This window comes from Cajanus cajan, chromosome 3, assembly GCF_000230855.2.
Source record: "Cajanus cajan strain Asha chromosome 3, NIPB_CcT2T_4, whole genome shotgun sequence".
NCBI lineage: Eukaryota > Viridiplantae > Streptophyta > Magnoliopsida > Fabales > Fabaceae > Cajanus > Cajanus cajan.
The window spans coordinates 77,338,617-77,410,705 of NC_138519.1; the positions used below are offsets into that span (position 1 = coordinate 77,338,617).

The 72,089-nt window shown below is 29.0% G+C and overlaps 5 protein-coding genes and 1 non-coding gene across 11 annotated transcripts; 3 read left to right on the forward strand and 3 right to left on the reverse strand.

Annotated features, from left to right (window-relative positions):
• The first annotated feature begins 13,001 nt into the window (after positions 1-13,001).
• LOC109790054 (uncharacterized) lies at positions 13,002-15,825 on the forward strand. The gene is made up of 6 exons (XM_020349150.3): positions 13,002-13,346; positions 13,993-14,050; positions 14,202-14,371; positions 14,877-14,955; positions 15,089-15,146; positions 15,473-15,825. Exons 1-5 carry the CDS (start codon positions 13,191-13,193, stop codon positions 15,103-15,105), a joined length of 480 nt encoding a protein of 159 aa, XP_020204739.1. The 5' UTR covers positions 13,002-13,190; the 3' UTR covers positions 15,106-15,146; positions 15,473-15,825.
• A 2,236-nt stretch (positions 15,826-18,061) lies between these two features.
• LOC109790047 (uncharacterized) lies at positions 18,062-19,169 on the reverse strand. Its single transcript, XM_020349139.3, has 2 exons — positions 18,767-19,169; positions 18,062-18,246 (listed from the first exon to the last, which is right to left on the reverse strand). The coding sequence occupies exons 1-2, from the start codon at positions 19,098-19,100 to the stop codon at positions 18,242-18,244; spliced, it is 339 nt and encodes a 112-aa protein (XP_020204728.1). The 5' UTR covers positions 19,101-19,169; the 3' UTR covers positions 18,062-18,241.
• A 2,562-nt stretch (positions 19,170-21,731) lies between these two features.
• MEE60 (maternal effect embryo arrest 60) lies at positions 21,732-22,723 on the reverse strand. Its single transcript, XM_020349149.3, has one exon. The coding sequence runs from the start codon at positions 22,401-22,403 to the stop codon at positions 21,870-21,872; it is 534 nt and encodes a 177-aa protein (XP_020204738.1). The 5' UTR covers positions 22,404-22,723; the 3' UTR covers positions 21,732-21,869.
• A 382-nt stretch (positions 22,724-23,105) lies between these two features.
• Positions 23,106-23,177, forward strand: TRNAP-AGG (transfer RNA proline (anticodon AGG)). The gene has a single exon. It is a non-coding gene; the product is annotated as a tRNA-Pro (tRNA).
• A 282-nt stretch (positions 23,178-23,459) lies between these two features.
• On the reverse strand, positions 23,460-27,496 carry LOC109790056 (rop guanine nucleotide exchange factor 7). The gene is made up of 7 exons (XM_020349152.2): positions 26,871-27,496; positions 26,509-26,625; positions 26,191-26,345; positions 26,025-26,099; positions 25,633-25,923; positions 24,233-24,589; positions 23,460-24,153 (listed from the first exon to the last, which is right to left on the reverse strand). Exons 1-7 carry the CDS (start codon positions 27,157-27,159, stop codon positions 23,641-23,643), a joined length of 1,797 nt encoding a protein of 598 aa, XP_020204741.1. The 5' UTR covers positions 27,160-27,496; the 3' UTR covers positions 23,460-23,640.
• Positions 27,497-40,488: 12,992 nt separating this feature from the next.
• On the forward strand, positions 40,489-56,466 carry LOC109790048 (guanylyl cyclase 1). 6 transcript variants are annotated; one of them, XM_083071381.1, is made up of 12 exons: positions 40,489-40,708; positions 41,625-41,930; positions 42,038-42,162; positions 43,956-44,067; positions 44,730-44,804; positions 45,474-45,562; positions 46,525-46,586; positions 50,126-50,198; positions 51,741-51,816; positions 53,531-53,606; positions 53,803-53,863; positions 54,325-54,508. In XM_083071381.1, exons 2-12 carry the CDS (start codon positions 41,769-41,771, stop codon positions 54,416-54,418), a joined length of 1,005 nt encoding a protein of 334 aa, XP_082927507.1. In that variant the 5' UTR covers positions 40,489-40,708; positions 41,625-41,768; the 3' UTR covers positions 54,419-54,508. The 6 variants fall into 6 exon arrangements, with proteins under 6 accessions (XP_082927507.1, XP_082927506.1, XP_020204729.1 ...); XM_083071380.1 differs by having other exon boundaries at positions 40,490-40,708; positions 41,634-41,930; XM_020349140.2 differs by lacking the exon at positions 54,325-54,508 and adding an exon at positions 56,433-56,466 and having other exon boundaries at positions 40,491-40,708; positions 41,634-41,930.
• The last annotated feature ends 15,623 nt before the right edge of the window (positions 56,467-72,089 follow it).

Below are 72,089 nucleotides of genomic sequence, written 5' to 3' on the forward strand. Positions count from 1 at the left end.
AACCCCCAGAAATGACCAGTTTTAGGAAGGAAGAACTACCGAAAGGGTAAAATAAATACGCGTACCTAGGGTTCTCCCTCACCACCTTCTCCTACCCAACACAAGCACAGAACCGCCGCGCGCCGCCGTAGACCAAGAAGGAGCAAGAATAGCCACCAGGAAAAAACGTCGCGAGAAGTAAGAGACAAAATGGAGTGAAAACCTTCAAATGGCCTCGCATTTATAGGGTTTTCAAGTCAAGGGGTGAAGCGTCACACTGAGGCGCCACGCGCGCGTGAATGGGAACACCCAAGGGTCACACCGCGCGTGAGGTGTTTCAGCCTTTGAGTCTAGGGGGCCCCACGCTCTTGACATTAAGGGCAAATGTGGCCACGTGGCATTAGCATTAAATTGTCCCCTGCAACGCCGGATTTGCAATAAAGGCGTGTCTTTTCGTTCGAAAAGCGAAGGGACGTCTCGAATCACACTTCGAGCCTTTTCGCCTTCAACGCTCAAGGCTGGAGGACAAGTGGACCGTCGTGGCCCTAGGCCGAGAGGGGACCGTCATCATCCTAGGCCGAGTATCTTCTCGGAAGGAGTGAATCGTGGCGCCCCAAACCGAGTAGATTCTCGGAAGCTGAGAACTAACTCGACTAACATACCGTCTAGGAAAAATCCCGACTAGACCCTCTACTCGTCCAATATCTGACGGTACTATCACAAGGTGTGGCAACTCGTCTACAATCTCGGTTACGTGCACCCGAGAGGAAATTCGTCACTAAGCGAAGGGACATCTCGAATCACACTTCGAGCCTTTTCGCCTTCTACGCTCAAGGCTGGAGGACAAGTGGACCGTCGTGGCCCTAGGCCGAGAGGGGACCGTCATCATCCTAGGCCGAGTATCCTCTCGGAAGGAGTGAATCGTGGCGCCCCAAACCGAGTAGATTCTCGGAAGCTGAGAACTAACTCGACTAACATACCGTCTAGGAAAAATCCCGACTAGATCCTCTACTCGTCCAATATCTGACAATACTATCACAAGGTGTGGCAACTCGGTTCCAATCTCGGCTACAGGCACCCGAGAGGAAATTCGTCACTTTCCCGATCGGTCTCCTTGTGAAGGCACTCTCGGTAAAATACCGACTTGACTAACAACCACCCACTCCCGCGACCTCAGGATAAGAGCGGTTAAGGAGAATCCCGAAAATCGCGGGGTCCACGAAGCCCATAAACACAAAAGTATAAAACTCAAAACCCTAGAGCTAGGAAGACAGATTACACTTTTGAATGCTCTGGCTCTGAGGCACGATCTAGGAAAAAACCCTAGTCCACCTTTTGGCCGGAAAAATATATATATATATACATTAATTAGTTTTATTTTTTATACACTCTTTAGCTTTAAAATCACTTTCAAAATGTAAAAAGTAGGTTCAGAAAATGCTCCCTAAATATTTAGAAGTCAAAATTTTGAGATACATTAACAGGAATAAGGAATTAAATTATCCTTCAGGAAGGGTGGCAAAAAGGAAAGGCTTGTGGGTTAGTTTGTTTGAAAGAGAACCTTCCAGGGATTGGTGGCATATTCCATATATAATACTACCCCCTCCGACAATATTTGATATGAAAAAGTACTTTTACTTTGTTCCAGAATATATTACCCTCCATGAAATTCTCATGCAGGTCCTTATCCTTAGTTATCCAAAACGAACCTGAGAGAATGAAGGGGATTCTTTAAGTACACCAATGTGTATATATATATAAATATATATATATATATATATATATATATATATATATATATATATATTAAAATTCTCCTACATCCCTTCCATATATATGTTCTTCTGTCCACTTTAGACCCTCTTTAAGACCATTCCCCATGCAACCTTTTGCAACCTTTATTTAATTAATTAAGGCTATTAACTTACAATAGCAGTTAAATAACGATAGAGTATGTTATCGTTAATTAAGGATATTAAAGGTGATCTTGTCATGCATATTTTGCTTTTTTGGATACCTTTCCAAACTAACAATCTTATAAAGCATTCATGCATATCAAGTTTGGTGCCTTTAAATAAGTTCATATAGATTGAAGATTCTAGGCTATAATATCTATTGTCAAGATTATTCACAAATAAACTATAGTGGTATCTAGATCCCACCATATTGATATTGATTGGCCATTTACATTGGAACCAAGTTGTAACAATCATTAGTCAGTAGTGAGGTATTCATTTAATATATTTGTGTCCAGCAATTAATGCTTCTATATACCGTGGCAAACGATCCATGTGGTTCATTTTAACGCCACAAACTTTAGGTTAAAACTTGAACCTCAAATATGAAAGATGGACTTTTCTTTTTGTAAAAATACAGTATTTATAAATATAATTGATATAAATAAGTCGTGACGTACGTCTTAAGGATAATGTTTAAGAAATTTCAAATAGAAAAAACTTTATTGAAAAATATAACATTTAATGTTATTAATACATTTTTATTGTAAATTTTAATTAATATTTTATTATTGATTTTTCAACCATTGTTTTTAACAAATGCTTAACAATAAATGCAAATACTAATTAAATATTATTTTTGTGATTTTTATATAATAAATGTTTGTTTGTTATAAAACAATTTTTACTTAATTATATTTTCTTAACTGGTATGGTGTTCTAACGAAACTATTTATCATTTACCATTAAAAATGATAGTGTTGAAAAAGTATAAAGACAAATTTTATTATATTGTTTTAAGTTTCTATTTTTTTTTTTCATATGTTCATAAATATATTGTTATGCAAAAATTACTCATACTTCATATGACAAATCACAGCCTCAACGACGAATATAGCAAATAGCTTTTTTCTTTTCATTTCAATATTGATGCACAACTAAAACTTGTAGGCCTGATTTGACCATTTCCATTTAGAGAAGGAAGAAAATATTTTTTTTTTTTTTCATGTTGAGTGTGTATCTACTAATTTTCTTATAATATCTGGCCAAACCTTTACTCAAGAATCTTCATACCATGTTGAAGAATGCATATTTGTGTTTTGGGTATAATAAAAATATACTCGTAACATTATGATGCATATATATGATTCCCATGTCACTCAAGCCAACATTTTATAGACATAAAAAATCTATAACTGCATCCAACCAGAGAAATGGTATCTCTGGCCCAAAAATCAAAAAGATTCTTTGAAAGATTTGAGAGAACATAATTAACCATGGGTTGGGGATTGTTATTCAAAAGTAGGAGAATACACTTTATAAAGAACAAATCAACAGTCGATAATAATTTAGTTTAAATATATTTTTAATTTATGAAGATAAGATGATATTTCGTTGTAGTATGCATGTACGTTAAAGTCAAATAAATATTTTTTTATTTTTTATAAAAAAAATAAGAATCATATATACATATTTTTATAAATATAATTAAAATGATATTATTTTTTTATTGACTAAAAACAAATATTATCCAATTTGAAAGAATTAACAATATATTTAATCTTAATAATTTTTTAAAAATTATAAATGATTATTAAGAATTTGTTTGGGGTGATTGGCAGCTGTACGTTTTAATTAAAATTAATTTGAAGTTTGATATTCTATATTCATATTTTATTTTTTAAATTTTAATACCAAATTTTAAATATATATCACATAAATTATTCATCATTCATTCAGGCTTATTTAGTGGTAATGTTGGTTGATTAGTAATAATAACACCGGTAATAGTAATGGAGAAAATACGTTGCTAGCAACCACATCAATTATAATGGTAGAACAATAATGATGACAACATTGGTAACATGAAGGTTGTAATAAACGACATAGGGGCGGAGCTAAACTTCCAGTTTATGGGGCTAACCCAACATAAGTAAATACAAATCAATAAAAGAATAAAATACGTTCCATATACATATTATTGCAAGAAAATAAATTACTTTGTCGCCGGATAAAATTTTTTATACTAATAATTTTTTTAACATTAGTATAATATTTTTTAACAATTAAATGTTTCTTTTTAAAAAAATTATGTTAAAGTAAGGGGGTGAAACATTAAATTTATTTAACAACATTCTAAAATTTAAAATCTTCTCTTCTCCGCCTTGATAGACAATAATAATAATTATAATAATGATAATCATTAACAATATGATTATAATGATATTGTTGAAAAATAGGATTGATATATGTAGATATGATGACATTAATATTATGAAGATAGTAGTTATGATAATGATAGAATAATGATAATAATAACAAAAAATAATAATGATTAATTAAAAATATCAATGATAAAATATAAGTGCATTTATTCTTAAAAGAGAGATAAAGGGTCTATTTAATATGCTAAAAAAAATATGGTACTAGGTAACACAAATATAATTGTTTCATGTTTATTTTAATAAAAGATCATGGAAGAAATACACCTTTATAAAATAATTATATTAAATATACCCTTAGTAATGCTCTAAAATGAGATAAATATATTATAAAGAGTAAAAAGCATTTTCAATCATTGATTAAAAAATTAATAATTAAAAATTATAATATAATTTATAAGGACCTGTCATGATCTATATATTATGAGGAATCACTCAACTAGTAATGAAAACTAGCTTAATAGAATGTACAAGATTAAAAAAAGGAATAGGTTATATATATATATATATATATATATATATATATATATATATATAATGTGAAAATAAAAGTAAAATACTTGAACTAAATTAAACAAGTTATATTCATGTATACAGTGATTGCAAAAATAATTTTATATTCTAATATTAGTCAAAAACCACTATATAAACTATAACAGTAGTAATGCTAACAAAAGGTATCATCACCTGCTAACAATTACTCTTCAAGTTTATCCTTGATCTACTTACATATAGTGTATGATCATCGCAGTCAAATCTACAATGAAAATAGAACGGTAAGTTAGAATTCACAAACATGTAAGTATAAAAAGCAATTCTACAACATATAACATCGTAGCAAAATATGCATGAAAGCGAAATGCTCCCAAGCAAACATGTATCTCATCCACACCATATCAACCAAGACATTCATCAATGCATATGAAGACACCACTACATCATTATGCAAATACCTCAACTAATGCATCGTCACGTATTCATCTACAAAGATCTCCTAACAACTAAGTAGTCTAATTGACTCCATCCTATCAAACCAACCTAATTGTTTTCACACTCGAAGCGCCAACACAATCATAGCAAAATGGGATAGCAATTCCTCCTCTAATTTTTCAGGTTTTGTCACTTATACTAGGAAAGTTTGGTTCCATCATTAGGAATAGTACAACTATGTATAGCCTTACCACAACCTTAGCATGTATTACCAAGTTACATATGAAATTCGCCCGCTGATTATCCTCAAGGAACCACGCAATCTTTCTAGGTATTTGATTACGGGTTGTAATTTTTTACCTCCTACCTTATTTGACGACTAACTAAGGACTTAAAGGAGAGATCAACACACCTCAAAAATTACTCCAAGAAACACATCTACCTAAGGAGGGTTTTCCAACAATGACCTACCCGAGCACCACTCCAAGATTCCCTATGTGGGATCTTAAATTTTCAAAACATTTTTCCTTTCTTCAAGTCCTAAGTTAGCCAACATGTCTTAATGTTATACCACATTTTCAGCATCCACACCTCACCATACATCATCTATATACATCACATTCACTCAATGCATATAGAGATCAATAACATCAAACATACATACAACATGCATATGCACATCATCATCTAACATTATGCAAATATCTACATATGTCATATTCAATCAACACACATAGAATTGTAGTCTCCATACTTCATACAATGTACAATAGAACTCATACATTTATTCATGTCCATCAAACATCACTCCAAAACACACCCATCATTCAAGCATTCCACATTCGGCACAACATACCTTGCGCTCAACATCATTAAGATAGGGAGCTCTTTGTCTTACTCATGCTCGACGCCATCCAAACCACATCTAACATGATCAAGGTGGAGATCCCTTAGGGCTTCATGCTCGACCTTATATCAAACAAAGAGTCTTTGTCTAACTCTTGCTCGGCATCACCTTAGTGATAGTCAGAGATTTCCTATACGCTCACGTTCGATGCCATTCAAACCGTGCTCGACATCATTCCAACATGAGACAAGTCTCTCTCCTCACGCATGACACCATCGATGATGCACCCAAGGTTACCAAGACAAAGCTCTCTGGTTGGAAACTACATCCAATTTCATAAAGGTGCGCCCAACGTGACATCAAAAGTCTACAATTACAAACTTCAAAAATCTCTTTAATCTACCTAAAAAAATAGTCAAATCACATATGCAACATCCAACAACTCACACACATCATATAAAACTCAAAATCTCATCAAGAAAACAATACATGCAACTAAATATGTATCATTCACCAAAATCACCCCTATAATTGAAAACACCAAAAACTCATCTTCCTCACCATTCAATTCGATTTAAACTACATCCATGTTCGCATTTGATGAAAACAACAACAAACAATTCATCAAATCACCAAACCAATTTGAGCTTTAAACCTCCACACCCAAACAAGCTCAACACCACCACTAATTCAAGCTTCCCATGTCTCAATAATACTTATAAGAGATTCCAATAACAAGAACCTTCACTTTGTATGTTGTAAACTTGAATAAAGAAGGAGAAGAAGAAGACTTATAGAATCTCAACTCTAATTTCTCCCCACTAACAACACCTCAACAAAGATATCTAACTCCCAATATTACACAAATAAATAAATAAATAAATATATATATATATATATATATATATATATATAGTTATTATTAACTTATTATAATACTTTATCCTTTAAATATATTCTCCTCAAAAGTTAAATCCCTTAGACATTTCTAATGAAGCAAGTAAGCAATTCATATGAGTTGATAAATTTATTTATTTATTATAATTTTCACACTTTTTAACATAACAAATCATCTATATTATTTAACAAAATTCAAATGATTTTTCTCTTCAATTATTCAACAATTTAAAAAAATTTCTTGAATAGATTATACGACCAATTAACCTCATTAATTTAATATTTTATTATTCACATTAATTTTAATTTAATATTAATTTTGATGTCAATATGTATATATGATAAATAAATATATAATATGCATTAATAACTTAAATAAATAAATAAAATTTTAAATTAATAATATTTTTAAACATGTGAAGTAATATAACTAATATATTCATAAAATATAGTTTAAATAATAAACTTAGTTATTTTTAATTTAATAAAACTATTGATAAACATTTACTAATATTTTAATATAAAACTAAGTGGGGCCATTAAATATTAAAAAACAGTTGTTGGGCTATGTAGCAACGTACAATGTTTTCTATATATTCTTTAAGCGTTGTTTTCCAATAGCAAAAGATGATATACTTGAGTTGCTTACTAGCTACTGTTCTTGTATGGAACCCTTGTGGAGATGCTCTTATTCGGGATAGCAGAAAAATTTGCAACTGCGGATAATGGATACTAATTCTTTTTACCCATTTGTAAATGGGATAGGAATTAAGAGAATGATTGTATTTATACTCACAATTATTCGTTATATAATATTATTTAATTATTGCTAAAGTTGCTGTTTATTTTTATTTGTGTTAAGTTAAGTAGAAACTTTCATATTTTGTTGAGTTATAGTTATTTATTTTTTATTTACGTTGATCGATTAATAATTTAGTATATCTTGAACGAAATATCGATCTTTATTTTATACAATGATGAGCCTATTTTGTAAAACTGTAAAAAAAAAAAATCAAATGAAGAAATACTTCAAAAAAATTAGATGAATACATATTTAGAATTATTTCAACATAATTAACTGTCAAATGGAAGATCAAATTATTTTAATATGATTTTAATGTATCTTTTCTTTAAAGAAATTAAAAATATCTAAATATATTAATAAAATTTGTGGCAACTCGCTTAATATTCGAGTATGAAGCAATCAAATGAAAGGATTTTGTCAATTAATCGTCCATTGACATCCCCTGGATGATATGATAATCTCTTCCTTTATATTTTAACATTCAAATTATGTGAGAACTTGTCATTATTATAACATTTACATTTGACACAGTTCCACTAATAAAATAAAAATAAAAAATATGAAATTTCATTAATCATCATTCATCAACCATGAAATATTAATGTTTCAAATCAATTTTAAAATGAAGACATTGGGAAAATGTGATTTCAACCAAAATATTAATTCCTTTATAACTATAAAATAGAAAGAAATTCACTTGAAACAAGAATAAAGAAGCGATTCTTTATTCTTATTGGCATCGGAATAAATGAAGGGTGAACATGTGCATTTGGAAGGCTGGATGCAAACATCATCTGTTCAAACAGTAAAGATGCAGTTGCGTTCATTTTCAGCCTTCTGTGGACTATATGGTTCATGATAAATTAGTGGATTTTCAATAATTAACAGAAATAATTAAAATGGATATTTATCAGGTAAAAAGTAATTATCAGTCCTTGCTACATTAGACAAAATTCAGGGACAACTTTTAATTATTTTAAAACAACCCCAACGAATAATATTATTGTTGACATAACATTGATTTTTCATGTGTTAAAAGAAAAATTTTGAATCTTAAATCAATTTAAGATAAAGACAATATAAAATATACAAGTGAGAGAGAATTTTTACTTTAATTATACGTTATTTTATATGAATAATTTGTGTTCAAACTCACTGTTCAAGGAGACAGTTTTGCTCAAAACATTGATTATTCAAACTTTAATTAATAATACTTATTAAAAATATTCATGAAATAATGAGGAATTATTATAGTATAAAACAAAGTTTTGTATTGGGTATATAAATTCACGAATTTAGTAATATATAAATGTGAAAGAGTTGCAAAAATTAGTGTTTTAAAATTTTAGATTCAATCAAATAAAATACACATATATGATTCAGTTACAATTTATTGATATTCTTCATATAAACTAAACATTTAGTGTGTTTAAGTGATGTTTTGTGAGTATTTGCATTGGAGCTAAAATCTACGTCAAAAGTGGTGAAAGAGGAGTAAGTTACTATTGTTTGATTCTAAAAAAGTGGGTAAGTTACAATAGTTTGTTTCTCAAAAAAGTGGATTATATTAAGTATGTTTGATAAATATATAGACTTTATTCCTAATCCGTGATTAATATATTATCTCAAAGAATAAAAGCATAGCCAATTATATTAAAGATCACTTGTATGCAATTATATGAAAAAGTAAGATTTTAGTTTCCACTTTTAAATATAGGTGGATTTATTTGCTTAAGCATTCTTGGAGAGCACACTTGCTTATTTTTTTTAAAAAAAATTACTTATTAGAACATAATTAAATATAAGATAGATTTAAAACAGAAGTAAAAATTGCTAACATTTGATTTCTCGAAACCCCTTCTAGAAGAGTTATATTCTCGAAGGCACGAAGAAGGAAAACAATGGTATTAGAAGAAGAAACGCAGATGAAGAAGAATAAGAAAATATGTATATAGCTAGATTATATTCTCATCCATAAAAATGAAAGAATAAAGAAGGAAGACGGTGATACCAAAAGAAGAAATGTAGATGAAGAATGATAGAGAGAGTAGATGAAGAAGAATAATTATAAAAAAAACTTAAAATATTTTTAATTTTTATAAAACGAGTGGTTTAGATTTTTTTGTATAAAAATAATAATCCTTTTAAAACTTAAAATCATTATTTTTTTTATCTTTTAAAATCAATAAAGTTTAGTTTTGATACCTATGAAATATTTTTTTCATTTGATTTTCATCCATCACATTTAAGGTAATTATATTTTTTATTTCTAAAATTTATTTAAGGTGGATAATAAATAATATTTATTTTAAAAATTTGTAAATAAAAAAATAAGTTACATATTGACATATAATATTACAAAATAATTATGGGTATTACCTGGTATCATCACTTAACATTTTAACCTTCTAGTAAATACAAATAGTTAATAAGAATCATATAACAATTAATACTAAAATTAAATTTTCTAAATTTAAAAAAAAAATACTGAGATCAAATTCAAATCTTAACAATTTATAGAAATTAAAAGTATATTTAGACATAAAAAAAATAGAGGGGGAAACGTGAAATTTTTTTATTTTTTTTTAAAGTACGGGACGAAGAAATTTGAAGTCTTTTTATGCTGAAAGGTGTCGCATATGCAAAACTCATTAATTCAAAATGAATATCAATTTTGTAAAAAAATAAGATTGAAATATTAGCATTAAATTACAAAAGTAGCTTCAATTTAGGCAGGGAAAAGTTGTCTTCAAACTACTTACCTTTTTTTTATATATATATACAAACATAACAATGGTAAATATGTAAGTTAATGTATTAATTATAATCTACCAATAACATTGTTAAAATCTGTAAAGTTAAAAATGTAAATGGAGTAAACAGTTTTACGCGATGCTAATAACAAATAACCTAATAATGTTTTAGTTATTCAATTACTAGCAAAAATAAAGGTACCTCCACCTCTTGAATGTTGTGTGAAAGTTACAAAACCACAATAAAATTGCAGTTAAAGAAAGACCGTTTTAGATAAATAATATTTTTTGTTTAAATTAATAAGATAAAATTATTAAATTATCCTACACTAAAAAATATATATATACAATTAAGAATGTCTAAAAATGTATATATAAAAATTTGTGTTGCTTATATATATTGTTATAGAAAAACAACGATATATTTTCAAATTAATAAGTTTTGCTTTAAGTAATGACGAAATTGCCACTAAGTTTTTAATAAACGGTTACTGTCGTTTTTTTTCCTAATTCTTAATTAAAAAATAAGACAGCACTTTTTTCTGTTGAATTTGCAGTTTGTTTATTCTAAATTCTTTGGACATGATCCTGTTGAGCCCTAACATACCCTAATTGTTCATAGCCACTTGACCCTCCTCGGACATAAAGATGACTTATTACATATGATTTATTAGGATTATAAAGTAATATAGGAGTAGAGACGTATTTTTATATTTTATTTAATAAAAATACTTAAAAAATTATTAATACTTAGTAAATCAATTGATATTATATTTAATTTTTAAATTTAAAAAATTTAAATCTTATTTTTATTTTTATTTTTATAAAAATGATTAATTTTTTATATTATTTTTTATTATTTAAAATTTTAAAATAAAATTATCAAAAAATATATGTACACTAATAAAATAATCTCTTTTATTATATGTTATAGATTCTGTAAATTATATGAATATTTTAAAAATAAACTTAAATATATTTTTAGTTTATATAAAATAGATGATTTTGATTTTAATTTTGATAAAAAAATTTATTTTTTATCCTACTAAAATTTATAAACATTATTTTTAATCCTTTTAAAATGAGAAAATTTTAATTTTAATTTTTATAAAATATTTTTCTTTGATTATTATCTCTTAAAAATTTAAATTTATTATTTTTAGATTTTAATGATCATTTTTTAAGTAAATAAATAATATTCATTTGAAAAACCTATAAAATTCTTTAAAAGTCTATAAATAATGATTATAAATAAACATAAGATAATTTCTTAATTTTTTAATAAATAAAAAGTAGTTAGCAAATATCACATAATAAACACGAAGAAAAAATATTTTAAGTCAAAACAAAACAAGTTTATTCTATAACTTTATATATATATATATATATATATATATATATATATATATATATATATATATATATATATATATATATACTAAATGTATCGAAATAAGTGAAGAAAAATTTTGTTTAATTTTTATATTTTTATTATATGTCAATCTATATTACCTAAAAATATTTATTTTCTTGTTTCTCTTGTATGTTGAAATGAAATTTTATGACTCGAAAAATATTTAAAAATAATAAAACTTTAACTTTTAGAGGGAAAGACTATATATAATCACACTGTGGTTCAGCATGACTTGGCTGGGTCAGTGTGATCTGACTAGGTCATGTAACCGTAGTTATTATTGCACTTGATTACACTCTTCCTATTGCATTGCTCTCTATCGATCCAACACATTTTTCTGCTTTTGCATGCACACACTGCTGCTACATCCTGTTTATCACACATGTCTTACTACTGCATAGAATGTTTAAGAAATTCAGAGGGAAAAAAGTGGAGTTTTGCACTAAACATGTATTAAGACTAAATCTATTATTGGATCTTTTGAAAGGTATAAGCCAGTACACCAGCTAGCATTATTGTACATACATGACACAAACAATTTCTATACTATATATTTAATAATATATTAGTTTATATAGTTCCATTAGTCACTTAATGATGATTCAATGTTTTGATCAAGACGAGCATCAATCTAATTTTAATGACATTACTTCATACAAATTCTAATCTATTTATATTACTGATTTGTTTTAAATTAACGATTTGAACTTGAGATGTTTCTAAAATTGGATTCTTGTTTAGATAAATAAGATTTAAAATCAAGTTTATGTTTCAACATTCTCTTAAACTTGATTTTATTACTGACTTCGATCAATCTTCTTAACTTGATGGGGGTATTCTTCTTAAGTGGTTTGTTGAAATTTGTGTAACTAATTATCTATAAATGTTCTGATATGGACTTAACATCAATCACAAAGATCATCTGGATACCATATTAAAATTCACATTTAAATTGGTGTTTAATTAGATAGAGACAAAAATTTAATAACATTATCTAGTATCTATAATATAATTTATTGGCTTATTATTAGATTAGAGTAGAAGAAAAAAGTCAAAGATGGAGGAGCAAGACACATGGCAAGAGGGGTTTGGATCTGGGTATCATGTCTAGGTGGGGCCCAAGTGTGAAAGAAAGGGAAAATTGAGTGAAGGGCACATGGGCGCAGCATATTTTGGGGCTTATAAATAGCCCTCTATACGTATCATGTTCTACACATCATCAATCTGCAACCATCACGTGCTTTCCTCTCTTCTCTTCCCTCTCATCCTCTTCATTATCTCTTTTGTTCCCAACCTTCAAATCTTATCCAATCTTTTGGTCGTTACAAACTAGCATAGTAGTTTTGTTCGTTGGTTGACAAAGAAAGCTACCTTCCCTGATTAGTGACATGGAGAACAACAAAAAGAAAGTTGGAGGAGGTTCTTCCTCATCATCGTCATCATCACTCACCAACTTTGATCACCTTTTTGGTCCCAAGGACCCCTCCACCACCTCATCTTCATCCACCAGCATCTTTGGCTCCATTTTCCCGCCTCCTTCCACTGTATGCATGTCCCGCTCCCCCTCTTTTTTCCTTCTTTTATTTTTCTATATGTATATTGCATGGCTTAATTTTCCTCAATCTTACCCTTCCCAACATGTTTTTTCCATTTTTATTTTATTTTCATATATAGTTATTCTTTCTGACCTGACTTGACCCACAGCTCTTTTCGGGAATATGATAGCTTTAGTATTGTGTTGGTAATAGTCACTACTCACTAATTAATAACTGAAGAATTAACTTCAACAGCTCTCTACATGATAGTTATTGGCCGCATTATGGTCAAACTCCTCTATCTGGTTAACTAATAGCTAACTATATACAATTAAGTGTACAAAATCACCTTGTTCATTTATAGCTGTTCTACTTTTTAACATGCATGATCTATTCTTGCATAAAATCGAGTATATTTGAGCTAGCAAGCAAGTTGTTGAGCATGAATTTATAAAATTCTTTTGATCTCTGTGTCATCCAAAGTTTACCATTAATCAGAACTTTAAGCGTGATGAATGAATATGTTCTCGTAGCAGTGTTGAGTACCCTGGGACTAATAAAGTTAACCAACAACTTTGATCTCTGAGTGATATATATAGCATATACTGCTTTGTGACATAACACATATGTACTTATAACCACTATATAACTTTAGGTTGAAGGGAGAGATTCAAGAAAACAGGACATGGGATGCAAAAATTATGGAGCACCAGGTTCGTTAGACTTTGACTCCATAGTACTAAATATTCCACAGATTTCAGTTTCATATCAAATCTTGTCTATACAGAGGGAACATGTGGCTTTTTCAGTCCAATTTTAATGTCTAGGCTTATTTGGTAAAGCTTCATGTTGGATTCGTTTCAGGAAATTACAGTAACAAAGGTGAAAGCAGCGGTGGCTCACACAAGAATACTAGTAGTACCAATTATCAGAATGAGACAGTAGTGGAGCCCAGCTACTACAGTTCATCAATCTATTATGGTGGTCAAGAAAATTATTCCCCAAGAACCAGGACCACTGAATCCCACCATGTTGTGAGTGCCTTAATTCCCATCCTTTATCATCATACTCCATGCTCTTCTTTGCCAAAAGGATAATTATCTAATACTATATAATAATATTATTAAGTACAATCACTGTTTTTTTATCTTAACCAGAATGCTTTATCTTTTACATTTCCCTTAAAGCTTGTTTTCATATGCTAAACAAAGAGACAAAATTATTGTATTTCTATTTTTTACCAAAGATAAATCATAAATATGTAAAAGCAAATTACAAAATGATACATATGCTATTTGCTTAACTGATGTTATACTCAAATTCTAGTTAAATTGATGGTCATCAACCGAATGTATGGCTAATTTATACAAAAAAGAGAGAAACCTTGGAATCGGCCATAATTAATAATTAGTTGACAACTTTACATACATACATATATGGGTGAGTTGTATTTTATAAATTATGTATATATATATGTGGCATATTCTATGTAATTTCTGTTGTATTTTATTAATTATGTATATGTGACATTTTTTGCAGTTTAAGAAAGATAATAAGGACGATGATGATCCAAATGATAATGATTCAAACAGTGCTTCAAGAGGGAACTGGTGGCAAGGTAGGACAATCTTGGTTGCCTAGTAGTAAAAGCATTAATATAATAATAAATTAAAAAAATTAAGTGAAACACAGTTTACTGACTTTACCTGATATACTGATATACCTTCTTTTTTTTTTTTCTATTTCCGCAGGTTCTCTTTATTATTAACTGTATGCCAAAGTATTCAAACTCCCCATCCTGTAGGTCAGGTATTTGAAATTTATAAAAATTAAATGTATATACACATGTACAGTACGTATGTATGTGTTTTATCAAATTTCAAATACTAAATGTTTAATTAGTTACTGATTATAATTCTTTTTCTTTTCCCTCAAAGTTGCATGCATAGAGTCACCCTCTTGTAGTCAATTTTTTTGTGTTTATGTTTGCAATAACAATGCTTCATGTCCTGCTAAGCTCCACTTTTTTTTTTATCATCACATTTTTTATGGCGTTTAACGAATTGAATAAAACTCTTTGGCTCACGTGGCTGGAATTTTCTTTAAACACATGAACTTTGCTTTTGACATTGCAGGATGATATGATCGACCACGTACGTTGTATGCAGTATTAATATGGAAATAAGACATGGTAGCGGACACTAGTACTCTTCAGCATGTGTTGGGTTCTTTTTGTCTCAGCTTGCTCATATATAATTAAGTTAACAAGTAATACTATAGAAGTCAACCCTCAGTAGTAGCTTCAAGCCATATAATTACTCTGTATTTATTTCATACAGAAAGTTTCGTGTGAGTAACTGATTTTTAGAAGTGTTCTAGAAACATGTGATCATGTTATATGTACTTTGCAGTTTCTCTTTCTATCAGCTGTAACTTGTAGCATATTATGACTTAATTATAAATAAGAGTTATATATTATTAAGATTAATTTTTTCGAAATTCATGTAAATTAAATAATGGTTTAAGTCAAAATTATTGAACATTTATTTGGTTAATATAAGGTAATTGATCATGTTAGGATTTAACCGTTTAGAATTTCACTTTATAATAATTGGTTACTTTATAATAATTGGTTAGATGTCAAATGTGAACGAGTAAGTGAAGTCCATTTTAACCTAATTGAATTAGACAATACAGAAAACATTATTGTAATCAATGTCATCCTCATCCTTCACATTTAATTATATATGATAGTGTCATTATCCCTTTTGAATAAAAATAAATTTCAAGTAACTAAGAAAGTTATAGATTATAATGACATAAAAGTTATGTGGTAGGTAATAAAATTAATCGTTACAACGCAAGTTATTTATAAGCCTATATGATTAACAAGCTTAAATTATTAACAATTTACAAATTTCTTTATATAAAATATGTGAAAAATAAATGATGATTCTTTATATAGCTGGTGTTGTATGAAACAGAAATGGTAGCGTAGCAATGCAAAATGGTGATTGGAATTTTGGGATTGATGCCAACTTTGTTGAAGGCATCAAAAGAAAAAACAGCATGCATGCAAGCAAGCGATGGTGATCTTTGCGAGGTCTCTGCAGCACTGTAAAGAGACAGTCACGTCTTGTGCAGCCTTTATGCAATGTCCCATCCCAACATTATATGTGTCAGCATTCTGAGAGTGCTAAACTTTTCACTACCTTCTCGTCTACAATACCAAGGACCATGGTCGTATTTAACCACAGACACTGTGATCAAATGTGTCAGGAACACAACCCAACGAATTTAAATACTAACTTCATTTGCATGCCTTCCTCTGAATATATTGCTACATAACCTCGGAAGCATCTTGGTTTGCATTCTTTAAAGTGAGACATATTACTTACGTATTTTCTAACATATATATTTATCGGTTGAAATTATAAAATTTTGTGGCTATTATATTTTCTAACAACTCTTTTTCATTATTTTATAAATTTTAATTATTAATAAAAAAAAAGTGTATTAGAATTTTTTTAAAAGAATCTTGGGAGAAGAGCTGCAGCTTCATGCTCGCAGATTCTTACCAAAGAAACAGCAGACCTGTTAATATTTTGATATTTGAAACAGGAATCACAGTACCTTAAAACGTAGCTGGTTTGGTTGCATTGTTTGATCAATTCTTTCTTCGATTAGAATAATGAATTAGAAGTTAGAACCAATAAATTAATAAAAATAAATTATTATTATTATTATTATTATTATTATTATTATTTTAGCATGTAAATACTCAGAGTAAATGTTTATATATGACTAAATTAAAAATAAATTTTGTATATGAATAAATATTATATTTAAATATATAAATCATATTTAAAATTTGAATAAATAGATATTTTTTAATAAGTTTATAATTTAGATTTATGATAATAATTTATAAATTATAGCACAAGATTATTTTTATTTGTTAATAATTTTTTAAAAATATTAAAACTTAATTCATAAATAATTATGGTAAATAAAAATTAAATTAGATATGAATTTAATTAGTCCTTAAAAAAATTTGAAAATAAAATTCTAAAAATATTTTCGTACAAAACAGTTGTTCTTATTTTATATATAAGGGTTAATTAACAAGAAAAAAATTTGAGATCAAGTTCTCGCAGTAATTTATATATAAATATCACCTACTTTTTCTACCTACAATAATTTCTCTCGAATTGTTTGAAAATTATTACATTAACCAGCATTCCTTATACATTATTTTAACTATATTTAATTATTTGAAAAATATTATATTCTGATCCCCGAAAGATTACTATAAACCTTAAAAAGTAGAGGGTGATTAACAAAAGTATAGGACACAGATTTAAATATTCATGCATGCTCACAGACCTACACCCTACCAATCGGATAATACGAGCCCAATTCGCAAAGAAAGCAAAACAGAGATGGGCCTGTATACAAGACACGTGAGTTTTTTGGTTTCTCTGGATTTGGATTTTGGAGGGTTCTCTTCTAACCAGCAATGGGATGAAGTTAAGGTATTGGGTTAGGAGGATCATTTTCTTATATGCTGTGTCTGTCGTTAACGAGATGATCAAGAGTGTAAAAGTTCAAGGAAGCTATATCGCCAACAATTCGATATATAAAACATTGTCCCCAAACAACAACATCATCTTTTTTAAGATACTCTAATCCAAATAAAATTAAATTTAAGACAACCTAAAAGATTTTTCTTTAGAAGAACATAGATATTATTTGATAGATAATAAAGTTGTTACAATGTAAGTAACTTATTTATGAGTCTCTATAACGAGCTCAAATTATTAACGATGACCATACGATACACAGCACATTGTAACCTGAAGCTTTGACGACTTGTAAAATCTTCAGGTTGTCTAACCAACTTCTCAGGCTGCAATTGGATTAGAGAAAACAATTAGCACGTGAAACTTTATAATAGTCAAACGTATAAACTAATTTATAAAAACTCTCTTCTATCAATATTTTCCAAATTTTGTTTATATTTCGCGCATAAACTAGTTTTAACTTATAAAAAAAAATTTATATTTTTCTCTTTTAGAAGTGCTTATAGAAAAGATAATCTAAATAGGTGATATATACATGTTTAATGGAGTTTATTTTAGATATATAAGCTTCTAGACAGTTTGCAAAAAATATTATCCTTCATAGATATATTCATGTGGTGTAAAAGTTTCTACGCTGTCAACTAATAAAAATATTATGTATGTGACTTTTACTAAAGTAATTACATAAAAGCTAATAAAACTTATTATACATGATCGATAGTTATAAATAGATGATTGTCTATGCATAAAATTCTGTATTATATACAGTAATATAATATGCTATGTGACTGGAACAATATTTGTAGGTGAATAATTAATATGTTGGCATCTATGATAGATAAGTACCTCGTGGTTTATGGCAACGATGGGGAATGGTGATTGCGATTTTGGGATCAACACCAACTTTCTTGAAGGCGTCAGAAGAGAAGACATCGTAGAGGCAAGGGATGCTAACCTTTGCGAGGTCATTGCAACACTGTGAAGAAACAGGAACGCTCACGCTTCGTGCAGCCTTCTCACAATGACGCAACTTATGTGTCAACATTCTAAGTGTGCTAAACTTTCCACATGGACCACGCTTCTCGTGTTCATCAGGTTCAGGATACTTAGGATCATGGTCGAATTCAGCAACGACCATACTGATCAAAAGCAGCATGAGGAACCCAACCAACTTGCTCATGATTGTAATTACAATTAATTTGATTCGTGTGTTTTCTTTAAGCTTGGAATGCAAGTAACAATCGCCTTGTGCTGTGGTTTATATATAGCAACAACAACGTACAAAGCCACGTTCGGAAGAATCTGGATTCGGCATTACAGCTGCATGCATGCCCGCAGATTCTTACTGAAGAAGCACATGGACTTACTGAGGAAACCAAAGCAAAATCAAATGAAAACTTTCTCTTTCGTATAAAAGACATAAAAACAAATACTTTTCAACTTGTTATTTTGTGAAACGTCATGCTATGCTCCATGGTTTATTAATAAGATAAATGTAGGTAGCTTCTAAGTTGTCACAGAAGTCAAATAAGTGATCAAGACTGAACGTGGATATCAAGAGTGTTTTAAGTTCTAGCATAATATTTTTTTATACGAATATTTGTTGAGTGACCAAACAATTACAATATTGTGAGTGAAATTAGTTTTTGCCTTAGTGAATTGAGAAATGTATAATAAAATAAACAAATGGAAGTAGAAAAAATATATATTTTTGCTTGTTTAAATGAGTGAAAAAAATTATAATAAAGATTATTTTATTATATTAACTAAGAAGTAAATTTAAGTTCAAAAGTTACTTTTTTTATTCCGTTATTTTTTCTTAGTATAAAATAAATTATTAAAAAAAAAATCCTCCATTTCACTCCTAACATAGTGTACAATCAAAAGTGCTTACATAGTATACTATTAAAGGAGACTGATTAAGTTGATCTAGCATGAGTGAAATAAAAAGTGTTAAAATAATCAAGGTCAAATCGAAGCCTAATTAGGATCCAATTCAATGACCCAAATACTAATTAATCAAATAAAAGTTGGCACAACAATTTGCATGTGACAAAACAAGTTCACAAACAACCAACTTTTGCTAATTACTTTGACTTTGAGGCAATCAAGCAATTCAACCTTGTTAACATTGGTTCAGCCTTGTTTCAAGGTGTTTAAGTGCCCACTTATTTGAGGTCAACAGGATTGAAATAAACTTGAAATATAATATGAAAGGATTCGTTCTCTAAGATAGAATAGAACCTAATGACAAAAGAAGATAAGGAACTAGTCTTTTCCCATGTAGTATGCATTAGGAAAGTCGTGTTGAATGAACGGGTTTTGATGGATTGGATTTTTTTGAAAAATTTAAATCAAATAAAATTGATTTATTTAATAAAAATAAGTTAGTTAATTGATCTATTTTTTTATAAAGTAGATCAATTTGATTTTTAAAAATATGGATCAAAATTTTTAAAATTGAATCAATTCAATATAATATACTTATCCACTTTATATTTATATATAAATCGATTTTTAAAAAAAACTTTAACCAAATCGAAGTGAATTGACCCACTTTGTAAAAATGTATAGGATAATTAAGCCAGTTATGGATTGAATTTTTTAATCTAGATTAGATAGATTATGGATTGGTTCAAATCGATTTGAATTTTTTGCACACTTCTAATTACATGAGTTAGTCAAATCAATGTTTGTAAGTAGATTAATATATTTCAGATCAAATTAGTTCATTGATGAGCAATTAACAATTGATGTGAGTAATTTTGAGTAATTAACTAGAGTGTGGTAAAAATTAAATAAAAAAAAGTGTTTTTAGAAGATATAGAAATTAAATAGTTAACAAAAAAAAAATGTACCCTCAAAAGGCATATCGTTTTTGTTAATACTATAGATAAACTTATTGAATTGTGGATTTACACTACATCCATTTAACCTGCAGGTTTAATAAACCAACGGATAATATGGGCCGGGAATCAAACACAAAAAATGTTTTGACCCAAACCCATGCAGGCCTCAATCGACACAGATGAAAGCCCATTTTCCAACTCTAATCCCGTTAAGCAATTATAAGTGGCTCCTAGCAACCCTACACTCTTCCTTTCTTAATCCCTAAGCCTTAGCTATCTGAAATCATTCTTTTATTTTTAAGATATGCTTTGTAACTTGTAAGGCAACTACCGCCCATCATTTTAACCTCCATGTACACCTTATCAGTGGATTCATAAAAACAAAGTTCCTTCTATTAGTTCGTAGGTGCCGTGCTGGGTTATTATTTTAAACAAGGAATAAACATTTTTTCTCTAAAATTATATCACTTTTTTTTTGGGGATGAACTAGATACCCAATCGAGAACTAAGTAATAATCCATACTAAATTAGTTTAAGTAGTTGATCTCTTTTAAATATACAAGAATATAATCTCCAATCTCACGTTTGAAAGCTTAGTATATCTATAAATCATATCTATTTGTATATTTTGAATATTTAAAAAGGTTAATATCTATATTTAATTAATTTAAAAATTATTTAGATTTTGTAAAAAAGATAAACATTTTATTTGATGTGGTCTCACATTATTTCATAAATACTTATACGTTAGGTAAATGACATTTTGTTAAATAAAAAACAACAAAAATTTGTAAAGCCCTGATAGTAGATGAAAAATTGTTTACAATTAAGTGGTAAGAGATGAACACATTTGATCTCATTAGAACCGGTATAATTTTTTATTATTTATATTTGTAACGAAATAAAAGAAAATGATGTATTTTTTCTTTTACCATTCTACCAAACATTAAAATAGCGCCTGGTTGTAAGCAAATGAAAAAGTGGATCTTCGTTCTTTCATGGATTCACAGGGAACTAGAGAGAATGATTCCAGTTTCCACCAATAACTACAGAAACTTGTCAAATTCCAACATGAGCATATTCAAAACCCTAATCCTAATCTAGCGAGTGAAGGCGTAGAGGACGAGAGAGACGTAGATGAGGAGCGCGAGTGGGACCAGGATCACGAGCGGCACCACGGCGGCGTAGGTGTGCGAGCTTCCGCAGGCCAGGGTTCCGAGCTTCAGCTGCGCCACGTTGACCAGCGCCAGCATGAGGAATGCGCAGCCGGCGACGGAGCCGGCGCCGGAGACGAGCATGCCGACGCGGAGGGCGGTGCGGTTGACGTGCGCGGCGATGTGCTCGACGGCGGCGGGGTAGTGGAAGGAGGTGGTGCGGGAGAGGCGGACGGCCTGCTTGAGCGCGAGCGCGACGAGGCTGGAGAAGAGGAAGGAGCTGAAGGAGTAGACGTGGAAGGCGACGAGGTTCTCGGCGATGGCGGCGGTGGGCGCGCACGCCGGATCGGAGTTGAGGTTGTTCTCCGGATCGTTAGGGTTCCAGGCGAGGCCGATGAAGACGGCCAGAGTGAAGAGCGAGTTCACGTTCACTATGGCGTCCAAGGCCGTCAGATGCACGCTCGTTATGGAAGAAGACATTCTTTCTTTCTTTCTTTCTTTCTTCTTCTCAGAATTCGCTCTCACTGGAGACACAAATGCTTCTGCCTCTCCCACTGTCACCAACAAAACACTTTTTTTCTACCGTTTTCTTTTAATTACTTTATTGCATTTGCTAAATTTATGGGTCTTTTCCTTATTTAACACTTTTATTCTTCAACTACTGAGATCTGAGATCTGAGATCTGAGATCAAATCATTTTGACTGCCAATAAATATGTTACAAAATATGCATTTCTCTCGCCTTTATGCTTTTATCTTAACCAAATATGTTGTCTCTAAAGAACCTAAAACTAAAAATGGAATGGAACAAAAATATGTAACAGAAAACAATAAAACTCTATCAATATGTTATCACGTTATTTCTTGTTTACCTTTAATAACACATCAAAATAAAATAACATAATATTACTTCCTATATTATTTTCTTTTAATTTATTTTGTATTTAAATTTTACTTAAACATCTAATTTTGAATACGAATATGTTAGTTAATATTTAATATCCTAATATAAATGAAAAGGTCAAATAATTTAGATTAGGTAACCTGTTGGATGGGTAAGCAAATTGTAGAAGTAACCTGACAAACAGAAATAGCTTACGCGCTTTGAGCTTTTTTGCTTTCGTCATAAAATTTAAAAAGTGTCTATATTAAGGAAAACTTGCATGACTATTTATATCGATCAGGGCATTTGGTCTAGTGGTATGATTCTCGCTTAGGGTGCGAGAGGTCCCGAGTTCAATTCTCGGAATGCCCCATGTTTTAACTTTTCGTATCTTGACTTGTCTCGAAATCTCACTGTTCTGTGACCACTTTTTTCTAGCTTCTAAAGTTCCAAAACATTTTAATCCTCCAAGCTTAATTGTACAGAGGTCCTTAATCAATCAAGCTCCATTTTGTTTGCTATGTAGCGAAGTCTATACATAGCTCCAAAGAAGAGATGGTTTCAATTAAATGTCAACGTGATTCCTAGCATATTTAAATTCAAAAACAAATGAATACCAACAGCTTGTATAAGCTACTGTAATAACACTATGAATTTGAATTCCCAACTACCAATAAATATATTTTCGTGAATGATACAAATGAAGTAAAAAGGAAAAATATCATAAATGATTATAACAGTTTGAGCTCTACTTTATCTCCCCCCTTAGTAAACTCTGTGCCACCGAATCTCAACTACCATAATGAGTGCTCTAATGGATAATAAACCTTGCCAGTCATTTGGTCCTGTTTTTTAAGGTGCATGTTTCCTTCGGACGTTGCTCTGGTTGGTGTTGTTCAGTTTTCTTGCTACTTGGGTTTGAACAGTTCACCTCGGTTGAGTTGCTGCATATCTTAGTCTTTGTTTCCACTCCAAGATAATTTGACAACACTCTCCTAACTCCGAATCCACGACGATGAGGCTTGATGCTGTTGTTGTTATTCTTGAGGAAAGGAGTTCTCTCCCCTCTTGCCGGACTAATTAGCGGCGCAACCGCAGGCGAAAAGCTAGGTGTGCCAACTGCTGCTTTGTGTGGAGTAGTGCCTGAGACAGACACTGAGACCGAACGTGTACCCTTCTTCTGCTGAGAAACCACGTTAACTGTAGCAGTTGTAGGAACCAATGCAAACCTCTCTGAATGTTTGGTCAAGTCATCCACATAGAGTAAATCATCAATGCGTGCCACAATGTTAAAAGCCATGCTCTCTAAAACTCTTGAGTAGCTCTCTAGTACAGATTTTCCAACATCCTGAAATGTTTGTCAAAATGTGTCAAAATAAAATAAGCAACTAGGGAAGTAAGGATTGGAAAAAATGCATGGAACCAACCTTATTGCACTGGATCTTGCTAGTATCAAGAGTAGTTTGACTTAGGCCTGGGAAACGCTGCTTCAGGGAAACTAGAATGTTCTCTGCTCTATCTGCTAGCAATTCTCTCTTATCTCCATCAACCATGAAGTCTTTGACTATTTCCCAAGATGATTTTGTAGTGGAACGGTTGGGATTGGGTGAGGGCCTGGAGTGAGCTCTTCGACGCCACACGTAAATTGCTGCTTCCACACGGTTAGCAATCTCTAGTGCAACATGCTCAGAGGAAATGTCTAAGCAATCAAGCAGGCACTCCGGGGAGAATTGATCTGATGTTATGTAACGGTAAACAAAATCCCCCAAGCATGTTCTTCCATTCTGTGAAAAGCCAGGCCATGTTGAAAGTACTCTTTGTCAAAACTCAACCCAAATTGATATTCAAGACAATGTCATAACTTGACAGAAATATTAACTAGAGAACATCTCATTGCAGGTAATGTACATAATATTTTAGGGAGGTAACCCAGAAGTATCCCATGATCAAGAATAAAAAACATATTTCTCATAATACTGAGATCAATTCAAAGGATCAGCATATCCTAATGAATGTTTTTCCCTGCACAAGAGCTTGGGGATCAAATTTCTGACCAGGCAATATACATGTATGCAACAGCACTAGTTAAGAAATTAACATATAAAAAGTTTTTTATAAAAAAACTACATTAAAGTTGAACGGGAGAGTGTTGTTATATTTTCAGTAAAAACTTTATACTTTTGATTTCCTTACCAGTACCCTTATGGTGTGTTTGGATGAGGAATTTATATAGGGTAATTCATTTATTTGAAGAATTTCAAATTTCTTGAGGTGAAATACTTTGTTTGGATGAGGAATTTACAAAGAATTTAAAATCCAAGCATTTGTGAAATTCCTTAAAATAGTATAATTTCAAATTCTCCCAAAAATGGGAGAATTTGAAATTCCTCATATTTATTTTTCTTATTTCACCTATATATTTTATCTTATCTCCATTCTTTTAATTATTGGATATTCAAAAATATTTTTAAAATTATTAAATATTATCTTATATTAATTTTTAAAATTATTAAATATTATTTAATATTAATTTTTAAAATTATTAAATATTTAAAAATGGATTAATATTTATTTTTATAAAATTTAATTTAAAAATCTCAACATATAAATATATTTTTAAAATTAATTTTACTATAATGGAATCAAATTATCATATTCAACCTAATAATTTAAAATTTAAAAAATTTGAATTGACTCATCCAAACAAAATATTTTAAGAATGATAGAAATTGAAATCAAAGTAATTCAAATGCCAAAAATTTAAAATTCCTTGAATTTGTAAAATTCTTCATCCAAACACACTATTAAGGTTAGAATTTAGTTAGACCTTAGGAAGAACTTCCAAATATGACTCAGGAACTTCCATTTCAGCCAAAGCAATGCCGTTGATAGCCATGGCTGCTTTTAGAATTTGGTTTGCACATTCTCGAGAATGATTCAACTGCTTTCTTGAGTCTTCACTGAGTCCTGCAGGGGGAACACGGGGTACAGGAAGCCACCACTTCTCTTCTTGCCGCTGAATTGTTTTGCGAAAAGAGGCCGAACCATCTGCATCTGGGGCTACAATTCCTTGGTCCACATACCAGAATTCTGTGGCAGTGAAACTGTCTAAAATTTCCTGTTGTAAAAGAAAATGTACATTAAGGCCTCAATCATTCAATGATGTCACCGTCTAACTAATTACTAATGAGCCGTGAAAGAATAAGATTCAATACTCACGAGAAGCATGTTGTCAAGTTTACGAAGAGCTGGAAGATTGATAAAAATATCTGTCCTAGGCCTGCAAGTCATTACCTGCAGAATGCACCATATTATAAACATCACAATTCCCTTTATTAATAAAATCAGAGTTCAGCATTGGAAATAGGACTCAATCCAATTTTACCTCAAGCTTACTCCCATCAGGAAATGTTTGCCAAGAAGGCATTAACTCGACAATGTAATCACTGACACTCACAAGCCATTCCATCTCTCTCTGCCACATTTCTTTCTTCTCAGAAGGTAGAGGTTCTAGTCTCCATAATTGCCCAAATACAGTCGCTACACGTTGCAAATAACCCAAATTTGTATAAGTTATAAAACTCAAATTTATACCAAAACAGAAAAATTCAAAATTTTGAACCATTTGCCAACATAGACAAACTAAACAGTTTCTCAATTACAACACGAGCCTACGTCAGTGTGTGCAAGAGAGAAAGCATACCACATAGATTAGTAATGGCATTTGAGATGGCCAAAGCAGTGCAAACTCCTTTTCCAGAACCTGACATATCTTCACCAAGCAACAATTTTGCAAACCTTTCCTTCATCATGTCAACTTCTGTTTCAAACAAAAAAAAATCTAACAATTAGCACTAACTAAACAACAAACAAATGGTCATCAATGACTCAAAAAGGAATTATTAACTCCAGCACTTCAGCTGACAATAAAAATAGCCTCTATCTTTTAAAACTCCTGTCCACATCCCTTGTCTAGTTTCCATTATCCATTTTTATCATAACATGCGGAGAAAACTAAAATAATTATAAATAAATAAATAAAAAAAAAAAAAAAAAAAAACTAACCTGACAACTTCAAACTAATACTGGTAAATTTTGGGTCTTCCAAGTGGGATTTATGTTTATTTTCTTTTTCATCAGAATTTGAGCACTTGGAGACCGTAGCCTTGAGAATAGGCCAACCAAGAGGAGGAGGTGAAGAAGAGCCTTTTGCCTTCGTTTCTTCAGTGGAAACTGAGGAGCTAGAACCACAAAAACTGGTTTCCCTGGACTCTGCACTCGAATCCGTGAGACAAGAGAAAACCCCATCTTTTTTCTTTTGAGAATTTTCAGTCTTCTTAGATAAAGCATCCATCTTTGAGGAAAAAGAAAGTGTTTTGGGTCCGAAAAGGCAAGTGGGGCAGTGAGTCAGTGAGTGGGATAAGAAGATACGGGGAACGTAGCTTGAGACATAAGTGCAAAAAATGAAAGCAGTGAAATGTGAGGTGAGGTGGGTTTGGGGATATATGAAGGGACCGCTAAGGTGGTTTCATGGAAAAGACGATGCAATGATGAAGACGTGTGGCTTTTTCCGAAAAGGGTTGTGAAGAGCTATTACCACTCTGCACTTCACACAACACTCAACAACAAAATTTGATTTCAAGTTTGAAGAGCTATTACCACATGCCAACGTCTCTCTGGCTTTCGCTCTCAGAGTAGTACGTTCAAAATATTAATAAAAAATGTTAAATAAAATTTGAACCTGATAGTGGTAGCTGTGGCCTGTGGGAGTAAGTAAGCAGAAGGAGCTACACACTACAACAACACGCTCACCTATCAAATTACTCTTCTGCCCTTCCTCCCCTTTACTCAGTTTCCTCTCCATCTTTTTTATTTTTAAATATGTAATTTTTATTTTCTAGAATCTATTACTTTGATTCCAACATCAAATATTTATCATTAACCATTCAAATTATATTATTAATTATCACTTCACATTAAATAAATATCATAATAATTAATAGTTAAGTTACTCTTCATTTTTATTCTATCAAAATAGATCATTCATTTAATAATATGTCATAATTAATATTAAAATTCTAATAGTCAACTCATGAACATTTATCTATAATAACAAAATTGTGAATTTTATAAAAATATAAACTAAAATTGTAAACTTAATACTAAGGAGTTAGCATCCTAAATTGGGTATTATAAAACAATTTAAAATATAATTTATCATCACAAGTTTTGTACATATTTCTAGAAAATTAAGAATCTACCTATACATTGTTTATTTAAATGAATTTGATTTCTTTAAATAAAATGTTAAATTTGAATCTTACAGATAAAAAAATAAACTAAAAATATTCAGTTAAATTTTTTGACGTGATAAATATTTCACATTAATAATATAGATTAAAAAAAATAAGGATCTACACTACCTATATCACTTATTAGTCGAAAATAGACCGTATTTGAATCCTAATGGATGCTATGTTTGGCAAGATTTCTTATGCTTGAGTAGAATTAAGGTTGGATTGTGTGGGGCCAAGCAAGTTTGTAGTACTAATTAAAGAAAGTAAGTTGTATGATAATAACCTAATAATTAATGGGGACCGGTGGTGTTCGTATTTTAAAATTTGAATAGTATGTGACATGAAGTGTTTACGAGCTTTGATTGAAAAATGCCACCATGATAAGGCCATAATTGGTCCCTCTCTGTCTATATCTTCCAACCCCTGCTATCAAACCTCTTGATGGCATTTATCCATATTCAATTTTGTTTGATTCAGCTGCATTAAAATTTGCTGCATCCTTACTTAACTTCCTAAACAAATTTAGGAGCTATATTTTTTGGTATAATATCTACCTATTAATTCCACATGGATTCTTTTTTCTATATAATATATATACAGAAAGTTAGTTTGTTGAAATCAACCATGAAATTAGCCCTTATATCCATGTGAACGATGCAATGCGATGTATGAAATATTTTATGTTAAATTATATATAATAATAATAATAATAATAATAATAATAATAATAATATACACGTAAAAATATTAATTATGTAATAAATTTATTACATATAAATACACAACAAAATTAAAATTTTATTTGCTAAATCATATATGGTTAACTCTCCCACAAAACAACACACACAAATACAAAATGATGGGCTATCCAGTAATTAGGAACAAGGGCTATCATGTAATTTGTGTCGGGTTATGACTGTTTTTTAAATTCAACTTAAACTTATGACCAAAATATGGCCGTTAAAGAGCAGTTAGGTATTTACTGTCAGAAAGTTGCCTCACACAGCCTTAACATTAACATAATCTTCTTTCATTATCCAAAGCTAACACTCTTCTCCAAAATTAATTAATTAAATGAAATTTCGAGTTACTATCAAACTATATATACTGGATTATCTCTAGACTTTTTATGAATCTTACACGGTCACACCCACTCAACATTAATTACCTTTTCTATTTATTTTTTTCACAACAAAGTTAATTTTATGAATGCATAATTTTAATGACACAAAGGAGTTATTGTAGAATCCACTTTTTCTATATGGTTTAAAAATATGATTGTATCACACCGACCATTTTCTTCCTCGTCGTCTTGCACTCTTGCTACTAAAGTGCATGTTGATACGTGACAAAAATCCGCAACTACTTTTGATTGCATGAGCATAAAATTTGCCTAATAATCAGGAACGGTAGTAATATCTTCGTTAAAAAAAATAAAAGTATGTATTTTTAATGTATAAAGGTTTACCTACTACTACAACATAGGTCTTCCAAAAGAGAAAAATGGCAAACTCGAAAAGGGAAGAAAGGAGAAAAAATATCATCAAACTAATTATACATTTGTGCATGATATTATATAGTATACAATTGATATAATGTTACTCTAATTATACTACTTTTGTTGCTAAATCTAATTGTATAGCAAACTGGACTGTTTTATTCTTTTATATTTTCAAATAAATTTTATTTTAATTTTTCCAAGTTGATAAACCTCGCATAAAAAAGTATTTGAGATGTAACTTCTTTTTAATCCGGATTTTGCTATTCTCTATGAAGAGAAAATCCAAATATTGTATGGAAAAATGTTAATTAATTTATAAATTATTTATAATGCAATTACTCCGTAAAATAAATTATATTATCATTTTGTCACAAATTGTCGTATATAGAGAATTACTCAGTGTAACTTTTGATGATTTGATAGTATAAAAAAATCGACATTAAAAGTACATGAAGAGTATATTTTTAATTTGATATATATTTTAAATTTTAAAAAAAAATAAGAGTTTAATCTTTATACATTCTTAGTATAAATATTTTGTCACAAAAAACTCATTAAATTTTTATATATTGCCAATTAATCAAAAATTATTTTAAGTAATGTTTGTCTAATGAGGACTATAAATGTGGGGTGCTATGATTTTTATGATGACAAACTTTTCCTTGCATGCAGCTACTTTTGCTTATCAAAGTAATGTTTGATTATATTGTAAATTGTAACACTTTACCTATGTATTGTTGTGTTTTGAGTTTTTGGCGCTGAATTTTAAGAGTCAAAAGGGTAGAATAATAATTTATGGCATTTCACAGTTGTACAATGCTTAATTTAGACTTACCCTCTGTTTAAGTAAGTCTTTCTATTATTAATAAATTTTCTTTGTTAATAAAAAAATATTTAGGTATTTTCAAAGGCAATCATTTCAGGTATGATAATTTTTATATAATTAATAGAGTGTGATTTTTTTTACATTGTAATTAAATTGAGTAAATTGTTGTTTGGGTATTTAAATTTAGAAAATGTTTCTGGTATTAGTTTTTGAAAGTAAGAAAATGTCAAAAAAAAAATCTTAAAAATGAAAAAAAGAAAAAACAATTTGAAAGTTATATCAGTTTAAATTTTTTTTAAAAAAAAAATACACCTAAATTTATAATATTAATATAGATTCAAAGATCAAAATAATAATAAATTTAAAGATTTGTTTAACATTTTAAAAAATTAAATAATATATTCTTAATTTTAATAACCAGTGTCATAACGCTTATTACTTATGTAGCACGAATTTGGACACAACATTGACACCAATACAAGAATACGATAAAATTAAAAAAAAATATAAGATATGTAAATACAATATATATAATATAATATATAAATAAGATGACGAAAAATATATATATTAATATAACAATAGCTTACGAAATTTTAAAAATAAATTATTAAGAGATATTATAATTTACAATAACAAAAAATTCATTTTCTTTTTTTTTAAATCTCAAATTCTTCCTTCCTTGTTTCTATTTTTGTTAAAAAAATTTCTTTTTTATTATATGAAGGTTAAGTAAAGAGAAATGAGAATGATTCTTTACCTTGTTTCTATTTTTATTAAAATTTATTCTTTTTCTAAAAAATTAATTTTATCAAGATAAAAATATGTTCATTTACAAGTGTCTGTGATGAAAACACATTAATTTTGTAGATGCTTACAATAACGTGATCGATATATGTGGACACCCTCCGTCAAAACAATTGGATGTGTCCATAACATATTCACTCTGAAAAAGTGTCGAGACATGACAATTTCATGCTATGACCATGCAACATAGCTTATTACTTTTAAAGACCAAACTTAATTATTTATCTAACTAAACTACTTTAAAAAAAGTAATTGATTTGTCGTTGTATAATAAAAACTAACTTAAATCAAACCGTTTTTACTCTCTTTCTTTGTTAGTAACCAAACATATATGACTTCCATGAATGCTCAAAAAACATTATGACTTCCAGAAAAAGTAGAATCTTCAATTCAAATTTATCCATCTCTATCCGTTGAAATCCAACCCAGAAAGCAACGAAGGGATAAAATGGAAAAGGGCAAATGGGTTTGCACGTTGTTTTTGACAGGATTTGTACAAGTAAAGTGAAAAGGGTAAACGTGATTAAAGCAGATGCACCGTTAGCTCTTGACTTTTTAGTTCATGGCCGCTACTTTTTTCAAAACTTGTTTTTTTAACCCTTTTAATTTTTTAAATCTACTTTCCGCTTTTTCGCTTCACCGATACAGTGGAACTGTGGAACGTGTTCGTGTGGATGCTAAGTCATCACAATTTTCCAGGCTAAACGACCATTATATAGCAGTTTTACAAACAAATTATCAAAATGGGATTGTTTTGAAACATATTACATCTTTGGGACTATTTTCTACGGTGTCGCTATGGCCCATAGCGACACCAGTGACACGTGGCAATTTTGGGTCTGATTATAAGCCATGAACGTCACATTTGTAGAGTCGTTGTAGTTGGTGGAGTCTCAAGTAAAGTCGCTATAGGCTATAGCGATTCAATATGGCTAAAACTGAAGTCGCTATAGTCTATAACAACACATTTATATAAATAATATAAAAAATATATTATATAAATTTAAAAATATAAAAAATTATATGAATAAAAAATGAATAAAAAATAACGTAATATAAGAAATATAAAAAATAAATTATGTTTAAAAATATTAATTAAACTATAAAATAATAATTTTATAAAAAAAGGGGCGCTATGGCCCATAACTGCACTGAGGCGCTATGGCCCATAGCACCGATTTAAAAATTATATGTTTTATTTTATAAATATAACATTTGATAAATAATATAATAAAATTTCAGATAAAATATAAATTTATATTAAATATATAATATAAATTAAGAAGTGAAAAAAAAAATTAAGTATATAATTTAAAGTAAAAATATTTTAAAAAGAAAAAAAAAAATGGGGCGCTATGGTCCATAGCGGCACTAAGGCGCTATGGCCCATAGCGCCGGTTTTAGAATTAAATGAAGCACGGTTGCATCTTCAACAAAATGCTGCAGGACATTTCTCTTAATTTGTGTGAACGTACAGCATCTAAGCAACAATTCGTCACTCATTTAGCTGCAAGACATTTCTTTTTTTAAAAGTGAAAAAAAAAAAATGGGCGCTATGACCCATAGCGGCACTAACGCGCTATGGCCCATAGCGCCGGTTTTAGAATTAAATGAAGCACGGTTGCATCTTCAACAAAATGCTGCAAGACATTTCTCTTAATTCGTCACTCATTTAACTGCTCCCAATTATTTCGCTATATGTTTCTTTTACCTTTCGTATAAAAGCTTCCCTGTAATATTATAAGCAAATTATGGAAATTAATCATGAAGTTGATTCATTGAACCAAATTATTATAAAAGCTTCCCTGTAATATTCTACCAGTTTTTTTAAAAAATTTATTTTGTAATTCATTTTTTTTATGTTTTTCTTTATTTTTTCCCTTCACTTATTTTTTGCCTAGTTTTTTTAAAAAAAAATCATATAAAAATATTATTAATACACTTAAAAAATATAATGTAAAAAATAATTTAAAAACAAAAAAAATAAAATAAAAATTAGGGCGTTATGGGCCATAGCTCCACTCAGGCGCTATGGCCCATAGCGCCAGTTTAAAAAATATATCTAATATTTTTTAAATATAATATTTGTTTAGAAATTTATAATAAAAAAATAACGGATAAAAGGATAAAAAAGGATTGAAATAAGAAAAAATTGAATTTTAAAAAATAAGTAATATAATGTAAAAAATAATTTAAAAATGAAAAAAATATATAAAAATTGGGGCGCTATGGCCCATAGCTCCACTCCGGCGCTATGGCCCATAGCACTAGTTTTAAAAAGATACATATTATTTATTTTAAAATTACATTTTTATAAAACTTAATTTTTTTTATAATTATATAATAAATAGTTCAGTTTATTATGTTTATTTTACATTACTATTATTTTCGTTTTTTTTTGTTTTTTTCTTTACTTAGTGTCGCTATGGGCTACATAATTTTTTTAAGCCCATCAGCTGTGGTGGGTCAGCCTATAGCGACACTAATCCAGCCCAACCAAGCCAAAAAAAAAAAAAAAAAACCACGTGTCATGAGTGTCGCTATAGCCCATAGCGACACCCAATAAAACAGCCCCAAAAGTGTAAAATGCTTCAAAACAGTCCCATTTTGCTATATTGTTTCTAAAAGTGCACCACAATGGTCGTTTAGCCCAATTTTCCATGCACCCAGTGCAATAAAATTCTCAACTCTCTTACGCTACAAAAAATTGTGTTTGTAACCAAAAGTCGTTATCTAATTTGGCACTTTTTCTTTAACTAAGAAATGATATTAAATTTCCTCAAAAAAAATGATATTAAATCTCCATTTTAAATATGGAGTACTCATCGGAGGTACATCTCATATTTATAGAAATTGATTTGATAATAAAAGGCTATATATTTTTATCAAATAAAAAAATTGTGTTCCTTTATTGGCATTGTTATTTGATCTACTAGGTCTAACTCAATTTCAAAGCTTAAAAAAATGAAGTCTTTGTGTTATTTTGAAATTTTGATGTGAAGAAGTGTTATTAAAAGCACATTTTCTTTTATGTAGACTTTTTTTTATCAACATAATTAACACAATATCTTAAAGTTAGCAATTAAATATTATATATTTTATATTTATAAGATATAATTTTTATTAATTAAATATTATTTTAACATTATAATAATTGATCATAAAAACATTGAATCAATTCTCATGTTTCAAAATAAACTTTATAACTACTAAAAAATATTTTTTATTCTCAGTAGAAAAATCTATAAAAATCTTTATAATTTATATTTAAAGAGACTTAAAATATGTTTAAAATGTCATTTTAGGAGTTTATAAGTTAGTTTAATCAAAACAAGTTTATTTGAAATATAGACTTATTTTAGTAACTTCTAGTTTTTTTATATATAAATTACTAAAAAAAATTCAAATGATTTATGAAAATAAACTAACTTATAAACTATTAACTCTTTTTTTTTATTTTTATCATCATTATTTTATAATATGTCATTTTGTATTTATTAGCTATCTTATCAATTATCAGTTTCTATTAAATCAATTAGTTTATAAATTTTCTAATATTCAGCAGCTCTTGACTTGTAATTTATTCGGTTAATTTATATATTTTCAATTAGTTTTATCAAATTACACTTGTAATAATCGGTAGAAGTTCAAAATAATTTCCTTTGATGATTTTAGTCACCATAAATATGTTTTATCTTACAAATTACATGATTATTTTCGATCATTACAATCCGGTTACCAAATTAATAATCAAGTAATTTAAATTTCAAACAAGCAACTAAGTTTAAGGGAAGATTTAAAAAATATACAGGCTTAATTTTACTTTTCATATTCTTAAATTATTATAATTATATAAGTTTGTTCTCCTATTTTTAGAGTTTAACGGCGATGCATTATTAATGTAAAAAAATAGTTCTACATTGTCATTAAATTATAATTAAAAAAAAATTGTAAAATTATTATTTTTTTATAATAAATATTTTAAAAATCATATCAATAATATTTTGTAATTGATTGATAATTTAAAACTTTTTAGATTAATATTGGACCTTTAATTTCTAATTACCCTAAACGAATCTCATTTACTTCTTATATGATAATTGGGTTCATTTATGTGAAACCCTTTCCCCTCTCTTTTCTCACTCCCCGAAGACTTTTCCTCTCATTCTCTACTTTCTTTCACTCACACTCACTTTCTTCTTCTTCTTCATTCTTGCTGTCCCAAAGGTGGTAGTACTGAGTAGGTGATTCGAAGCTTTTCTTTCCTCCGCAGCTGCTAAAGATTGTTCCTTGCCGTCCGTTCAAGCCTTCTTCAATCTCCTTCTTCGTCTTCTTTGTCCCGAAGCTCGGAATTTTTGCCCGAGGTAAGGGAAGTTAGTCTTCTTGTTGTGGATTTGGTTGAAATGAGTCTAAGAACTCATGTGGTTGCTTGTGATTGCAGATTCTTGGCTGTTTGGGTGATACATTGAGTTTTTGGGGACCTTGGAGTTTTGAGAAAATTCTTGGTTTTTATTTGATTGTAGATGCATGTGTAAAAAGAGGTTGTTTTTGAACTCTTGGATGAAAATGTGGTACTTTGGTTGGATTGCATGTGCTGGAAAGTGGGTTTTTGCAGGTTTGGGCAATTTTTTGAACTTGGTAAGGTTGCTGCTGAGCTTCGCGCTGAGCACTGTTCATCGCGCTGGGCGCGTGGCCACCAGGGGACCCCATTTGACTAAGCTCGCCGGGCGCAATGATGAGTGCGCTGGGCGTGCTTGAGAATGTGGGTCTCTGGCTGGCCTGTGCTGGGCGTGACTTGGACCGCGCTGGGCGCGATACCAACTGTAGCATGATTTTGGGTTCCTGACTCTGCGCTAAGCGCGGCCCTTGTCGCGCTGGGCGTGATACTCCTTGGGAGTCTCTGCCTTGTGGGTGTTGGGCGCAATTTGAATTACGCTGGGCGCGAGACCAAGGGAGGTCTCTGCCTTCCCCGCGCTGGGCGCGGGTTTGGGCACGCTAGGCGCGTGAGGCTCCATGGAGTCTCTGCCTGGCATGCGCTAGGCGCAATGGGTATTGCGCCAGGTGCGAGTGAGCCTTGAGCTCTCTGGCTGGGTCCCGCCGGGCGCGGGCATGCTTGCGCTGGGCGTGCTGGCCCCCTGGTGCTCTCTGGTTGCACTGCGCTGGGCGCAACCACGAGTGCGCCGAGTGCGGAGATGAGATTTGACTATATGTTGGTTAATGTTGTTTTTATGCTGAGTTGAGTTGAAATGGATGAATATAATGTGATGACTAGTAGATAATGTTGGTTGATTGATGTTGAGTTGTAAAGTTGTGTTGTGTTGTAAGTTGATATGTTGAGTTGTAAAGTTGAGTTGTGTTGTAAGTTGATATGTTGAGTTGTAAAGTTGTGTTGTGTTGTAAGTTGATATGTTGAGTTGTGTTGTAAGTTGATATGTTGAGTTGTAAAAGTTGTGTTGTGTTGTATGTTGATATGAGTTGTTGTAGGCCATAAGGGCTGAGTTGTTGTAGGCCATAAGGGCTGAGTTGTTGTAGGCCATAAGGGCTGAGTTGTTGTAGGCCATAAGGGCTGAGTTGTTGCAGGCCATAACGGCTAAGTTGTTGTAGGAGATCTCCGAGATGATATGCGTGACGACGCATTTTTTTGCTAATTGCTGGTTTGTTATGTAACGATGAGATGTAGACTAACAATGTGTTGATAATTGAAGTTGTTTCTGATTACTTAAATCTTGCTATACGTTGTCTTTTTATACTAGCTTACCCTTTGTTGTTTCCATGTGGTTGGACTGCTATGATCGTACTATGTACGGGAGTAGAGCAGGGATAGGTGTGTGGCTTGTGGCGAGTCTGCAGCTGGCAGGCGGAGCTGATCTTAGTTGCTGTTGTATTGTTTCAGCTACTTGGTGTAGCGATTGATGATGTATTTTGTTTTATTTGGTTGTTTTGGCACACTCTAACTCCGGTCGGATTGAGACTTTGTATATATTTATATTCTAGATCCTATATTTATATACTCGTTCTTTCTGTCTGATGTTTCCGGTGTACAAAGGCGTGTGTAGTAATTAATCGGGTCGTTACAATTTATTAGTTTTTCATTAATTGTTTTAGTGAATTTTATTGATGAAGTGTGGTAGGAACGATGATCTATTGGTCAAACAATTAAAACAAAAAAATATATATAGAAAGCCACTTTTTTCATAACCAAACAATTATCAAATACTAAATATTATCCATTTTCGTTTTTATATATAGGAAAAAAAAACATGTATGCTATGTTATATATCATTTAAATATGTTTACCAGACACTATAATAGAAACCACGGATCGACTTTTATTTTATTGTTGCATTGTGGTTCAGTGAGAATCGTCATCTCGTCTAAAAACTTCAACCCATCCTCCATTTAAAGTCTTAGATTTTCTTATTTGAATAATTTATAAGGTTTTTTATTGTTAATTTTTTATATATCAAATTATCATTTTTAAATACAAATACAAAAATTTAAATATATTTTATTTTAAAAAAGAAAACCTAATTTTAATAAATATTTATTCTTATTAGCGTCATTTGTACACTTTAATGTTACATAAGTGTCTTAGATAAGTAACATAAAACTTTAATTGCGGATTTGGAAAGCTTCCCAGTTTTCTTTGAATTTGAACCAAATCAAACAGCTAACACTAAGTTGAAGTCCACATGTATACGTTATGTCTCCTTCAAGTGAAATGCTGACACGTGCTAAGTAAACAAAAAATAATTTAAACAAATTATATACTCTCACTTTCCATGTTTAACGAAATTACATTTATATACTTTTAAAATATTAATTCGATCACTCACTAAAAATTAGGGAAAGTTTATGTTAACAGAAATCATATATGATTTTTATGTTATAGTATAAATTAAGATAAATTGTGTCGGATTAACAGTAAATATCTGAGAACTATTCTCTCATGTCCTGGTTCTAAAGCACAATTTAAAAAGAAATAATAAAAAAATTTACAAAGTAATCTGCGATTTTTATAAGACTTTAATTTTATTTTTATCTTTTATTTTTATTAAAGATTATAAGTACATATGTTTCTTGTTATTAGAAAATAAAAAATAATTTGAGAAATAAATGTTCTCTCTCATTTTTTTAATTATTTAATTGTCATTTATTAATTTTATTATACTGGTGTATAAATTTTTGTATAGAATAATATTTTTTGTTTCTCTCTCATGAAAATTTAATGATAAATAAGAAGAACAAAATTGACACATGCGACATATGGATCAACTATAACATGAAAATTTTGAGATATTTTTTAATTAAAAAATTATCTTTCAAAATTTATTTTAAATCTTATTAAGGGTCAATTCTTAAGTTTTTTAAGGCTTTCGATGAAATAAAACCATGATGTTCTCATTTATTTAAGTTTGTTTTTTTTGTATTTTTATGACAAAATTATTAGGATACAAAAAAATGTTCTTAACCATTCACACTAGACACATCTCCTTTAGTATCAATTTTTAGTAATTCATTTTGTAAATTATTTATATGGTTATTTCATGTTATTAGATCATAAATGTCTAATGAATTATATTAACTAAGTTATTCAATATGAATATGTTAATTTTTATCATTAAAATATTTAATTTTATTATGATTATTATATTTATTTTTCAATTAAAATATGTGACTCTTCATCGTTCATATATAATTTTTATTTTCAAATTTTTGAAATAATCGTGCTTATTTTTAAACTTTTATCTTTAACTCTCAATTTGTTGTAATAAGAGAAAAAATAATATTAATAATGGTGACACATTACCTATAAATTACAATGGCTAACAAATAAAATTTTTTAATTTAATTTTAAAATTCTAATAGAGTATAAAAGATCACGATTAAGAAAATTAAGGAATTATATATATAAAAAGAAAAAAGAAAAAAAATTCAAAACAATTTTTATTTATTAACAATAAATATATTATATTATAGAATATATTAAAAATAAATATAAGATAAAAAAAATTAAAGAAAATAAACCAATAATATATTATATTATATAACATACTTTTTTTATATTTAATATCATCGATTCATTTTCCTAAAATTATAAGTAAATTTTTTATTGATAAATCAAAAATAAATTAATTAATTGTTGTTGATTAATTTATTTTTTCTAATAATATATTTTAGATAACTTAATTATATATATTTTTTATATTTATAATAATGTAAGTTTTAAAAAAATGGATGCCTTAGAATTATCGTGTTATTAGATCGACTTGAGTAAAGAATAGATATGGTTTACCAGTGAAGTAAGTTTTTAACATGGTTAGATAAAATTTAAACTAAAGAGAGGGGCAGATTGGTTAAAAAATAAGCCATAAGCCATAAATGGTTGACTTATTTTTCTTTGTTTTGAATGATAATATTAAATTTAAAACAAAATATGAAACTGCGTGGAAAAAAAGAATGATGATTTAAAAAGGGAGGTGCAGGTGGAGCATGTGATTTTGAGAGAATCGCAGAATATGGAGAATTCGACGGTAACGCTAATGGGTGGACCACCACCTCTCTCAAATAGCAATGATATGGACCACTTCAAATAAATCGAGGTATTATATCATATCATATCATATCTCTTCTGTTCCTCTGTCCTTGTTTATCAGCTTCTAAAGCTACCAAACGAGTGAATCAACTCACACCCAATGCCTACATTTATTGTCTTCACATGCCACATTAATATTATCCACTTCATTCCCATCATTGCTACTCTTGCTTATGTTTTTTATTATTTTAAAAATATTAGTTATTTTGTGTTATAAAGTAACCTATATATTTTATAAATTCTGAAAACAAATCTCTTGTTCACTGACTCGTTTCTTGTAAAGAATATGTACAAACAGTTCAATAAACCAAATCTCCATGAATCGGAGGAGATGAGACTTATTAATGCCTATCATTTCACAAATGTAAGTAAATATTTGACGGAAATTTTGTCAAATTTAGGCAAACTAATACAGAAAATTATGAACAATTTTAGTATCAAGAAAACATTATTTTCAGTTATGCTAAAAAAGAACATTAGTTGAATCTGTTCATGCTGTCCTTACCCATATTGGCTGTTTAAATCTGACTTGATGCCACATGTATTTGATATCGCAGTCAAATACTTAAGTCAATCAACATTTTAACACTAAAGTAAAATAAAAAAAATAAAAATAAAAAAATAAAAAATCCATTCCAAAAATATATAATTAGAAAAATAAAAAGAAGAAGAAAACGAAAGAAGTTTGGAGAAGAAAAAGGTGAGAGAGGGAATGGAGAATGGAGAAAGGCGGAAGAGAGAAGAAAGAGGGCAAAAGACAAATCAGAAACTGAAACGAAAATGAAGAAAAGCGTTCAGAAACGCACCAACCTAACACCTCAACCTAAACCTCTCTAACTCCGCTTCCAATTCGCGCTTTCTTCTCCCTTCTCTCTCGTACGTTCAATTTCCTTCCAATTTCATTTTCTTTGCATGACGCTGCCTCCGTTTCATTTCATTTATGTTTTGTTTTGTTTCGTGTCGTGCTCCGTTGATTATTTTTTCATGTGGAATTTATTCCTTCCTTGATTTATTTCAACTTACCATTTTCCGGTTTATTTCGCCCATCATATTCGAATAGTTTAGTTGTTGAATTGTATGCTGTCGTTGGAGTGAAGGCGCCGTTGAAATTTTATCTGCTTTGGACTTGTTTTGATCCATCATTTCCTTGGAAAGACAAAGAAGAAGATGAAAATCAGAATGAGATTTTTATTTCCTGTTTATGTGTTTTATTACGAGGGAGAATTTTTTGGTGTCAGGCAGAATTCCTGTTTATCACATTAGTTTGTGTAGGATACCTAGTTTAAAGAAGGACAAAAAAACAAAAATATAGATTAAATGTCTCGTGTGTAAGTTTGGTGTAGCTACCCTGCACTTACTTTCAACTTTTACAGGCCATCTAAGTTTGATTTTGTGCAATTGGCATTGAACTTGAACAATTCTGATTGCTTAACTGACCCGTAGTATGTTTGGATGGAGGAGTTTGCAGGGCAAAGGGAGGGGAGATTGATTTTTTTTTTTTTTTTTTTAATTTAAAGAATTATTAGTTTTATTGTTTATTTATTTATTTTTTAAATGAATGTGGGTGATTGGAGGTTGCATGGTAATCTCACATTTTTAATAATTATCACTGCGGAGAATGTTTACTTGAATTAATAAATTACCCCTCCCTTCCGATCTTCCCCACCAAACTAGTTCATCCAAAAATTCTCAAGTGTTATGCCCTTCTATGGATTTGGAAATTGGGGAATCCTAACTACAAAGAAATTGAAGAATTTCATGCTTGACTTGTTATAACTTTTTTTGGTCAAAGCTGCTGCAGGAAGTGCATGTACTGCAATTCTACCAATTTGGTGGAGACTCCTCATATGCGACAAGGAACACCTCATTTGCTGCTCTGGACTCTGTTCTGGGCCTTTGTTTGAAATTAAACGCTTTAAACACACTTTGGTCATTGATGTGGCCCATATACTTGCTATTCAACAAGATTCTCAAGACTGGAGATGAAAGAGAATTAAAAGGCAATACTTTGAATGCAATAGATCCATACCTGTTTCAGCAACCATCAAGTAATATAGATTCCCATCCTCCCTCCTTGCGTCGTTCACAATTCATTGAAGTAAGAGCATGTGATTTTTTGTTGAAATATCATTCTTTACATATTATACTAGGAATATTTTTCTGTTGATTATGTCTGTAATAAAGTTTATCTAATTATGCTTATAGGTACCACACATAAACCAAATATATACATGGGATTGTGGCCTTGCTTGTGTCTTGATGGTTTTGAAAATTATTGGTGTCAACAACTATGATATTCAAGCACTGGCTGAACTATGCAGCACAACCAGGTCTTTTTTCCTCTATAAAAGCTTAAAATTGTAGTTACTCTGAAATATGAAATGCTTCAAGATCCCAGACTGTATATGCATGGCTCTTTCTAATGCATCTAAGAAGGAAACATAGTTTGGAGTCTTCAGACTTCTTTAATAGGTTAAGAAAAGTATAGTGCCTGAAAGCGCACTCAATCTTGTGTGGACTCTCTGTTGGTTCTACAAAGTTGTGAGAATATACTCTGTAGGACTATACGTATGCAAGTATATCTCTAGTCCTCCTATCTCCTCCGTATTTCTTTAATTTGAAATCATTGACAATCTTAAAATGCTAATCAGGTGAAAATGTTTCTTAGTGTCTTTACATTTTGGACCAAAGTTTCATCAAATGTTATAGACTAAAATTCTAAATACACATTTTGATGCATTGTGATTAATGTAGTGATATTACATATAACTAAGTAAACTAACCTTCCTCCTTGGCCCCTTCGTCTTCTATTTAGCCCAGAGTTGTCGCTTGCATTTTACATCTTACCTAGTTACCCAAAAATAATCAGATTATCTTGCAATTATCATATTTTAGTACACATTTTTATATTTATACTTGATAATCCCATGGCTGCTGCTGTTGTTGTTATTATTATGATTATTATGATTATTATTATTTTTATTGTTATTTAATACATTTTCCCAATAAGATTTTGTTAAAAAATCAACTATCCTAATAGCCTGAGCTGTTATGTGAAGTCAAATGAATAATTTGATTATATTTCTAACAACTCTTATGCAAGAGCTCATCAGGATTGAACTTGATGGGTGGACAATGCACAAGGCCCCTACCTTGTGCTTAATTTTACATAAAATAAGAAATTGGGGGTGGCATGAGGCAATCTGTAGACTACTTAGTCATAGAGGCTTCGATACTATGTCATAAATAACTCCCAAAAGCTTAAGCATTTGGCATTAGATGTAGATCTCCCTTGTATTCAGGCTCCCCCCCAACCCAAAAAAGTGGTATTAGAGCCAATTGTTTGGCTAGGACAAGTATGAAGAGGACCATTGTATGATTCCTTGCTTAGTTCATTGGATTGCGGACATAATAGGTTTTATGACACTTGAAAAGTATGTATTTTCTCATACTCTTAATTTGTTTTCAAATTAGAAGCTTCCATTTGCTAGTGAACATACTAAACCAGATTCGTTAGAATAAATTTGTTGAAGACTTGATAAGCAACTTATATAAATGAATTGATTAGTCCATGTGCTATTTGGAGTTCAACATTCAGAACTAAAGTTTGCTTCAGAGTTCATGATCTTTTGTCCTTTCTCCACCTATATAAAATCAATCATGAAATGACATACTCCTTAATATATCTGGTAGAATTTCAGAAAGCAACTTGGACATTGGTCATCATATATTGATAGATTTGCAAAATATAGGAATTAAGATATTCTGGTTTTGCATGTAATTTATGCCTTTGCTTACACTGTTTGGGACTCAAGTTACAAAACCAAAGTGCTTATCAGATTTTTCAAGAAGGGGGAAAAAGGAAAATAAGTTTTTTTTTTTTTTGTTTATTTTAATGGTTGAATATAATATAAACATGATGTAAGTTATAGCTTTGTTAACTTGTCAGGATGATGCTGTCAATTGTTACGACTTTATTTTTGCCAACTAAGCATCAATCTGAATCAAATACTAAAACAGACTAATATCATGTACAAAAAAAAAAACAGATGGGTATTGTAATTCAATATGAAAATGTATGATGAACTTCTGACTGCTCTCATTGTTTACTACTGTTTTGCAGCATTTGGACTGTTGACTTGGCGTATTTATTACAGAGATTTTCTGTTGATTTTTCCTACTTCACAGTGACACTTGGTGCCAACCCAAAATATTGTGTTGAATCATTTTACAAGGTGACTCACTGTCATACGGAAATAGTTACAAGTTCTTTTGTTTGTTTCTTTTAGTAAACCTCCAGTATGGTCCTTGGGAAAATTTTGAAACATCAATTTGGTCATGTAATCATGATTTTTGGTCTCCAAACAGTAACTTAGGGCTATTTTGTTTTGGTTGCCGCAAAACTTATCATTTGAAGAGTAAATACTAAATAGATGTAATAATCTTTTGAACAGCAAATTAATGTTCCAAAAATGTTTTAAGGACCAAAATGGGAGTTTATTTTAACTTTGTCTTTCCTCATGTCTGTGTAGTTGAAATTGAAGATATAAGATTTTTTTTAAGAGTGGTCAAATTATGTGTTTGAGGTATGGTGTCAGAATATTATCCGAGAGGACATTTTAAATGGCATGGGGTTAGATTCACCACTGTTAACAGAAAAGTGGACTAGCTTTGCTCAAAATATACCAGAGCTTGGCTCTAGGTCTTATGGATAATCATGATTGGCAGAACGGTTACCAGTTTATAGATCATTGCATGTCGGGTTTAACAATTGTCACTTTCGATGTTGGTTTATTGGAGATTTTGAAAGAACCATGATATGGATCTTTCTTCTGCGTGCATTCAATGCTTAGTCTACCTATAAAGTTGATAGGATTTTGTTTTAAATATTGTGTAGGATGAACTGCCTAATGATCTAGTGAGAGTGGATATGCTATTTCAGAAAGCAGTGGAGGCTGGGATTGATATACAGGTATGCTGCATGCTTGCACCTTTTTTATTGGATCCCTTCCGTATCAATCTGAGAGAGGCTTTGAGATTGTCACCTATTGGAGAAGAAAAGGAAAATATTAAGTCTTTTCTTTCAATTAATGTTTTATTGTCATGTCTGTCTTGGTAGGAAATAATTGAAGGATCTGAAATCAGTTTAGTCAGTTGCAATTTTATTACATACATTGACCACTGTTGATTAGAAAATCAGTTTTTGTATAACACTTCGTAAAATGGTTTTCTGTGGCAGATTTGTTGGAACTGACAGAAAATGACAAGTAGAGTTTTATAGTTAATATCTTTGCATGGAAACATTTTATTTGCTTAGAGTTACGACTTTGTTGTTTCTTTATAAGTAGCCAACAAACCTTTTTGTTTGGAACCAAGAATAGAAACTGGAAAGAAAAGGAAGAATTTATTGAATTAAATGGAAATAACAGAAAATAGGAGAGATATCTCTCCTCCAAGGGTTTTCCCTTCACAAAGAGCAAAAGCTCAATCAACAAATAATACAAGACATAATTCCTTTTCCTTTATATCCTCCTCCTGTTTATTTACCTTTCAAGTCTCCTGTGACTGACTAACCTTCTACTAACAAACTACAATAACTGTCCTAACCCCTAAATAATTTCCATTTCCGATATTTTTACAGTGCAGGTCAATTAGTGCAGAAGAGATTTCTATTCTCATGTTGTCTGGGAAATATATTGCTATTGCATTAGTTGACCACAACAAATTGAGGTACAGTTTTCTTATAATCCTTTCTTTACACTATGTATGGTAAAAAGGTAAACAGAGGGAAAAGAAGAGAAGTAGGTAAGAGAAATAGTGGAAATTGAAGTTGTTTGGAAAGAAAGAAATAGAAGAGAAATGGGAGGAAGAAATTTTTTTTAATTGATTATATTGGATTTAATAAATAAACTAAATTGAATTATAAATTAAATTACACAATTGTCCTTTATCTTTATTGTGTTGTATTATTTATTTTTTTTATATAAATTAAGTCTTCAAAAAATAATAAAATAATTCAAAATACAATTAAAAATAATAAATTAAAAACTCCAATAAAAAAATCTGTGAAAAAAATTCAACAAAAACCATAAGTTTAAAATGGAAAAATCAATTAAAAATTAAATCAAAGTGAAAAATAAAAATTAAAAAATAATAATAATAAAAAGTGGCAAGCAGATGCAGCCAGCTACCACAATACGTAAACAACGTTTAAAAAAAAAATAAAAAATCCAAGTAACCTGTACACCCAGTTGCCAGCACCCCTGTGTATTTATTTATTTATTTTGTCAATTTCCATACACTTCCCCTCATATGAGAGGGGAAGTTTATTTTAGTGGGGCCCACCTTAATTATTGCAACTTCCCTCTTACTTCCTCTTTATGAAACAACCCATCAATCTTCACTTCCTTCCCATTCTCCTTACTTCCTCCCTACTTCCCCTTTACCAAACAAAGGCTTATTGACTTCAATGCCTTATTAACAATAACTGTGCATTGTACTACACTTACATACTCCGATTGCTCTTACCAACTTTAGATAGAACCAGAGGTAAACCAATTTCATTCATAGAAAAACTTATTTTTACCCTGGTGTAATGTAAATTTTCACTATTTCATTTTTCTTTTCCTCAATAATGTCATTTTCCTTGGTGATGGGCAATTCTAGCTGCTTCTGAAAAGGTTCTGTTTCAGTCATGTACGGCAAGAAGATGTTCCTGTGCCTGGTGTCTTCAGCAACAATCCTGGCTACACAGGTGAACATTTATATTTGAGCTTCAACTTATTTTCATCTGTATTGGATGTATTCTTTCCAAGTGGAAGTTACTACCTACATATGATGAGTATAGACAAATATAAAAACATATTATATTTCCATTTTTGATTAGGGTAATGGGCAGAAAACATTTTCATGGCTTTTCACTGACCCTTCTAGAAGGTGTGTTAAATCTGATTTTTTTTTTCTTTTGTATATCTAACAGGGATGTGCTAGTACTTATAGACAATTATCCACTCCAGTAAACCCTTGTATTAAATTTATGTTGAAGATCGTATATTTCAAATTAACTCAACAAAGGCTATATACCCTTTGAAGTATTTTTGTTTTGGAAACAAATTAAGTTACTTCAAATGAAGGAAAAAAAGAAACTCAAGTTTTTGATGAGTAAAAATATGGACATTACGCCAATGCTGTTAAGTTTTCTGGTTGGAGATTTGCAAGGCTTTTTCTACACTCATAACTGTAGTAGGTCATATCCACAATCCACTGAACTATGTTCACTTAAATCATGGTTATTAAACCAAAATTAGACTCCCCTAAACCTTCAAACCTGGTTTAGCTGTTGCGTTTGCCTTTCTTCTTTTGTTTTTATCTCATGTAACCAAAAAATAAAAATAAAAAAACACTCATTGGTTTAGGTGAAACTTGTTTGACTTGAAGGACTGATGTGACCTGGGCTGTTTGCTTCGTTACAAATTCTAACATTTTTGCTATATATAGGGCCAACGTTACAGGTGCATGCATGCAATGCAATGCACCCCTCTGCCTCATTCCATACCAATGTCTTACATGGTCAAAAGCAATGACAGGCCTAGAAATTTTAGACTATGGGGGCAATATGTACAGACTCATATCTGAAACATTAAAAATATAAAATTCTTGTGGAGGCAATCAATTTACAGTTATACATATAATACATGCAATATTAAGAAAAATTAAAATTTTGGTGGAGATAGGTTGCCTATGATCCATCATGATGGTAACATTGACTATGTGTAGGGATCAAAAAACTCATTTCAAGAAGTTTTGCAATGTGTGACTCATGTTCAAACATGATATCTTTTTGTTTTCCTAAAATTTGCTATATAATAGAAAAATTAAGCTTTTATTACTTGAGGATGAAAAAAGCAGGGATTTTAATTGCTTTTCTGTAATTATTTTTATACATATTAAGCTTATTGCTTGAGGAGGAACATAATTGGATCCTATCTCAATCAAGTAATTTCATATAAGACTAAATGTTTCAGATTAAAATACTAACAGCCATCTCTTAAAATAGTCAAGGCAAAAGGGGATGATGCAGTATGATACCCGGGACTTGTGGTAAGGCATCTAGTTTAGGGGTGAGAACTGTAATCTAACAAGTGCCTTGGTAGGCTTTTGATGGGAAATGTTCCTGAGGCGCCTCAATCCAAGATGCCTTGTTCACTATAAGATAGGAAACAAATCTCCTCGCAACTGGACAAAATGATGACTTTGATTGAATCTCATGTCTGCTAGACAAAGGATGCCTTAAACTGATTGATCTCTACCATATTTCATAAATGACTTTGTTGAATTTAGTGGGAGGTTTACAATTGCAAAATGAAGAAATTATTTCAGAGAGAATTAAAGAACGAAAATGGTTTCTTATTTTTGCATTTCCATTATGCAAAATGCCCATATAGATTGACACTCTAGAGTCTAGACTTAGATAGTACTATTTCCAAGGCCAAGAGTGAGTGAGTGAGTGCAACATTTTAAATTCTAATTCCTATGAATACTAAATGCATTTTAACTTGGTATACATGGATTGCTCATAATTCTAACACTCTCCCTTAATTTAAAGTTTATTAGGCTTTAAGCTTGTTACCAGTAAACCCTTGTTTTTGAAAATAATAATAATAATATGGGATCCACCAAACTTGATTCAAAAGGCAACATAGGACTTGTTTAGACCAGAGAAAGACCACCGGATGAACTAATAGGAGCTAGATATTGACACAGCTGAAGATTTAATAGATTAACTAGAAAGTTGCTGAAAGTGAAAACTTGTTGGAAAATAATCATTGTAAAATCTATTAGACAGATTAACAGACAGTTATTATTAGAAGGTCATCAGTAAAGGTCACCACTGGTTGCAGGAGCATTGCTGGAAGTTTGTTGGACAAGTTGCCAATGGTTGCAGGCCACTGAAAAATTCATTGAAATGGCATGCTGGTGGAGCCACAGAGAAGACTGGTGGGAAGGTGCAAAATAGAGAAGATGACCAGTGGAATGAGAGAAGTTACTGAAAATGAGAACAGTTCCACATTTTAGGAACCTGGCAATGGAACTATGATAGGACAGGTCATGAAGGATAGTACCACTCTGATGCCATGTTGAATTTAACAGGAGATTTAATATGGAGCTGCTAAATAGAGAGGAGAATATTTTAGAGAGAATGTAGATAATGAAAATGGATTTTATTCAGTTCTTCCATTATGCAAAGAGTAATGTTGTATCTTCCTGCAAATCCTCCTACTACCTTATGAAGAAATGATAAGTGAAAAAATAAATGCAATTAATGTCTTGAAAATATAAAACACGTTCACAACATACCATACAACAGAAGTAGGAGGAGGATGTAAGAGGATTTAGAGTTTTTGTTAAGCAAAACATCATGTACAAAGACACTCAAAGGCACCACTAGTTTCTAGGTTAAGAGTGAATGTGTGCAACTTCCTAAATAATTTGTATGAATACTAAATGCATGTTAACATGCGATATATTAACTGCACATAATTCTAACAGACTTAACTCAGAAATTGGGCCTTGGACCCCTACTTGCTCTGCTTTTACCCAAAACAGGTGAAAGCAGACTGTCCCCTTTTACCTTTGACTTTTCAAACACAAATTGACACCTGAAGGAAACCTTAATTAATGTCTTTTGTCCCATTTTGACCCACACATGACACATCCTATAAAACCAAAACATATGACTCTTCATGGATGGACAACAAACAAAGGCCTGGAATACTGAAAAAATCAGACAAATGCATTGCAAGATTTCCCTCATATTCCTCTACGAAAACCATGAATGACCTCTCCATTCATTGCTGTGTGGCATGAACCTGAGGATATATCTCCATCATTTTTACACACCTCACAAGTTTGAGAACCCATTGATTTTTCATTTTCTCAATATTTGTTATCTCCCTTTTCTTTCAAATCCATCCCCCAAAAAAATTGTTATATGCTTTCAAGAACAAGGAAGCTAATGTAAATTTTATATATCACATTGTATTGTAGCTACGTTAAGTGATTCTGAAAAATGATTTCAAAGATTGATAGCTGTTGGTATCCAGAAGTTTTAATTCTTGAACACCCTAGATTATACTTGTTTGCAACTGTGAACAAGTGCTGATATTTTTCCAATATATGAGAAAGTAGTCAATATCCTCAAAACATATTTATATTTATATTAGTATTTATCCTAACATTCTAAAAATATCAATTTATTGAATGAGTTAATGAATAGAAAAATTTCATTGACAGGTCACTATGTGTTGATATGTGGCTATGATGCTGGAGCAGATATGTTTGAGATTAGAGACCCTGCCAGCTCTAAGTATCCGCTTTTCCCTCTTTCTACTTCTGGTTTTATATTAAAGTTTTCTGCACAATAACATTTTCCTTAAGCTCTTTACCATTATAATTGGATCTCAAACGTGGCATGTGGATCCAAAACTCATTTAATGATTAAATGAGTCATTTTTTTTTATTTCTATCTGAGAAAAAAAAATTCGAGCATATAATGCTTATATAAAATTGGGTAAACTGTATAAGAAGTTTTTGTTTCTTGAATTATCATCATTTTTCCATTGTCGTCATTATTTACACATTATTGTAACAAATCCAGAGAATTTCAATTTTTTTTAGTAATTTTATGTCGGCATCTAAGGAGTTTTGTAATACATGTTCAAAGTGCCGTTTAACACCTGGCTTCTAGTTTTTTGTCCTTTGGAAAGAAGAAAATAATATAATTTTATTTTAAGTAAAACCATATGCCAAATTCTACTGCATGGGTAGTGTACCATATTGACAGACAGGTATATGTCTCCTTAAGATAATTATAATAACAGCGATATTTCTACTGTATTTGTCAGACAATGTTGTACTTTGTACATAAGTGTTGCAGTGTTTTAGGTATTATATGAATCAAACAAGAATTCGTAATATGAAAATCTACAACTTTAGAGAACCTCTGGGAGGAAAAACTTTCTATAATAGAGTTTTCCAATGAAACTGACAAGAAAAATATGTTTAAGTTGAGTTATTGCAAGTCATAGCTCAACTCATTTTTCATGGCACCTTAAAAATTCTAGATGTAATTTTATGCCACCCGAGTCTGAATAAAATTTACTTTCTGCGTACTCACTTATTCATTATTTCTCATATAGGCAGTGTCTGTTCTGTTGAGCATTTATATTTACGTGGTTGTTTCCAGTTCCTGTGTTCATGAATTTTATCCAGGCAGTGGATGTTTAATGATACTGATAATGGTTTCATTCTGATTGCATCACTGGTATTGGTTGTTAAGCCGTTTGTTTTACTGGACAACCATTTGTTTCCTTAACTTTGTTGTATGAACAGGCTAACTGTTTAGAAGGGGCAGAGTACTGCGTCTGTTATGGCTACAATTTTTGGCTCATGTAGTATAAATAATCAAATTTGCTCGTTGTATTGCTTCTATTACAATATATTTGATGAAATAACCTGCCAGATCAGAGTAGTAGCATAGCCAAACAAACCGTCCTTCATTGCGTCAATTTAGATGTTGATACATGCCTTGGATGACAAAAACCATTTGTGTGAATATTCTTAAAAAAATTTATGCTTCATGATTCTAGTGCTATTCCTTTTTACTATGGCTGAATTTGCTGATATAGCAAAGGACAATGCAAACGAGTGAAATGACATTGATCAAATGAAATAGTCAATTTTTATTAATTTTCAAAAACAATATGCTGGAATATGACAAACATATGCATATTATTTGAGTGGTTAAATTATTGCCTAGTTATATTTTTTGTGATTTTGATCCTAAAATATGAGTTGGTTAGTCATCTTCATAAATTAACAAATTCAAAATTCCCTGAAAAATGTGCAGGAAACATAAGAGGATTTCTTTGAAGTCTTTAGAAGAAGCTCGCAAAGCCTTTGGCACCGATGAGGATCTTCTTTTGGTAAACATCATATACCTCAAATAATCTTTCTCTAAGCTATCTGATATATGCTACTGTGTTATCAATGGCGGATGGCCAAAATTCCGCCATGTAAACAAGCCATTGGGGCCTATGGTGCTGCCATAGTTATCTGCAGTGAACTTTGCTTCAAAAGGTTTAGCTCCGGATTCTGTAACATTATTTTTTTCAATTGACCAATTTATAAAATAAAAGTGTACGTTTTATTTACTTTTGGCTAACTTAAGAGGTATTGAGGAGTGAATGGTCTTGGGTGGTTACAAACCTGAGATGTATTATGACTCTGCCTGGTCAGCAATTATCAAAACATTAGTGCAATGGCGTGCAGTTTTCATTTGATCAATCTAAAGGCTCTAAGCTAGCCTTGCATTTAATTAAAAGAATGAAGAATCCTTTTTCTAGTAGGTCAATTTTTAAAGAAACCGTAGTAGTTCAGACAAGACAGGGTTACAAATTAATGCATTAGAAAGTTGGGATAGCATCTATTATTAGGAGAAAAAATATTATCAATGATTTATTTTTAGACATGATTCATAGTAGAATATTATGATGTCATTTTATCTAGGTTCCTGACCCCGCTTTGTAGGAAAGTACTTGATTGTTGTTGTGATCTAAATCATGAGCAAAGGCATATAGGGAGTATAGATGACTCAGGTTTTTCATCTTAGTTCTTGATTCTTGTTTCCTTATTAAAAATTAAAATGTTTTAATTTTAATATGTACAATATTAAGTTTCTATTAGCCATTGGAGGGATGCTGACAAAATATATTCATTCTGTATGTACATTCATAGATGCTGATAAAATAAATTCATTCTGTATGTACATGTATACTGTTGATGGAATTAACGAGTGATCCCTAGTGCCCTGTAACTCCAAGTCGTGTGATTTATTATCTCAGAAAAAAATTCTTTTGTTAAACTTTTTTTTTTTTCTGGTGTAAAATGTTTAATAGACCTCTAGTGATTATATGTTTTGTAGTTAAGATTGTTGATGACTTGATATCATGCCAGAGTAGTGGAGCTATCATCATCACTTAGAACTTTGAATGGAAGTTTTGACCATCGTTTATTCTTTTTATATTGAAATAACTTGTTTATATCATAATTTAGCCCTAGAAAAGCGGTTATTTGACACATTATTTATTATTAGATTAATTTCATATAGGTTGCACTCCCTAGTTTTTGGGACCCACATGATTTAGTAGATTTCTCATAGATCATGAATTTCATCCAATAATAGAAAGTATGTTGAAACAAGCGTGCAAAAATAGTGTATTTCTAGCATTTCTTACTCCTATATCCCTACTTACTATACTCAGTTGAGATATTATATTATAGTGTGAAATAATAATTTTTTTCCTTGCATGGCCAAGCAGATATGTTTGGAGAAGAGCAGTAACCATCATCAACCTTCTATGCAAGTTTCCTCTGATGTCAATACTGATTCTTGATTTTCTTTACATGTGTTGCGATGATTTGCCAGTTATGTTGCCCCTTTATTTTAATTTTTTTTGCGTATATAACATATTCCATGTGTATTTTAGTTGCCCATTCATATTCCCAGTATAAGCCTCTTAAAATGGTTTCGTCTGGGCTGTATGTAACTATGTACTGTGTAGGTTTACTCAGAAATGTATAGCAATTAGCAAGTATAAATTCATTCTGATCTTCTGTAAACCATGTGTTCTTTCTCAGAAACGTGCGAGTCAGACAACTGTATTGCCGTTAAGGGATTCGGAGTTCAATTGCTTTATTCAACCTGTACCAAAAAGTTAGTTTATTTTGCCTGAAATAGTTAAAAAAAATTCTGACTAAAAGCCTTTTTACCATTCTCTTATTTTCCATTTTGTCTGCTTCTATTATTCTTCCTAAGTTAGGAAGATTAGAGTTCAGCTTATATTTTCTCGTAATTCTGAACAAATTTAATACGATCACTCAGAATAGATGAATGCCAATATACCATCCAGTTGCAGATTTCCATGATTATAGTAATGCCATTCCTGTACAGAGAAGAGAAGCTTGTTTCAGGTAATGTGTTTTCTATTCAATAAATGCATATGATGCGACCATTTTTTCAGTGAATATCGTAGTCATTCATGAATCATGTGAACCATTAACATTAAATGCATCATCTCTCATTTAGCGTGTATACTCTAAATACAAGAATGCATCTATTATATTACTACATCACATTGTGTTACACTTTGGTAGACTCCCACATGCAATAAATAGATAAGTGGAATGCGGCCCTGGTTTCGGGGCTTTTCACCATTTGGATCGGCTTTTGATATTATTATTTCCAAAATTATGGATCTATGATCTAGTTGAGATGCTCATTTAAAAACTAAAAGAGCATGGTTAAGATCCAATAATTATATTCTTGCCTTCTTGGTGACTATGTCATTGTCGTGTTTTTCTCAAACAATTTTTGTCATTACTATGATTAATTTTTTTGCGAATGACGGACTGACGGACTGACGGTGGTGGAGGCGTGGTGATTTGGTGATGGAAGAAAGTGAGTTGGTCAAAACGGTGATAGATTCTGTCATGGAAGTGGAACTTACTTTTCCAAGAATCTTCTAAATTAGTGTTTCCCCGACACACCGTCTCTCTCCCGCAGAACAATTGAGACATGTTCGTCTAATTAAATATAAATATTTAGGGTGTCGTTAATGAATTCTTTAAGTATATATCTACTCTTTCAAGTAATAGTCTCGAGTTCCAATCATAAGTACGTAACTATATTGAACATTCAAAGAAAAAACTTTGTCATTTATAATAATGCTATTTAGTTTGAATATAATTATTTCAAGTGAAAGACACAACACAAGTGTTATAGAAAAAAAAATACAAATAAAACATGGAGAAAAATAATAGCGAGCATTATTTGAATTCCTTTAAAATTAGCTAAGCTCTTCTGAAACTAAAGAAAATAACTAAAGAAGGAATTAAAGTTTATTTCATGATGCTTACAATAATTGTAACATTTGCTAGTGGAATCAGACATCACTTGTGTTTGTCACTCTTGTATGTTCTTAGTTATTTTCCCGCTGTTGTCTTGTCGGTGTCTGGACATATAGTAATTTCCTGTTTCTTTTTTTTTCTTTCTAATATATCTCCCTTTTATTAGTGATTGATACATATTTTCTTCTCTTTGTTCCCTCTTGAACCTTTCTATATAACTTTGTTCGCATATTCTTAAATACCATCAACTTATATTATGCATCACATCTTTAACTCTGTTGCGTTCTTTGTAAAAATATTAGTATGTTGGAATCCCGTTTCTAAACCATAATTTGATTAAAAAAATGGAACCTCAACTTGTTTATATGGATTTCAATTTACGCGCCTCGATCTTAGGTTTGGTATATAACGTACTGTTTTTAAAATCAAAGCGATTGTTGGACCATTGAAAATATTGGTTCACATTGATCAAATTATAGTTGAATCCTAAATAATTTGATAGTAATAAAAACATATTTTAAAAATATTATTACATTAAATAATAAATTAAGTCAAACTTTAACTAGACATAAAAATCATATTGTATTTTTTTTATCAAGATCATATTGTATGTTTTATAACCTAATAAAGACAATAAACAATGAAAATTAAGTTTATCAATAAATATAAAATGAGTATTTTATTAGCAATATATACGAGGAAAAATCATCTTACTCTACAAGTAAGTGTACTTAAACTTATTTTATTTAATAATTTATATTCTACATTAATTTTTAACAATTCAATTATTATCTTTTATATATATATATATATATATATATATATATATATATATATATATAAATAAAATAAGTAATAAAACAAATAGATCGCATATAAATTTGTATTTAGTTGCAACAAGCAATGTTCAAGTGCATCATCTCACAACCATTAGGATAAAATTCTTAAAATATGATTTAGATAAAAGTAATAATAGATGAAGAGACAAACTTGAATTCAAACCATGATTTTTTAAACTGAAAGGCAGACATGCATAAGTGTTAAGATCACCATCATCATGATCCAGTCCATAATAATGTCAAAAGTTGTCAACGATAAATGTGAACCAATCTTCAAGTGTACCTAACCTTGCCAATGGAAGAGTAAAATAAGATTTTGTTTAATATAATTTATAGTAGTATTTACCTTTCATCTTTCAGATTGCAACCTAAATAATTTTAACCATTAGATATTCTTTTGAATTACTCATTATAATTTGAGAGAAAATAAATGGTGGAGATACAGAATAACTCTTTTAATATGATTCTTGGAGTAACTTAATTTCTCATCTTTTTCTGTCTATATATATATATGATCAATATTAAAAAACAATTAGTAATCACATGATAATTTAAAATAATCATGTACATTTTTTTAATCATAAAATTTTAAATATAATATAATATATATACTCGACTTAAAAAAGACATTTATAAGAAAGTGTAGTCTCAATACTGAGAGCAAAGATCAGTATTATAACTGGAAAAATAATAGAAAATCTTGTAATAGAAAAAAAAAAACTAATATAAAATGGTTGTAATTTCTAATAAAAAAAAGTATGTGATGTGGATAATGAAAGTGGAGGCATGTGCAGGCATAGGTGGTGGCCATGACAGTGGTACACAGAGGAGAGGTCAGAGGAGAGGAGAAACATTAAAAAAGCAAAAGGCATATCACAGTAGCCCATGTTATGTTACAAAAAGTTTCACACCAAGACATTTCTCCATCATCCTTAACATGAATCATTGTCCTCTTGCCCCAATTGCTTACCATTTATTTAATTACTTAATACAACAATATAACCTACGATCTTTATACTTGTACATAGTGGTTGTCCAAATTCAGAACAAAATAGAATTATATTATAAATTATCATAGAAAAGACGATCCAAATAATTGATATTCGTAAGTCATAACTTGTGTTCGGTTGTTGCCTGTGACTTTGTACTGTTTTTTTCCCCAATCCTGTGTGTGCATCCATCAATAAAGCCAAATTCAGCGCATCTATGATACTATTCTTTTTATTCTTTTTTTTGTTTTTTGATGATAACTATGATACTATGCTTATGCTATTGCTATGCCTCTGTCCTATTCCTTCCTGCCATAACCAAATTTGAATGAAAACCACCCTGTCTCCTTCCTCTATTTTTCTGTACTAGTATTAATGATCTACAGACATTAGTTATAAACTTCACATATATTTTTTAAATTAAAAATTACAATGAGAAAGTAATTTTAAATTTTGTATTTTTAACTCAATTTAAGTCCATGAATTTTGGGTTCGACTTACGAACTTACAACCTTAATATTCTGTTAGGTTGTTCTGATTTGGAGGAGAAATTGGCTTAAGAGGAGAAAAAATGATGTTGAAACTAAATAGTGTGTATTTGGTTAGGGTCGATTTGGTAGGAAAGAGACAAAGAGTAGAAAGAAAAAAATAGGGAGAATCAGAGAAAAAATAAGAAATGTAGTAAAATGTTAGATGGTTTGATTTGATTTAAAAGAAATATAAGGGAATGAAAAGATAAATAATATTATATAGTTATTTGAATAGAAAAAAATTAATGAAATAATGAGAATAAATAACCTTTTATTTTTGCTTTTAAAAAATAACTCACGTATAATGGCTGTTGATGTTTTTTTTTTGTTGATTAACCTCAATGGACAATCAATTATTTAGGAATTTCAATTGATTGAAGTTGCAAAACATGAAACAATTTTTTATTTTTTATTTTTTATTTCTTTTCTTTTGTTAAAACCAAATAATTATAGTGTGTTTGGATGAAAAATTTAAATAAAATAATTCATTTATTTAAATAATTTCAAATTTTTTATGCTGAAATATTTTATTTGGATGGTAAATTTATAAAATAAATTAAAATTTAAATATTTGTAAATTTTTTTAAAATAGTAGAATTTTATCAAAAAAGTAAGAATTTGAATTTTTTTTTCCTATTTCACTTGTATATTTTATCGTATCTCTTCATGTTTTTAATTATTAAATATTTAAAAAATATTTTTAAAATTATTAAATATTATCTAATATTAATTTTTAAAATTATTAAATATTTAAAAATTAACTAATATTTATTTTTATAAAATTTAATTTAAAAATGTTAACATATAAATATATTTTTAAAATCAATTTTATCATGGTAGAATTAAATTATCATATTCAATCTGACAATTTAAAATTTAAAAAATTTGAATTGATTTATCCAAAAAAAATTATAGAAATTGAAATTAAAGTAATTTAAATACCAAAAAATTTAAAATTTCTTTAAATCAAAGTTAGTTTATTCCGCTAATTCTGTCGTATTCGCTCCCCCTCTGTATTTTTGCGCAACTAAACATAGTGTTAATGAGAGACAAAGAAAATCAAAGATATGAATGGGTCCTAAGTCATTACTTTTTTTTTCATTGCAAAAGTGAGCATAAAGAGCAAAGAAAATTAGATTCACATAAACCAATTATACATTTATGCATGTTCCAAAAATATCCCCTCAAACTCCCTACTATTGTTGCTCTCTTCCTCTTTGCCACTAGCTTTGCGATTTGTATTTGACAGTCGTTGCTTCCTTCTTCTTTTAGTTAACATTATCATCTTCTAATGTTTTTTTTTCTTTCAAAATGTTAATTGATTTTAATTTCCCCACTGTACCTTACAAATGAATGCAATACATTTGTTTAGATTCTATTAATGCACAATTTATGTCTTTTCTAGAGGTAACACACTGATCGATTAACCACACTTCAATGCTCCAATGAATATTCTAATCGATCAAAATTCCTTTTCAGCCTTGCATGGTCATTGCAACGCTATGTAATCATTAATATATAATTGATTAAATTTTAACATATGTTTTCTATTTTCTTTGAGTAATCAATTCAATACACAATATCATGGCCATAATAACAATTTACATTATATTGAACTGTTTATGTAAATTTAACAGCTCTAAAACATTAATCAATTAAATTGTTATAGGCGATCAAAAGTGTCATTACCCATTTTCTACATATGTTGTTGATCTAATAGCATAATTTTACATCCATTTTTATCAATATAAAATAGACCATTTAATCATATTTGGTTGTTTTTGGTTTATACTAATGCAAAATTGCTATTTTGCATTGATTGCTTTTATGGGGTGGGGGCTAAGGGTTTGGGGAAATAGTTTTATAGTTCACCAAAGTCTCTTGAGTTGAATTTTCACTATTATATATCAGTTAAAATCTAATTAATGTAGAAAGTCACTTATATGTTTTGTATTAATTATGCAACTGCTGTACAATATCATTTTTAACCAATGTTAAAAATCTTCCTTATGCTAGTGTTATGTCTATTTCTACTATCTTCACTCAATTTTTATTTAATTTATATGTTACTAAATAGACACATCTTCTCTTCAGAAAAATAAAAATAGACACATCAAATTTAAAAAAACGGTGGAATTTGAACTAGGTCATACTATAAGTGAAGGATATACAACTTATTTTATTTAAAGTCTAAATTGACCTATCTCATTTAACAAATAAAAAAACTAAAATATTATATTTTATACATATGTTATGCAATATATTATTAATATTATATTTTTTTGGGTACAGCTGAATTAAAATGCTTTAATAAGTATCTCATGCAAATTCAAGTGAGTAAAAAAATACACTCTAAAAATGATCTGTTAGGTTGCTTGAGAAATTTTAATCTTTTACAAAATTAATAAGCATTACAACATATTTATAATTTATTAGTTTATTATTAATATATATATAGAGAGAGAGGAGAGATCATTTCACTCTAGGAGTAAGTCTACCTAGACTTACTTCGTTCAATAACTCAAGTTCTATATTAAATTTCAACGATTCAACCGTTCAATTATGCATATATTAAATTTGTAAATTTTAGAAAATTTAAAAATCATTTGATACTTCGTTTCATTAATTTGAATCAATGTATAAAATGATTTTATGATTATCCGTTAATTTAAATTAATAAAATGAAGTATCAAATAATTTTCAAATTTTCTAAAAATTTGTAGATTTGATCTATACATTAAGAACTTTAAATTGAATAGTTGGATCGTTAAAATTTGATGTAGAACTTAAGTTATTGAACGAAATAAGTCTACACAATTGAAATAAAAGAATCCCTCCTTATATATATATATATATATAAACATTAATTATGTGAAAGAAAATCATATTATAATAATATTACTATAAGTAACCATTTGTCTTTCAAATAACTAATACAATTGCATATCTATTATTGACATTCAAAATTATTGATTGAGGTGAAATAATTCTATGATTGATGATAGACCTATTCATTTCTAATAAGCCTATTAGTCGTAAGTTTATTAATAAAACTCGTTATCTTATTTAAAGTGTTAATATAATTTTATCTTCAAAAACACTGTTTAAATTTTATAATTCATATAAACATCAATATAATATTAAACCACCCTCTCTGTCTATCTTTCTTTCTCTATATATATAATAAATAATGATAATAATAATAATAATATGAATCCAAAAACTTCACCGTGCATGGCAGGGAAATGCACAGTAGTAAACAAAATTATCATATCATACCTATATAAAGGTCATCTCAAATATAAAAATATTTCTTTAAATGACGAACGAGACGAATTTGAAACGTGAGATTAAAAAATATATATATATTTTTTTTTATAATTTCATAAATTTTATTTTTTACTCTCTGCAATTAAAATATTTTTTTAGATTCTATATACTTTTAGTTTTTATTGTCATTTTTATAAACTAAAAAATAAAATTCATTAGACTATACAAATTAAAAGAGAAAAATAACATGTGTAAAAGTTATGAAAAATAAAAGTAAATTTCATAAAGTTATGAAGACAAAAAAAGATAATTAAAAAAATGACACTAACTTAACTGACACGTAGCTTGGTAGACCCTATAGATTAACACATGATCGAGGTATTAAATTCGCTATCAGTTTTCGAAAAAAAGCAAAATAAAACAAAATCGGTGCCAGTGTTTTGTCTTTTGCACTAGTTAAATTGGAATTAAAGCAGGTCGTTTATATTCAGGTAACAAATAATCCTCTTCTTTTTAAATTATTTTCAAAATAATAAACAAATAACTTATTTGTGAAATATTAAATTAAATATACATTAAATTAACCACACCAATCTAAAATCTAAATATTTTTATTGTTTAATGTTATTATATTTAAAATATTATAGGCATCTAAACATATTGATCGATTTAGGGCCCTAGGATATGGTGTTTTTTGAAAAATTTTCCTTTAGTAAGTTTTGTCTCTTGAAGTGAATTGTTGAGTTTCATCTAGATCATAAGTTAGTGTTGGAGTAGGGTATTAAGTAAAAGACTATAGCCCTTAATTAATTATTGGAGAAATTTGTGGTATTGTGAAGATAGTTAATTGGATTATAATTTATAAGAGACTTGGTTAATGCATGTAAATATCATGGTAAGTCCGTATCCAAGTTATATTATACTTGATGGTGGTATTAAACATTTATAGTTTAAGTGACAACATCTAATAAATCATGTTGTAGGGATTGGTATCTCATTTGGTTGTTAACTTAACAGGTGTAAAAAGGTCTTGTTGGTTCGGTATGATAAAATCACTTAAACTATTCATCTTGGTGTATGAGATCTTCGTAACTAAATGCATAACGATTCATTAGTTGAAGTTTGTGCATATGATGTCGTGTGGCTTGGTATTGTTCATATGCTTAGGTGATTACCTTGTCGAATGGCATGATTGAGGTGTAAGTTTGATATGTTTTAATTGTTTGCCTTTCAAACTTGTTAATATTATGGTTGAGTTGTTGTGGTGTTGTAATCCGTAAGGTGATGTGGTGCATGAAGTACATGTTGGTGGTTGAATTATGATGATCATGCTTATACGAAAGCAAGGAAGGGATAGGGCAAATGTTGATGTGTTTTGGAGTCATTCTGTTGGCATGTAGCATGGTGCTACTTTTGGTGATAGTTGTTGGTACTAGTTGTTTGACCAACGACTTATAATTTGTATTTTATGTTGCTATATTGATCTTAGTAATTTAGTTATTTTTTTATTATTAGATATTGATCTGTTAAGTGTAAGGATCAAGGGAAGTTGTTACATTTTTATGGTATCAAAGTCGGTCAAGTCAATTGGCCACCCTGTGAGGATGATCCCATTAGGTTTATGTTGTAAGTTTTACTATGTGTAATTGAGTTGTGTAGTTGTTGTGTGTGACTATTGTGCAATGTTACTGAATGATGTTATTGATCTCAATTCAAGATGGTTATATCCCAATATGATTAGATCATTAGAACCATGGAGACGATGATCATGATAATGCAACAATAAAATGCTTATTTTTCTCAAATGGAGACAAACAAGGTTAAGGCAGCTAGGTCAATGGCATCACAAGGGAGGGATATTTGGCAAATATCATAAAGTATCACTCTCTCAGTTTAAAGGGGATGCAGATTCAGATGTGATCAACCACTGAATCTATGAAATGTAGAAGATCTAAGGGGGTGTTGGGGTGCATAGATGAGAGAAAGTTTAAGTAGACATACTTCACTCAAAACATAAATCAAGTGTGCAAATTTGAACTTATTTCAATAATAAGTATACTTAGACTTATTCCATTTAATAACTCATATTCAACATTAAATTTTAACAATTTATCCGTTAAATTATTCATTTTAATGTATAAATCAAGTTTATAAATTTAAAAAAAATTAAAAATTATTTGATACTTTACTTTATTAATTCAAATCAACGTATAAAATGTTATTATAATTATTTGTCAACTAAAATTTATAAAACAAAGTATCAAATAATTTTAAAATTTTTTAAAATTTTACAAACTTAATCTATACATTAAAATTTCTAATTTGTACACTTAGAGGATCAACAGTTAATGGTGAAAAATAATAAATTATCTAAGGTATATATATATATATATATATATATATATATATATATATAATTCATAGCAATTTCATCCGATTTAAATATGATTATTTTAAAAATAATTATGGCTTATATTGAAAGTAAAAAAAAAAAAAAAATGCTAGTTATGATGTGCTGTCGTATCATGAATGTTGAAAAGCTTAAGCAATTACTTACTTTGCGACATATCTATGATGTGATTGAAGCAAGAATGAGACTTCCAACTCTACTTTTTAGGCGCCAAACTTCGAACCTTTTGGCGCCAATTCTGCATCACTTTATTTAAACCATAACTTATTATAACCATGCTACTTCATGTTCCTATATGACAAACTTCATCAATGACTCGTGTGTTAGGTTAAAAGAAAAAAAAATAATACATGTAATGAGTAGGAAAAAAACGGTGAAAAGAAGAAAAAATATAGTTTATTTAGTTGAAGAGAAATAAAATATATAATAGAAAATAGTTTTTTTTAATTATTTAATTTGAAAATAAATAAATATTAATATTATTACTATTATAATTATTATCGAGAAAAAAAGGAAATCATGGGAGATAATCGATTAAATAAAGAGGGAAGGATAAGATTAATTAGTTTTATGAGAGTTAGTTATAATTGCGAGAATCATCGAAAATCAGCATACTTCTTTAATCTTTAATAAATTGTTACGTTCTATATAAAATTCAAATACAACTTCAACAAGACATCTGTATATAATACAATTATTTATAAAAATAGTAATTTTTTAGTATGTTTAGATGAAAAAAAAATGAGATTTCAATAATGAGAATTAAATTCTCGTATATTTACTCCAATCACATTAATTTTCTTTTCTTATGATTTTCTTTATAGAAAAGTAAAAACTAAAAATAACGAAAGTGTTAATGAAGTTTATATATTTAACAGCTTCTCAAAACAATTTATAACAAATACTAAAATATAAGATACCAAATTAATTACACAGTCATGCATAAAATAAACAAGTGCAATTTTCTAAGCATATTCAAGTATTAATTTAATTAAAATTAAAAGGTTATCTGAATAATTGAAATTAAAATTACTATAATTTTTATATTTTTGACTTTTCTAATAATAACTTATATAATAAACAAATATGTATTATCGTTTCCCGCGCTTGAATAACGGTGTTGTCCTTTTGCGCCATTCCGTTTCCCGCCCTTTCTTTACCTCCAACTCTAAATTGGCGGGAATTCCACTTCACTCCACACCCTTCTATTATTCTTAACTATACTATTTAATAACCACAAATTCTATTCATAATAACATTACTTTAATTTATATCTACATTTGTGTGAAAAATGATAAAAATTACCCTATTTTTAATATATAAAAATTCAGTAAAAATGTGGAAAAAAAATATTGAAAATTGTAATCGTAATTTTCAATACAATTTCAATGTACATTTTACAATATTTATTATTGATTCGATAAAATTATTAAAAATAAAATATCAACTAAATAAAGAGTATTTTGATATAAAAAAAAAGTGTCATTAAATATGATCAAGATAGTTAAACAATTTAGTTTATCGCACATATTTTTTTATTTATTTATATTTTAGTTTCGAAAGGAGTATTATTTGAGCAACTTCTAAATCATTATCCTTTGTCAACCTAATGTTAAATTTTAGTTATTTCTTCTTATGTTACATATGATCAATAAATACACAAAAGAAAAAAAAAAGTGCTGTAATACTTTATTAAATAGTACAAGTAATTTTACATTTATATTTCTTAACTAAAATTAGGAATTCAATTTCCATTCCATACGTGGAAAATAGTTATACTTGTACCACCGTTATGTTTTTAGAAGATTTGAACTCCTTAAAATTAACCTTTTGTTAATGTGTTTACGTACTTTTATTTTAAAGAATAAAGTTAAATTCATAAATATTTTTAATCACTTAAGAGTTATACCTGTAGATAAAAGTATACTTCCACACACGATCATGGAAAGCTTGCAAGGTAAATGGTCATGTTCCTAGAACATCAACATAGGTAATTAATAACCTTCAAACCTAAATACAAAGCAATATTGCATAAAAAGAAACCAAATCTAATAGGATTTAGGATATGATATAGAAATTATAAAATTTTATGAAGTATTATGAGAGCCGGTTCAAACTCTGCTAAAGGAATTCACAACACTATAACAAAATAAACTTTTAGTGGTATTTAATATAATTTTTAGTGGCAATAAAAATTGTTACAAAATTTTTTACCGGTATTTTTATATTAGTCATTATATGCAGTATCGTTAAAACATTTAGCAACAATTATTCTAAATGCTAGTAAAAATTCTTATAATGGTCGAAAAAAGTGTATAATTTTTTGTGACATTTTTTATTTTCTAGTCAATGTGTGACTTGTAAGATGAGTACAAATACTCTTTAATTACTTTATCTCTAGTCGATGTGGGACTTGTAAGATGAGGGTTGTCCTCTACTTATATTTTTTTCTTTACATTTTCTTATTTCTAATCGATGTGGTATTTATAAGATGAAGGTTGTCTTCTACTTATATATATATATATATATATATATATATATTATTTATTTATTTATTTATTTTAATTTTCTTATTTTTTAATTATTTTATCAATAATCGGTCCTCTTAAGTTTAAGGACTATTGAGTTCGATAATAATGAGTAAGCTCATATCAACTTAGAATAGTAAGTTATAGGTCTAACTCAACCCTACATAACAAACTTATAAGGTGAGAATTATTATCCATTTATATACTATTTAATTATCTTATATATAGTCGATGTGGGACTAAAGTTTTTCTTAATAAATAATTGTCCCTAATAGTAAATTTTGGTGTAATATAAATACATTTTTAGTAATCGTTATATATTAATCATTAATACTTTTATTAAACAATAAAATAAAGACAACTAATTTATTGCTGTTAAATAATTGTTGCTAAAAATAAATTTTGTTGTAATGCAATTACATTCTATATTTAAAAGCTTTATACACATTTGTCATTCTATTACTATTGAAGTCGTATTATCATTGAAAAAAATATATTATTAACCCTTATAATTAAGAAGCAACGTAATGCAACCTAATTATCTAGCCAAGGCACAAAGTATATATAGATAGAACAAGCAAATGTATGTCATATAGCAAAAAAAAATAAAAAATCTCATTGTTTAATTATAAAATCAGTGTAAGGGTGAGAAGTAATAACCTTTATCATCAAACTCAACCTCATTTTCAGATGGAACCATTCTGTAGAGAATAAATGATAGAAGATATTGGAATGTTTTAACCTCACTAAATTTTTGTTGCCTTCAGCTAGCTCAGGCCTCAATATGGCATTAAAAATGTGGCCTCAATATTTCATGACATTAAAAATGCATATGCCTTAGTTTTGATTCATTTTAATTTGAATAATAGAGAAACTCTTATAATTTGATTACAAAAATAAATTTCAATTCAATTTATTTTTATTTAAGTATAATGTTAAATCTGATTCAATATTTTACTATTTTTTTAAAATTAATTATTTGGTTTTTAAAAGTTTTTCTAGTATATCAAATATAACATAAAATATTAAAAAAATATAAGAAAATATATATAAAGTATCAAGTATATCATTTTAAATTACAACATAACCAAAATATAAATTATTAATTAAATTAATCGTAATAATTATTCTAAAACTTTAAATACATGTTCATTACAAATTTAGCAATATATGCAATAAATTATTATTTCTCTTACGCAAATTAGTCACTTATCTTAATTATAATGTGTTTCTTTTATTCATATTTTATCAATCAATATGCATTCTTTAATATAAAAGATAAAAAGTGTTATACATAAAAGAGAAAAATATTAAAACAATAATATATATATATATATATATATAGAGGACTAATTAAGATTGTAAGACTAAGAGAAGTGAAAACAATAATAATAGTTCATGAGTATTTATATAAAATAGGAGCAGTATGAGAAGTTTATAATTTGGAAAAGTAAATTAAAAATAAAATAAAAATAAAAAAAGATTGTTTGGGTGAAAGAAAATGTAAAGAAGATTTAAGAAGTGGTATTCCGGTGCAACGAATCCTGGAATACAGCTGCTGCTTCATTACTACCGAGTCACGGGATATTTGCGCGTACTTCCACAGATAGAATTTGCTGCAATAAATAGTCACATAACTTTTCCTATAACTCTATGTGCTTTTAATTTCATCCTTAATTCTAATAAAACTAAAATCTCTAAAATATAATACTTCACTTATTTTAAGTTCGCTTTATGTTTTAGATAAAAATATCTTTATGTAACATGTGATTCATATGTGACGTGATAAATGACTATAATACTATTATTTTAATTTCTAAAATTATATTATTGTATCATTTTATTTTTAAAATTGTAATATTATTATTATCTCAATTCCTAAAATTTTTAACTTAATATTATTTTAATTTTCAAATTTTATCTTAATTTATTTTAATTAAATAATTATAATTTAAATATTTATATAATAAATAAATAATTAAGTTAATATTGTGAATATGATGACAACTATATGTATCTTTCAATTTCAAAATTTTATCCATTTTATTTTATACTACATAAATAAAACAATTTATAGTATATGTATATATATATATATATATATATATTAAAATAAAAAATAGAATATCAAAGGCATTAAAAATGAAATTTTTGAGAAATGGGAGTAGTATATATTTTTTACAATAGAAAAATACGAAATAATTTATAATATAAATTATAAAATAAAATATAAATATGGATAAATTAGAAACAGATTTTATTTATGTATTTTAAAAAATTAAATGGATAAAATAAGGGGAATTTTGACAATTAGATGAAGAGATATTGTATATTTAAAATAAAAAAATTCATATTTTAGTTTATGCAATATGTTAAGATATTTATTTTGTATAACTAACATTATATTTGATAAATATTTATATATTCTAGATTTATGATAAATAATTTATATTGTAATACTAATTTTTTTATTTAATGATAATTTATTTTAAAATATTAATATTTAATTTATAAAAATTTATAATAAATAAAATATAATTATATATGAAATTAAAATAATATTTAAAACCCTGTCGTCGAAAAAAAAAGTTCTTAAAAATACTTTTGAACAATTTAGTTGTTAATGTTTTACATATATGAGTTGATACAATATTAAATACCAAATTTTTAATATGATTTAAATATATTTATTATCTTATTTATAATATTAATTTAATTATCTATTATATTGTAGAAATATTCAAGTTATAATTACTTGATTAAAATAGAATTATGATAATATTTGGGGACTACAATGATATTAAGTTAAAAATTTAGGGACTAAAGTAACATTATGTTACTATTTCAAATATTAAAATTATATTGTATAAATAAAAATAATTATATGTCACGTAAAACATGTATCCCATATGGTACATCCATGTGACATGTGTCATTCTACATATGTATCACTTGTATATCACATAATACTATTGTGTCACGTAGAAACTTTTAATTAAAAAAATTTATTTAATAGAATAATTTAAATGAGTGATGAATTACATTATTTAAAACTTTTTAAATTTTATTAGAACCAGTGATTAAATTAGAAGAGATATACAATTTTAAAAACGAATTTGATCATTTACTTTAAATAAAAATACTTATGGATATATAAAATGAAAATTGTACATTTATAAGTTGGAGTAGATATTTTTTTCTTCTTCCTTTAAATATAATGTGTTGTTTATTTATGTGATTTAAATATAACATGTTACACATTTTTAATGCTTAAAAAATTTTAAGTTAATTTTGTTATTATTATTTTAATTTCTACTAGTTAAATAAAAAATATAACCTTTTGTTAAATACACTTCTATCTATTAATAATACACTTATATTATTCTTCTTTTTAAAATACCTTCAATTTTATTTATATTGTTTAATTCTTGAACTTCACAAACCCTCCCTTATAAGAGCGAAAAATAATACTTATCGAAAATACTTTATGTAACAATAAATTTAATGTTTCAAAAAGTAATTTTTACGAGTTTTTTTTTCTTCATTTTTTTGAAAAATATTTTTTTAAATATGAAATTTAGTGTTTTAAAAAATATTTTTTGGAAGATTTTTTTTATAATTATAGAAAATATTTTTCAAAAATTTAAATTTATTATTTTGGAAAGTAATTTATAAAAGTATAAAAAAGTACTTTAAAATTTTTTTTTGTAATATTAAATTTATTATTTTGAAAAACAATTTAAAAAAAATAGTACTTTCAGAAAGTTAAGAAAAAATCTTCATTGAATCATATCTTATAAACATAAATATTCAAAATAGTTTCACGAAGTTACTTTTTTTTTTTACGCCGTTAATTAAGTGTTGTGTATAAGATGTGTCTTGTATTCAATGTAGGGAACAATAAATATGAAGTGGAAAATTAGGGGTGAACAATAATTGGAGATTGAATGTAGGCAAAATTCCAACTAATGATTGAGATGTTTAATTGCCTCCTTAACCTCAATGGGATTCAAACCCTTTTGAGAAGGAGGAAGGAAGACACCATGATGAACCATTGTAATTAATTAACAAGTGTAAGCTTTGTTGGCCAACAATATATATGGAGCGTTGACCACGTTGAGAAAATTACATGAATTTGGTTATTCTTCTTAACTTATTCATTATATTTGCGAGCTTAGTGTGTGTTTATTTCTACATTCTATCATACTAAACGTCAATCCATCCCTCTTCTTGCTTTTATGTTTCTGCCTTGGTAGTATGCACCATGATTGTGATTTGAAATGATGCGATGGGCAATTGATCACATCAACTGAAATTTGTGTCCAAGATGATTGTGGTTCGAAAATACTTACAAATAGTGTGGTTGGCCTCAAAAGAAAAACAACATAATTGATTACGATTTTCTTTTGGGTGAAGCACAACTCATCATGTTAATTAACATAATGTGATGGACAAGTATATAAACGATATGCAACTATAAAGTGTATGTAATTTCGACCAATTTCTATGTTACATAATTATATTTCTTCAATTTAAGGTTGGATAAAGTGTGACATAAGAACTAAATTAAGTATGACGTTGAAATTATAATCGATGTAAAAACATTAAATATATTTTTTTTCTCTTTTCTTTGCATACTAACATAATAAAACAAAAAAAAAAACACAATAAATGAATAATGAGGTTTTTTTTTAGTTGGAAAAAATTTGAAAAACAAGGGAATTAGAGAGAGAATGAGGAATTTACAAAGGCACTCTAGTTGATACATAGAACCTACACTTTATTAACAATGTGAACTTTGACATTAAGTATATCATAAGTGGGAATTTCACTTTCTGGCTGGATGTTTGTACCCGTTTCTCTTCTTGTGACTTTTTTTATTCTCTGTCAAACATTTATAGTATCAACTAATTCATTTAGGTGTGACATCTTATGATGTCATGACACCCCCATTCCTATGGTCACTCCTTCAATACTTATGGCTTTTTAGAGTCTCTTTCAAGATATTTGCTTAAAGTGTGACCCGTTTACCCATTAGTAAGTATTGTGATGGATCAACTATTGTTCACTTGACACAATCATACAAGGTCAAAATTCACACAACACAATCATCTAGGGTGAACAATAATTGAGGATTAGATGTGGGTGAAACTCCTGCCAATGTTTGATATGTCTAATCGACACCTTAACATTTGTGGGGATTTGGGCCCTTGTGAGAAAAAATGGAGGAGGAAATAAGCCCTAACGAACCATCGTAATTTGTTAACAAGTGTTAGCTTCATTGCTCGACATTATGGAGTACTGACCACACTAAGGAAAATTTATGAATATAGATCTTCATCTTGGATGACTCATTGTGTTTAATAGCTTGCTTGCTAGGACCAAAGTCACTCTCTCTTTTCCTTAAGATTTGGTGTCTTTATGCAACAAAAAGAAAAACTTGATACCTTCTCACTATTCAAATTAGTTGTACCTTCAACTTGATTTGAAACCAAAAAAAAAAAAAAAAACAACAAAAATATATGTGTGGTATGAAAATGTACAAGCAATTTATGTTGGTTAGTGGCTCAAGTTAGTAGGTTATAGATTGATCTAATAGTATGCATGATATTAGTGATATGAAATGACGTAATAGACAGTTAATCATGTCAACTAATATAATGTCACAAGAAACATATAATAATAATTGTGTATAATGCGAAATTAATAAGTATATATAATTTTGATCAATTTCTACCGTATATAATTAGATTTTTCTAATTTAAAATCGAGATAAGTGTAACATAAAGATTGAGATTAAGTTAAGTATGACATAGATATTGATTGAGATTATAGTTAGTATATAAGCATTAAATAGTTTTTCTCTCTTCTTAATAATATAACAAAACTAAAAATAATAACAATTAATAGGATATTTTTTTTGGAATTTTGAAAAAAATTGAAAATCAAGAGAAGGAGAGGGAAAATGGGGAATATGTGCAAAAAGATTTTTGTTGATATATGACACTTACACTTCATTAACACCATGAACTTTGGAACAACTCTATGGAAATGCCTCTTCTTCTTGTTGGCTTGCTCAATGTATTTGCTAGCTTGTTAAGATCATTGTCACTTTTTTTTTTCTACTTCAGATTTTGTATAATATATTATGCAATAAAAAGAAAATAATTTTTCAATATTTAGATCTGTTACACTCTACCTTTCAAGACTATGTTTTCAACTACATTTATAAATTCATTTTAATAAATTATTTTTAGTTTGTGCTTCTACATTTGAAGTTTCATTCTAATATTGAATTGACTAAATTTACAATTTACTTTTAGTTTAGTAATCAAATGCTTTGTATACAAGTTTAAACACTCGATAAGACCACAAAATTAAGATTATTTTTAGATTCGATTTCAACAAATTAGATACTAAATTTACTAATTAAAATCTTGAACGACGATATGGAATTGAAATTTAAACTTGATTCATACTTTCAAGTTGAAAACAAAACACTGATTTACCAAAATTAACTTTAATTAATTTTCTTATTTCAAGTGTCTCGTATATAAATATTTTTATTACTAAAATAAAATTTTAAAAAAGTTAGCTCTTCAAATTTGAACTTAAAAAAAATTAAAAACCTTAAACCGTAAACTGTAAACCTGTATAATAAAGGATGAATAGCTTCTTCTGGTTAAGACAATTTTGATAAAACAAAGTAGTATCTACATTAATG

What these genes read in the sequence shown, in the direction of transcription:
- LOC109790056 (XM_020349152.2), bottom strand. Translation starts at nt 27,159, where the DNA reads ATGGATGCTTTATCTAAGAAGACTGAAAATTCTCAAAAGAAAAAAGAT. An exon ending in TATTAGTTTGAAGTTGTCAG is followed by an intron (nt 26,626 to 26,870) that starts GTTAGTTTTTTT and finishes TGTTTGAAACAG; the next exon opens with AAGTTGACATGATGAAGGAA. An exon ending in GCAAGATCCAGTGCAATAAG is followed by an intron (nt 24,154 to 24,232) that starts GTTGGTTCCATG and finishes CAAACATTTCAG; the next exon opens with GATGTTGGAAAATCTGTACT.
- LOC109790047 (XM_020349139.3), bottom strand. Translation starts at nt 19,100, where the DNA reads ATGAGCAAGTTGGTTGGGTTCCTCATGCTGCTTTTGATCAGTATGGTC.
- LOC109790048 (XM_083071381.1), top strand. Translation starts at nt 41,769, where the DNA reads ATGTGGCCCATATACTTGCTATTCAACAAGATTCTCAAGACTGGAGAT. An exon ending in GTCGTTCACAATTCATTGAA is followed by an intron (nt 41,931 to 42,037) that starts GTAAGAGCATGT and finishes TTATGCTTATAG; the next exon opens with GTACCACACATAAACCAAAT. An exon ending in CCGATGAGGATCTTCTTTTG is followed by an intron (nt 51,817 to 53,530) that starts GTAAACATCATA and finishes GTTCTTTCTCAG; the next exon opens with AAACGTGCGAGTCAGACAAC.
- MEE60 (XM_020349149.3), bottom strand. Translation starts at nt 22,403, where the DNA reads ATGTCTTCTTCCATAACGAGCGTGCATCTGACGGCCTTGGACGCCATA.
- LOC109790054 (XM_020349150.3), top strand. Translation starts at nt 13,191, where the DNA reads ATGGAGAACAACAAAAAGAAAGTTGGAGGAGGTTCTTCCTCATCATCG. An exon ending in CAAAAATTATGGAGCACCAG is followed by an intron (nt 14,051 to 14,201) that starts GTTCGTTAGACT and finishes GATTCGTTTCAG; the next exon opens with GAAATTACAGTAACAAAGGT. An exon ending in CCACTGAATCCCACCATGTT is followed by an intron (nt 14,372 to 14,876) that starts GTGAGTGCCTTA and finishes CATTTTTTGCAG; the next exon opens with TTTAAGAAAGATAATAAGGA.